General features: G+C 41.1%; 4 non-coding genes across 4 annotated transcripts; all 4 read right to left on the reverse strand.

Moving 5' to 3' along the window:
* Nucleotides 1-9,356: 9,356 nt before the first annotated feature.
* LOC142461801 (U1 spliceosomal RNA) lies at nucleotides 9,357-9,519 on the reverse strand. Its single transcript, XR_012786997.1, has one exon. It is a non-coding gene; the product is annotated as a U1 spliceosomal RNA (small nuclear RNA).
* Nucleotides 9,520-29,918: 20,399 nt separating this feature from the next.
* On the reverse strand, nucleotides 29,919-30,081 carry LOC142461804 (U1 spliceosomal RNA). The gene has a single exon (XR_012786999.1). It is a non-coding gene; the product is annotated as a U1 spliceosomal RNA (small nuclear RNA).
* A 4,110-nt stretch (nucleotides 30,082-34,191) lies between these two features.
* Nucleotides 34,192-34,354, reverse strand: LOC142461798 (U1 spliceosomal RNA). Its single transcript, XR_012786994.1, has one exon. It is a non-coding gene; the product is annotated as a U1 spliceosomal RNA (small nuclear RNA).
* Nucleotides 34,355-42,577: 8,223 nt separating this feature from the next.
* LOC142461783 (U1 spliceosomal RNA) lies at nucleotides 42,578-42,740 on the reverse strand. The gene has a single exon (XR_012786980.1). It is a non-coding gene; the product is annotated as a U1 spliceosomal RNA (small nuclear RNA).
* Nucleotides 42,741-72,089: the final 29,349 nt, after the last annotated feature.

A 72,089-nucleotide genomic window follows, 5' to 3' on the forward strand; every position in this document is an offset into this window, starting at 1 on the left:
TATGGGAAGGAGAGGGACACAGAATCAAAGGGTTTATTCAGATGGTATATGTGTCCTAACGTAGAATTCAGATAGAACAGTCTGGTTACTGTAGTTGCCATCCGTCTGGGACTGAGTTTTGGCTGCAGGAGAAGAAGGATAGGGATAAAAGTTATGCAAACAGAAGCAAGTCACTTTAATATATTGATGCGTTCAGATTCCGGCCTAGACACTGATCCTTTCTGGGGACATTATATGCAGTCTCCCCTGACTCCAAAACAGTTCTGAGGAGTCGGTGATTGTGACTGAGTAGGAGGGCTCACTGCCTAGATATCACACGTCATAGGTCCACATGAGGGCTATTCCACATCAAGCAGTGTCTTAGTGTGCCTCAATCAGTGTTTCCACCCAAATCCCTATGCTTCTGTAGTTCCTAGTACCCTGTGTCCTGCAGTCCCTTTTACTCAATAACCCTGGTGTTTATACTTTATAACCACATTTTCATTTGTGGAGATTAAAAAATTGTTATTAAATAATGTGGTTTATGGAAATTGAAAAAATAAGGCATTAAAAACGTATTTGGCTAAAAAAATATGACGCCAATTTGCAAGGAAATGTGTGGATAGGCTGAGTAGGCAAAATAGAGCCGGATCAAAGTTGGCAGTCAAGCACTTGCTTCATTGAATGTGTGTCACTATCCACAGTGTTGGAAGTAAATTGGCGTCATGAAACAGGTTCCGGAAAGGTCCCCAAATCACTATTCCAAGGATTGAAACCATACTTTTTCCCATTCCATTTAGCCTTCCAGATCATCCAAGCTTTTAAAAAACAGGTCAATTTCACATTCAGTTCATCATCCCACATCTCAATTGGCTTATATCCGTTCAAAGACCCAGAAAACACAATCTCTGAGTTGTGCTGTATTATACTTATGATGAGCTGCATTATGACCATCTGCTTCACTCTCTGTTTTTAGAAAGTTAATCATAAGTAGCATGCACCCATGCAATACCACACACCTCTAATGCCATTGTAGCTGTAAGTTTATATCCAAAGTTTTGAAGCCCCGCAGACTGATGAAGGTGAGATATGTAAAGCTAGGGGGTGGGAGTCCCCCATCCAGAGATTTTTCACTTTTTTAAATATTAACAAACACACACATTAGTTTCTCATGTTAGTTTTTTAAAAATTTTAAAAAGATGTTCAGTTACTGTTTTGTTGGGGATTTTATATTTTGTGTTTATTTTTTACCTCTTTTGTATATGTAGGGAATTTATAGGGAAATATGTACTTTATGGAATAAATTTTAAGAACTAAAATATATTTTATCTTAAATAAATTAACGTATCTTTGATCTTACAGCTAAATCACTGATTATATATTTGCAGAGCCGACTTAAAGGATGAAAGAAAATTCTACCAAGAGTGTTACTTTTGACTTCAAAGCTTTCCTAATAAAGTCTTTTAACTACCTGTGGAAAAAAATAAGAAAAGAAAAGCTAGTATCATGAGGTATTTGACTTCGGTCAGAACTGCCTCATGACAGAATCGTCAGGATGGGGCCGGTCACAACTCAGGACTGAGTATACTTGCATCCAATCAGTTACTGTGGGGTAGATTCCAAGTCATTGAAACCCAGTGTGCAGAGCCAAACTGAACCTTGTTAGATAGGGGCTGCAAGGCTCTGTGATGGTTCAAAAGCAAACCACTAGGTCTGCTTTCTGAGGTACCACGATATGGGTTCAGATGATCATTTGAGTTATGAATTGAGCACTTAACTGTTTGTGCCACCCAGAGATGGCTTGTTGGAAAATAGCTTTTCACTGTTTAGTGTCTTTCCCAAACGGAAACGGGTGCTTACTTGTGTCCTGCCTCTTCTTATATTACTTGTGTTAGTCTGAGTACATTAGAGAAATAAATCCACAGAAACTGAAATGTATAAAAGAGAGCTTTAGATAAAGGGTAAATGCACATGGAGAAAAAATCCCAAACCAGTGCAGCCCAAGTGTACAAGTCGAACATTAGCCCATATGTCCCACACCAATCCACAATGTCCTCCTCCATCTCAACAAAGACATGCAGTGTGGGTGGCTGCAGGTGGAAAGAACTGCCCATCTGGGTTTCTGAGGTTGTTAACTCTTTACTGGAATTGAAAGCGCCTTTTGTGCGCCTGGAGCGGCTGGTGTTTGTAACCACTCAGACATGAGGGCTCCATCTCCTTGTGCAGGACTACTTGTGATTTATTATCTACCCCAATGCTGCTTCAAGGGTGGTACATGGGTCGGTGATAAACTGTGACCTGTTTAAAATCTGTCCATTTGTAGCTAGGTCCAGAAAGGAAAGTCAGAGTGCATGTCACTGCTATTTCCAATGCCAGCAATGTCATGTAAAGGGCAAAGCGTGCAGCAGGGTGTCTAGACGAAGGACACACTGAGGATGACAAAATACACCACTGAAAACCTTATGCTAATCATGGAAACACTGTCAGGTAGTGAAGGACTAGTAAACCAAGGCAGAACCTTGCCAGAGAGAGGGACAGATGACGAAAACTTCTGGTCAGTTTATAGGGGAGGGCCAGTGACAAAGAGCCAGGTCTTTTGCACGATGCATGGCAACGGGGGCTTCAGAGATGGGTTCAAACATCAAAAAGATATGAGGGTGGCCCAGGATTGGCAAGCCTTTCCTTGTCCTGTACATTGCGGTTGCTTTGAAGCAGACCAACTGGATAGTACCTACCAACAAGACCAACCAAGGAAGAGGAAGCCTCTATGATCCCAGAAACAGACATCACGAGGACGTGTCAGGAGACTTTTATAAAGGTAACCAATGTCCTGGTCCCTCATCACAGAAAGCTGGGGAATCACCATTGTCCTGGTTTACCAGGTGTTTCCCAGATGAATTACTGTCCAGCTGCCCATAGGAAGGAGAAATACCCACGGAAGGGAGGTTCACTCTGCTATGGGAATGTGTTAATCTGTGCACTTTAGATGTGGAAATCCACAGACACACGTGTATAAAAGAGAGTTGTAATTAAATATTAAATGCACATCAAGAAACTTCCCTAAAAGATCTTTTTAATCTCATAAGCCAACCATTATGCCATAGGCCCCCCAGAATCCACAACCATCTACAAAAGAGATGGAATGAGGCTGACTGCTAGTAAGAGCCAAGTCAGAGAAAGCAAAATAATCTCATATTGGTGGGCATCTGCATATAGCTGGGGAGCACCCAAAGCTGTTTCACGTAGATAAAGTGGCTTCTACTCAGATATGTCTGAGTGTACGTGAGGTTTAACTGGCTAAGGCATCATCTCACTTTACTGAATTTCAAAATCAAGATGCTCAAGAACTTGCAATGCTAAAGTGACCAATGCATGAATCATTCCGCCCTTCAATTAAAACCACCTGTGCATCTTGGACATTTGGCGTGATAAGCTAACAATATGAGTCAGCATAACCTGTTGTGAAAATCAGGAAGATACAGAAAGCTCCATTGTTTAATGTAATTATTGTATACGGGAACCTGCAGGATGTAAAATTTCCCATCAACAACTGATGATGGAAAATGATAATGCTCCTTCACCCCCCCCCAAAAAAAAAAAAAAAAAACTCATGTTGAGGCACTCTAGAAATGAAAAACCTAAATCTGGGTGAGGCAACACTGAAGTCAGCCTATGAAACGCGGCATGTTAAGATTTCCTTCACATTCAAATAGTTGAAAATCTAAGGCATGAGCTGAGAATAGTAAAACTGTTTGAGGCTCCATAATTGGTGAGGGGAAACACCAGAATAATTGCCTCTTCCTTAATAAACGTGAATCTGCTGGAGTTACATTTGGAGGTGAGATATGGGAAACTGTTTGAATTACAATAGTATGGAAGTAAAAGCAATTTTACACTGTGAAAAGGTCAAGTGTTTTCATTGGAATCGGTTGTCTGAATGACACCAACCTGGAGATTTTTTTTTTCAGTTGTAGCTTTTGATTCTGTGTCTTCTCTTCTGCAGGCTAGGTTTTCAGGGTATTGACTGCTCTTTCTAGACTTTTGACAAACCTTTAGGCTGCAGGTTTAAGGTTGGTGCTGGCTGCAGTTTTGTCTATGGGAAGGAGAGGGACACAGAATCAAAGGGTTTATTCAGATGGTATATGTGTCCTAACGTAGAATTCAGATAGAACAGTCTGGTTACTGTAGTTGCCATCCGTCTGGGACTGAGTTTTGGCTGCAGGAGAAGAAGGATAGGGATAAAAGTTATGCAAACAGAAGCAAGTCACTTTAATATATTGATGCGTTCAGATTCCGGCCTAGACACTGATCCTTTCTGGGGACATTATATGCAGTCTCCCCTGACTCCAAAACAGTTCTGAGGAGTCGGTGATTGTGACTGAGTAGGAGGGCTCACTGCCTAGATATCACACGTCATAGGTCCACATGAGGGCTATTCCACATCAAGCAGTGTCTTAGTGTGCCTCAATCAGTGTTTCCACCCAAATCCCTATGCTTCTGTAGTTCCTAGTACCCTGTGTCCTGCAGTCCCTTTTACCCAATAACCCTGGTGTTTATACTTTATAACCACATTTTCATTTGTGGAGATTAAAAAAATTGTTATTAAATAATGTGGTTTATGGAAATTGAAAAAATAAGGCATTAAAAACGTATTTGGCTAAAAAAATATGACGCCAATTTGCAAGGAAATGTGTGGATAGGCTGAGTAGGCAAAATAGAGCCGGATCAAATTTGGCAGTCAAGCACTTGCTTCATTGAATGTGTGTCACTATCCACAGTGTTGGAAGTAAATTGGCGTCATGAAACAGGTTCCGGAAAGGTCCCCAAATCACTAATCCAAGGATTGAAACCATACTTTTTCCCATTCCATTTAGCCTTCCAGATCATCCAAGCTTTTAAAAAACAGGTCAATTTCACATTCAGTTCATCATCCCACATCTCAATTGGCTTATATCCGTTCAAAGACCCAGAAAACACAATCTCTGAGTTGTGCTGTATTATACTTATGATGAGCTGCATTATGACCATCTGCTTCACTCTCTGTTTTTAGAAAGTTAATCATAAGTAGCATGCACCCATGCAATACCACACACCTCTAATGCCATTGTAGCTGTAAGTTTATATCCAAAGTTTTGAAGCCCCGCAGACTGATGAAGGTGAGATATGTAAAGCTAGGGGGTGGGAGTCCCCCATCCAGAGATTTTTCACTTTTTAAAATATTAACAAAAACACACATTAGTTTCTCATGTTAGTTTTTTAAAAATTTTAAAAAGATGTTCAGTTACTGTTTTGTTGGGGATTTTATATTTTGTGTTTATTTTTTACCTCTTTTGTATATGTAGGGAATTTATAGGGAAATATGTACTTTATGGAATAAATTTTAAGAACTAAAATATATTTTATCTTAAATAAATTAACGTATCTTTGATCTTACAGCTAAATCACTGATTATATATTTGCAGAGCCGACTTAAAGGATGAAAGAAAATTCTACCAAGAGTGTTACTTTTGACTTCAAAGCTTTCCTAATAAAGTCTTTTAACTACCTGTGGAAAAAAATAAGAAAAGAAAAGCTAGTATCATGAGGTATTTGACTTCGGTCAGAACTGCCTCATGACAGAATCGTCAGGATGGGGCCGGTCACAACTCAGGACTGAGTATACTTGCATCCAATCAGTTACTGTGGGGTAGATTCCAAGTCATTGAAACCCAGTGTGCAGAGCCAAACTGACCCTTGTTAGATAGGGGCTGCAAGGCTCTGTGATGGTTCAAAAGTAAACCACTAGGTCTGCTTTCTGAGGTACCACGATATGGGTTCAGATGATCATTTGAGTTATGAATTGAGCACTTAACTGTTTGTGCCACCCAGAGATGGCTTGTTGGAAAATAGCTTTTCACTGTTTAGTGTCTTTCCCAAACGGAAACGGGTGCTTACTTGTGTCCTGCCTCTTCTTATATTACTTGTGTTAGTCTGAGTACATTAGAGAAATAAATCCACAGAAACTGAAATGTATAAAAGAGAGCTTTAGATAAAGGGTAAATGCACATGGAGAAAAAATCCCAAACCAGTGCAGCCCAAGTGTACAAGTCGAACATTAGCCCATATGTCCCACACCAATCCACAATGTCCTCCTCCATCTCAACAAAGACATGCAGTGTGGGTGGCTGCAGGTGGAAAGAACTGCCCATCTGGGTTTCTGAGGTTGTTAACTCTTTACTGGAATTGAAAGCGCCTTTTGTGCGCCTGGAGCGGCTGGTGTTTGTAACCACTCAGACATGAGGACTCCATCTCCTTGTGCAGGACTACTTGTGATTTATTATCTACCCCAATGCTGCTTCAAGGGTGGTACATGGGTCGGTGATAAACTGTGACCTGTTTAAAATCTGTCCATTTGTAGCTAGGTCCAGAAAGGAAAGTCAGAGTGCATGTCACTGCTATTTCCAATGCCAGCAATGTCATGTAAAGGGCAAAGCGTGCAGCAGGGTGTCTAGACGAAGGACACACTGAGGATGACAAAATACACCACTGAAAACCTTATGCTAATCATGGAAACACTGTCAGGTAGTGAAGGACTAGTAAACCAAGGCAGAACCTTGCCAGAGAGAGGGCCAGATGACGATAACTTCTGGTCAGTTTATAGGGGAGGGCCAGTGACAAAGAGCCAGGTCTTTTGCACGATGCATGGCCACGGGGGCTTCAGAGATGGGTTCAAACATCAAAAAGATATGAGGGTGGCCCAGGATTGGCAAGCCTTTCCTTGTCCTGTACATTGCGGTTGCTTTGAAGCAGACCAACTGGATAGTACCTACCAACAAGACCAACCAAGGAAGAGGAAGCCTCTATGATCCCAGAAACAGACATCACGAGGACGTGTCAGGAGACTTTTATAAAGGTAACCAATGTCCTGGTCCCTCATCACAGAAAGCTGGGGAATCACCATTGTCCTGGTTTACCAGGTGTTTCCCAGATGAATTACTGTCCAGCTGCCCATAGGAAGGAGAAATACCTATAGACATGACGGAAGGGAGGTTCACTCTGCTATGGGAATGTGTTAATCTGTGCACTTTAGATGTGGAAATCCACAGACACACGTGTATAAAAGAGAGTTGTAATTAAATATTAAATGCACATCAAGAAACTTCCCTAAAAGATCTTTTTAATCTCATAAGCCAACCATTATGCCATAGGCCCCCCAGAATCCACAACCATCTACAAAAGAGATGGAATGAGGCTGACTGCTAGTAAGAGCCAAGTCAGAGAAAGCAAAATAATCTCATATTGGTGGGCATCTGCATATAGCTGGGGAGCACCCAAAGCTGTTTCACGTAGATAATGTGGCTTCTGCTCAGATATGTCTGAGTGTACGTGAGGTTTGGAAGGAGTAGCATTTAACTGGCTAAGGCATCATCTCACTTTACTGAATTTCAAAATCAAGATGCTCAAGAACTTGCAATGCTAAAGTGACCAATGAATGAATCATTCCGCCCTTCAATTAACACCACCTGTGCCTCTTGGAAATTTGGCGTGATAAGCTAACAATATGAGTGAGCATAACCTGATGTGAAAAACAGGAAGATACAGAAAACTCCATTGTTTAATGTAATTATTGTATACGGGAACCTGCAGGATGTAAAATTTCCCATCAACAACTGATGATGGAAAATGATAATGCTCCTTACCCCTCCCCCCCCCCAAAAAAAAAACAACTCATGTTGAGGCACTCTAGAAATGAAAAACTTAAATCTGGTTGAGTCAACACTGAAGTCACCCTTTGAAACGCGGCATGTTAAGATTTCCTTCACATTCAAAGAGTTGAAAATCTAAGGCATGAGCTGAGAATAGTAAAACTGTTTGAGGCTCCATAATCGGTGCAGGGGAAACACCAGAATAATTGCCTCTTCCTTAATAAACGTGAATCTGCTGGAGTTACATTTGGAGGTGAGATATGGGAAACTGTGTGAGTTACAACAGTATGGAAGTAAAACAATTTTCACTGTGAGTAGCTCAAGTGTTTTCATTGGAATCGGTTGTCTGAATGACACCCACCTGGAGCTTTTTTTTTTTTTTTCAGTTGTAGCTTTTGATTCTGTGTCTTCTCTTCTGCAGGCTAGGTTTTCAGGGTATTGACTGCTCTTTCTAGACTTTTGACAAACCTTTAGTCTGCAGGTTTAAGGTCTGGTGCTGGCTGCAGTTTTGTCTATGGGAAGGGGAGGGACACAGAATCAAAGGGTTTATTCAGATGGTCTATGTGTCCTAACGTAGAAGTCAGACAGAACAGTCTGCTTACTGTAGTTGCCATCCCCCTGGGACTGAGTTTTGGCTGCAGGAGAAGAATGATAGGGATAAAAGTGATGCAAACAGAAGCAAGTATCTTTAATATATTGATGCGTTCAGACTCCAGCCTAGACACTGATCCTTTTTGGGGACTTTATATGCAGTCTCCCCTGACCCCAAAACAGTTCTGAGGAGTCGGAGATTGTGACTGAGTAGGAGGGCTCACTGCCTAGATATCACACGTCGTAGGACCCCATGAGGGCTATTCCACGTCAAGCGGTGTCTTAGTGTGCCTCAATCAGTGTTTCCGCCCAAATCCCTAGGTTTCTGAAGTTCCTAGTACCTTGTGTCCTGCAGTCCCTTTTACCCAATAACCTTGGTGTTTATACGTTAGAACCACATTTTCATTTGTGGAGATTAAAAAAGTGTTATTAAATAATGTGTTTTATGGAAACTGAATAAATTAGCCATTAGAAACTTATTTGGCTAAAAAAATATAATGCCAGTTTACAAGGAAATGTCTGGATACGCTGAGTAGGCAGTCATAGAGCCGGCTCTCAGGTGGCAGTCAAGCATGCTTCATTGAATGTGTGTCACTATCCACAGTGTTCGAAGTAAATTGGCATCATGAAACAGGTTCCTGAAAGGTCCCCAAATCACTATTCCAAGGATTGAAACCATACTTTTTCCCATTCCATTTAGCCTTCCAGATCATTCAAGCTTTTAAAAAACAGGTCAATTTCACATTCAGTTCATCATCCCACATCTCAATTGGCTCATATCAGTTCAAAGACACAGTAAACACAATCTCTGAGTTGTGCTGTATTATACTTATGATGAGCTGCATTATGACCATCTGCTTCACTTTCTGCTTTTAGAAAGTTTATCATAAGTAGCATGCACCCATGCTATACCACACACATATAATGCCATTGTAGCTGTAAGTATATATCCAAATATTCAAGCCCCACAGACTGATGAAGGTGAGATATGTAAAGCTAGGGGGTGGGATTCCCCCATCCAAAGATTTTTCACTTTTTTAAATATTAACAAACACACACATTAGTTTCTCTTGTTAGTTTTTTACAATTTTTTTTTTAAATCAGGGGAGAGCACGAACGCAGTCCCCCACTACCACAAATATGCAGTCGTGTTTCCCACATTTGGTGAAATCGCAGGGTTCAGCACATCCGGAGTGCAATGGATAAGCCTCGCCCTGGGAAAACCACTTTCTTGATCATGGTGTCTCCCCTGCCAAGTTTTTACAATTTTTAAAAAGATATTCAGTTACTGTTTTGTTGGGGATTTTATATTTTGTGTTTATTTTTTTACCTCTTTTGTATAAGTAGGGAATTTATAGGGAAATATGTACTTTATGGAATAAATTTTAAGAACTAAAATATATTTTATCTTAAATAAATTAACGTATCTTTGATCTTACAGCTAAATCACTGATTATATATTTGCAGAGCCGACTTAAAGGATGAAAGAAAATTCTACCAAGAGTGTTACTTTTGACTTCAAACCTTTCCTAATAAAGTCTTTTAACTACCTGTGGAAAAAAATAAGTAAAGAAAAGCTAGTATCATGAGGTATTTGACTTCGGTCAGAACTGCCTCATGACAGAATCGTCATGATGGGGCCGGTCATAACTCAGGATTGAGTATACTTGCATCCAAACAGTTACTGTGGGGTAGATTCCAAGTCATTGAAACCTGGTGTGCAGAGCCAAACTGAACCTTGTTAGATAGGGGCTGCAAGGCTCTGTGATGGTTCAAAAGCAAACCACTAGGTCTGCTTTCTGAGGTACCACGATATGGGTTCAGATGATCATTTGAGTTATGAATTGAGCACTTAACTGTTTGTGCCACCCAGAGATGGCTTGTTGGAAAATAGCTTTTCACTGTTTAGTGTCTTTCCCAAACGGAAACGGGTGCTTACTTGTGTCCTGCCTCTTCTTATATTACTTGTGTTAGTCTGAGTACATTAGAGAAATAAATCCACAGAAACTGAAATGTATAAAAGAGAGCTTTAGATAAAGGGTAAATGCACATGGAGAAAAAATCCCAAACCAGTGCAGCCCAAGTGTACAAGTCGAACATTAGCCCATATGTCCCACACCAATCCACAATGTCCTCCTCCATCTCAACAAAGACATGCAGTGTGGGTGGCTGCAGGTGGAAAGAACTGCCCATCTGGGTTTCTGAGGTTGTTAACTCTACTGGAATTGAAAGCGCCTTTTGTGCGCCTGGAGCGGCTGGTGTTTGTAACCACTCAGACATGAGGGCTCCATCTCCTTGTGCAGGACTACTTGTGATTTATTATCTACCCCAATGCTGCTTCAAGGGTGGTACATGGGTCGGTGATGAACTGTGACCTGTTTAAAATCTGTCCATTTGTAGCTAGGTCCAGAAAGGAAAGTCAGAGTGCATGTCACTGCTATTTCCAATGCCAGCAATGTCATGTAAAGGGCAAAGCGTGCAGCAGGGTGTCTAGACGAAGGACACACTGAGCATGACAAAATACACCACTGAAAACCTTATGCTAATCATGGAAACACTGTCAGGTAGTGAAGGACTAGTAAACCAAGGCAGAACCTTGCCAGAGAGAGGGACAGATGACGAAAACTTCTGGTCAGTTTAAAGGGGAGGGCCAGTGACAAAGAGCCAGGTCTTTTGCACGATGCATGGCAACGGGGGCTTCAGAGATGGGTTCAAACATCAAAAAGATATGAGGGTGGCCCAGGATTGGCAAGCCTTTCCTTGTCCTGTACATTGCGGTTGCTTTGAAGCAGACCAACTGGATAGTACCTACCAACAAGACCAACCAAGGAAGAGGAAGCCTCTATGATCCCAGAAACAGACATCACGAGGACGTGTCAGGAGACTTTTATAAAGGTAACCAATGTCCTGGTCCCTCATCACAGAAAGCTGGGGAATCACCATTGTCCTGGTTTACCAGGTGTTTCCCAGATGAATTACTGTCCAGCTGCCCATAGGAAGGAGAAATACCCACGGAAGGGAGGTTCATTCTGCTATGGGAATGTGTTAATCTGTGCACTTTAGATGTGGAAATCCACAGACACACGTGTATAAAAGAGAGTTGTAATTAAATATTAAATGCACATCAAGAAACTTCCCTAAAAGATCTTTTTAATCTCATAAGCCAACCATTATGCCATAGGCCCCCCAGAATCCACAACCATCTACAAAAGAGATGGAATGAGGCTGACTGCTAGTAAGAGCCAAGTCAGAGAAAGCAAAATAATCTCATATTGGTGGGCATCTGCATATAGCTGGGGAGCACCCAAAGCTGTTTCACGTAGATAAAGTGGCTTCTACTCAGATATGTCTGAGTGTACGTGAGGTTTAACTGGCTAAGGCATCATCTCACTTTACTGAATTTCAAAATCAAGATGCTCAAGAACTTGCAATGCTAAAGTGACCAATGCATGAATCATTCCGCCCTTCAATTAAAACCACCTGTGCATCTTGGACATTTGGCGTGATAAGCTAACAATATGAGTCAGCATAACCTGTTGTGAAAATCAGGAAGATACAGAAAGCTCCATTGTTTAATGTAATTATTGTATACGGGAACCTGCAGGATGTAAAATTTCCCATCAACAACTGATGATGGAAAATGATAATGCTCCTTCACCCCCCCCCAAAAAAAAAAACAAAACTCATGTTGAGGCACTCTAGAAATGAAAAACCTAAATCTGGGTGAGGCAACACTGAAGTCAGCCTATGAAACGCGGCATGTTAAGATTTCCTTCACATTCAAATAGTTGAAAATCTAAGGCATGAGCTGAGAATAGTAAAACTGTTTGAGGCTCCATAATTGGTGAGGGGAAACACCAGAATAATTGCCTCTTCCTTAATAAACGTGAATCTGCTGGAGTTACATTTGGAGGTGAGATGTGGGAAACTGTTTGAATTACAATAGTATGGAAGTAAAAGCAATTTTACACTGTGAAAAGGTCAAGTGTTTTCATTGGAATCGGTTGTCTGAATGACACCAACCTGGAGATTTTTTTTTTCAGTTGTAGCTTTTGATTCTGTGTCTTCTCTTCTGCAGGCTAGGTTTTCAGGGTATTGACTGCTCTTTCTAGACTTTTGACAAACCTTTAGGCTGCAGGTTTAAGGTTGGTGCTGGCTGCAGTTTTGTCTATGGGAAGGAGAGGGACACAGAATCAAAGGGTTTATTCAGATGGTATATGTGTCCTAACGTAGAATTCAGATAGAACAGTCTGGTTACTGTAGTTGCCATCCGTCTGGGACTGAGTTTTGGCTGCAGGAGAAGAAGGATAGGGATAAAAGTTATGCAAACAGAAGCAAGTCACTTTAATATATTGATGCGTTCAGATTCCGGCCTAGACACTGATCCTTTCTGGGGACATTATATGCAGTCTCCCCTGACTCCAAAACAGTTCTGAGGAGTCGGTGATTGTGACTGAGTAGGAGGGCTCACTGCCTAGATATCACACGTCATAGGTCCACATGAGGGCTATTCCACATCAAGCAGTGTCTTAGTGTGCCTCAATCAGTGTTTCCACCCAAATCCCTATGCTTCTGTAGTTCCTAGTACCCTGTGTCCTGCAGTCCCTTTTACCCAATAACCCTGGTGTTTATACTTTATAACCACATTTTCATTTGTGGAGATTAAAAAATTGTTATTAAATAATGTGGTTTATGGAAATTGAAAAAATAAGGCATTAAAAACGTATTTGGCTAAAAAAATATGACGCCAATTTGCAAGGAAATGTGTGGATAGGCTGAGTAGGCAAAATAGAGCCGGATCAAAGTTGGCAGTCAAGCACTTGCTTCATTGAATGTGTGTCACTATCCACAGTGTTGGAAGTAAATTGGCGTCATGAAACAGGTTCCGGAAAGGTCCCCAAATCACTATTCCAAGGATTGAAACCATACTTTTTCCCATTCCATTTAGCCTTCCAGATCATCCAAGCTTTTAAAAAACAGGTCAATTTCACATTCAGTTCATCATCCCACATCTCAATTGGCTTATATCCGTTCAAAGACCCAGAAAACACAATCTCTGAGTTGTGCTGTATTATACTTATGATGAGCTGCATTATGACCATCTGCTTCACTCTCTGTTTTTAGAAAGTTAATCATAAGTAGCATGCACCCATGCAATACCACACACCTCTAATGCCATTGTAGCTGTAAGTTTATATCCAAAGTTTTGAAGCCCCGCAGACTGATGAAGGTGAGATATGTAAAGCTAGGGGGTGGGAGTCCCCCATCCAGAGATTTTTCACTTTTTTAAATATTAACAAACACACACATTAGTTTCTCATGTTAGTTTTTTAAAAATTTTAAAAAGATGTTCAGTTACTGTTTTGTTGGGGATTTTATATTTTGTGTTTATTTTTTACCTCTTTTGTATATGTAGGGAATTTATAGGGAAATATGTACTTTATGGAATAAATTTTAAGAACTAAAATATATTTTATCTTAAATAAATTAACGTATCTTTGATCTTACAGCTAAATCACTGATTATATATTTGCAGAGCCGACTTAAAGGATGAAAGAAAATTCTACCAAGAGTGTTACTTTTGACTTCAAAGCTTTCCTAATAAAGTCTTTTAACTACCTGTGGAAAAAAATAAGAAAAGAAAAGCTAGTATCATGAGGTATTTGACTTCGGTCAGAACTGCCTCATGACAGAATCGTCAGGATGGGGCCGGTCACAACTCAGGACTGAGTATACTTGCATCCAATCAGTTACTGTGGGGTAGATTCCAAGTCATTGAAACCCAGTGTGCAGAGCCAAACTGAACCTTGTTAGATAGGGGCTGCAAGGCTCTGTGATGGTTCAAAAGCAAACCACTAGGTCTGCTTTCTGAGGTACCACGATATGGGTTCAGATGATCATTTGAGTTATGAATTGAGCACTTAACTGTTTGTGCCACCCAGAGATGGCTTGTTGGAAAATAGCTTTTCACTGTTTAGTGTCTTTCCCAAACGGAAACGGGTGCTTACTTGTGTCCTGCCTCTTCTTATATTACTTGTGTTAGTCTGAGTACATTAGAGAAATAAATCCACAGAAACTGAAATGTATAAAAGAGAGCTTTAGATAAAGGGTAAATGCACATGGAGAAAAAATCCCAAACCAGTGCAGCCCAAGTGTACAAGTCGAACATTAGCCCATATGTCCCACACCAATCCACAATGTCCTCCTCCATCTCAACAAAGACATGCAGTGTGGGTGGCTGCAGGTGGAAAGAACTGCCCATCTGGGTTTCTGAGGTTGTTAACTCTACTGGAATTGAAAGCGCCTTTTGTGCGCCTGGAGCGGCTGGTGTTTGTAACCACTCAGACATGAGGGCTCCATCTCCTTGTGCAGGACTACTTGTGATTTATTATCTACCCCAATGCTGCTTCAAGGGTGGTACATGGGTCGGTGATGAACTGTGACCTGTTTAAAATCTGTCCATTTGTAGCTAGGTCCAGAAAGGAAAGTCAGAGTGCATGTCACTGCTATTTCCAATGCCAGCAATGTCATGTAAAGGGCAAAGCGTGCAGCAGGGTGTCTAGACGAAGGACACACTGAGCATGACAAAATACACCACTGAAAACCTTATGCTAATCATGGAAACACTGTCAGGTAGTGAAGGACTAGTAAACCAAGGCAGAACCTTGCCAGAGAGAGGGACAGATGACGAAAACTTCTGGTCAGTTTAAAGGGGAGGGCCAGTGACAAAGAGCCAGGTCTTTTGCACGATGCATGGCAACGGGGGCTTCAGAGATGGGTTCAAACATCAAAAAGATATGAGGGTGGCCCAGGATTGGCAAGCCTTTCCTTGTCCTGTACATTGCGGTTGCTTTGAAGCAGACCAACTGGATAGTACCTACCAACAAGACCAACCAAGGAAGAGGAAGCCTCTATGATCCCAGAAACAGACATCACGAGGACGTGTCAGGAGACTTTTATAAAGGTAACCAATGTCCTGGTCCCTCATCACAGAAAGCTGGGGAATCACCATTGTCCTGGTTTACCAGGTGTTTCCCAGATGAATTACTGTCCAGCTGCCCATAGGAAGGAGAAATACCCACGGAAGGGAGGTTCATTCTGCTATGGGAATGTGTTAATCTGTGCACTTTAGATGTGGAAATCCACAGACACACGTGTATAAAAGAGAGTTGTAATTAAATATTAAATGCACATCAAGAAACTTCCCTAAAAGATCTTTTTAATCTCATAAGCCAACCATTATGCCATAGGCCCCCCAGAATCCACAACCATCTACAAAAGAGATGGAATGAGGCTGACTGCTAGTAAGAGCCAAGTCAGAGAAAGCAAAATAATCTCATATTGGTGGGCATCTGCATATAGCTGGGGAGCACCCAAAGCTGTTTCACGTAGATAAAGTGGCTTCTACTCAGATATGTCTGAGTGTACGTGAGGTTTAACTGGCTAAGGCATCATCTCACTTTACTGAATTTCAAAATCAAGATGCTCAAGAACTTGCAATGCTAAAGTGACCAATGCATGAATCATTCCGCCCTTCAATTAAAACCACCTGTGCATCTTGGACATTTGGCGTGATAAGCTAACAATATGAGTCAGCATAACCTGTTGTGAAAATCAGGAAGATACAGAAAGCTCCATTGTTTAATGTAATTATTGTATACGGGAACCTGCAGGATGTAAAATTTCCCATCAACAACTGATGATGGAAAATGATAATGCTCCTTCACCCCCCCCCCAAAAAAAAAACAAAACTCATGTTGAGGCACTCTAGAAATGAAAAACCTAAATCTGGGTGAGGCAACACTGAAGTCAGCCTATGAAACGCGGCATGTTAAGATTTCCTTCACATTCAAATAGTTGAAAATCTAAGGCATGAGCTGAGAATAGTAAAACTGTTTGAGGCTCCATAATTGGTGAGGGGAAACACCAGAATAATTGCCTCTTCCTTAATAAACGTGAATCTGCTGGAGTTACATTTGGAGGTGAGATGTGGGAAACTGTTTGAATTACAATAGTATGGAAGTAAAAGCAATTTTACACTGTGAAAAGGTCAAGTGTTTTCATTGGAATCGGTTGTCTGAATGACACCAACCTGGAGATTTTTTTTTTCAGTTGTAGCTTTTGATTCTGTGTCTTCTCTTCTGCAGGCTAGGTTTTCAGGGTATTGACTGCTCTTTCTAGACTTTTGACAAACCTTTAGGCTGCAGGTTTAAGGTTGGTGCTGGCTGCAGTTTTGTCTATGGGAAGGAGAGGGACACAGAATCAAAGGGTTTATTCAGATGGTATATGTGTCCTAACGTAGAATTCAGATAGAACAGTCTGGTTACTGTAGTTGCCATCCGTCTGGGACTGAGTTTTGGCTGCAGGAGAAGAAGGATAGGGATAAAAGTTATGCAAACAGAAGCAAGTCACTTTAATATATTGATGCGTTCAGATTCCGGCCTAGACACTGATCCTTTCTGGGGACATTATATGCAGTCTCCCCTGACTCCAAAACAGTTCTGAGGAGTCGGTGATTGTGACTGAGTAGGAGGGCTCACTGCCTAGATATCACACGTCATAGGTCCACATGAGGGCTATTCCACATCAAGCAGTGTCTTAGTGTGCCTCAATCAGTGTTTCCACCCAAATCCCTATGCTTCTGTAGTTCCTAGTACCCTGTGTCCTGCAGTCCCTTTTACCCAATAACCCTGGTGTTTATACTTTATAACCACATTTTCATTTGTGGAGATTAAAAAATTGTTATTAAATAATGTGGTTTATGGAAATTGAAAAAATAAGGCATTAAAAACGTATTTGGCTAAAAAAATATGACGCCAATTTGCAAGGAAATGTGTGGATAGGCTGAGTAGGCAAAATAGAGCCGGATCAAAGTTGGCAGTCAAGCACTTGCTTCATTGAATGTGTGTCACTATCCACAGTGTTGGAAGTAAATTGGCGTCATGAAACAGGTTCCGGAAAGGTCCCCAAATCACTATTCCAAGGATTGAAACCATACTTTTTCCCATTCCATTTAGCCTTCCAGATCATCCAAGCTTTTAAAAAACAGGTCAATTTCACATTCAGTTCATCATCCCACATCTCAATTGGCTTATATCCGTTCAAAGACCCAGAAAACACAATCTCTGAGTTGTGCTGTATTATACTTATGATGAGCTGCATTATGACCATCTGCTTCACTCTCTGTTTTTAGAAAGTTAATCATAAGTAGCATGCACCCATGCAATACCACACACCTCTAATGCCATTGTAGCTGTAAGTTTATATCCAAAGTTTTGAAGCCCCGCAGACTGATGAAGGTGAGATATGTAAAGCTAGGGGGTGGGAGTCCCCCATCCAGAGATTTTTCACTTTTTTAAATATTAACAAACACACACATTAGTTTCTCATGTTAGTTTTTTAAAAATTTTAAAAAGATGTTCAGTTACTGTTTTGTTGGGGATTTTATATTTTGTGTTTATTTTTTACCTCTTTTGTATATGTAGGGAATTTATAGGGAAATATGTACTTTATGGAATAAATTTTAAGAACTAAAATATATTTTATCTTAAATAAATTAACGTATCTTTGATCTTACAGCTAAATCACTGATTATATATTTGCAGAGCCGACTTAAAGGATGAAAGAAAATTCTACCAAGAGTGTTACTTTTGACTTCAAAGCTTTCCTAATAAAGTCTTTTAACTACCTGTGGAAAAAAATAAGAAAAGAAAAGCTAGTATCATGAGGTATTTGACTTCGGTCAGAACTGCCTCATGACAGAATCGTCAGGATGGGGCCGGTCACAACTCAGGACTGAGTATACTTGCATCCAATCAGTTACTGTGGGGTAGATTCCAAGTCATTGAAACCCAGTGTGCAGAGCCAAACTGAACCTTGTTAGATAGGGGCTGCAAGGCTCTGTGATGGTTCAAAAGCAAACCACTAGGTCTGCTTTCTGAGGTACCACGATATGGGTTCAGATGATCATTTGAGTTATGAATTGAGCACTTAACTGTTTGTGCCACCCAGAGATGGCTTGTTGGAAAATAGCTTTTCACTGTTTAGTGTCTTTCCCAAACGGAAACGGGTGCTTACTTGTGTCCTGCCTCTTCTTATATTACTTGTGTTAGTCTGAGTACATTAGAGAAATAAATCCACAGAAACTGAAATGTATAAAAGAGAGCTTTAGATAAAGGGTAAATGCACATGGAGAAAAAATCCCAAACCAGTGCAGCCCAAGTGTACAAGTCGAACATTAGCCCATATGTCCCACACCAATCCACAATGTCCTCCTCCATCTCAACAAAGACATGCAGTGTGGGTGGCTGCAGGTGGAAAGAACTGCCCATCTGGGTTTCTGAGGTTGTTAACTCTTTACTGGAATTGAAAGCGCCTTTTGTGCGCCTGGAGTGGCTGGTGTTTGTAACCACTCAGACATGAGGGCTCCATCTCCTTGTGCAGGACTACTTGTGATTTATTATCTACCCCAATGCTGCTTCAAGGGTGGTACATGGGTCGGTGATGAACTGTGACCTGTTTAAAATCTGTCCATTTGTAGCTAGGTCCAGAAAGGAAAGTCAGAGTGCATGTCACTGCTATTTCCAATGCCAGCAATGTCATGTAAAGGGCAAAGCGTGCAGCAGGGTGTCTAGACGAAGGACACACTGAGGATGACAAAATACACCACTGAAAACCTTATGCTAATCATGGAAACACTGTCAGGTAGTGAAGGACTAGTAAACCAAGGCAGAACCTTGCCAGAGAGAGGGACAGATGACGAAAACTTCTGGTCAGTTTAAAGGGGAGGGCCAGTGACAAAGAGCCAGGTCTTTTGCACGATGCATGGCAACGGGGGCTTCAGAGATGGGTTCAAACATCAAAAAGATATGAGGGTGGCCCAGGATTGGCAAGCCTTTCCTTGTCCTGTACATTGCGGTTGCTTTGAAGCAGACCAACTGGATAGTACCTACCAACAAGACCAACCAAGGAAGAGGAAGCCTCTATGATCCCAGAAACAGACATCACGAGGACGTGTCAGGAGACTTTTATAAAGGTAACCAATGTCCTGGTCCCTCATCACAGAAAGCTGGGGAATCACCATTGTCCTGGTTTACCAGGTGTTTCCCAGATGAATTACTGTCCAGCTGCCCATAGGAAGGAGAAATACCCACGGAAGGGAGGTTCATTCTGCTATGGGAATGTGTTAATCTGTGCACTTTAGATGTGGAAATCCACAGACACACGTGTATAAAAGAGAGTTGTAATTAAATATTAAATGCACATCAAGAAACTTCCCTAAAAGATCTTTTTAATCTCATAAGCCAACCATTATGCCATAGGCCCCCCAGAATCCACAACCATCTACAAAAGAGATGGAATGAGGCTGACTGCTAGTAAGAGCCAAGTCAGAGAAAGCAAAATAATCTCATATTGGTGGGCATCTGCATATAGCTGGGGAGCACCCAAAGCTGTTTCACGTAGATAAAGTGGCTTCTACTCAGATATGTCTGAGTGTACGTGAGGTTTAACTGGCTAAGGCATCATCTCACTTTACTGAATTTCAAAATCAAGATGCTCAAGAACTTGCAATGCTAAAGTGACCAATGCATGAATCATTCCGCCCTTCAATTAAAACCACCTGTGCATCTTGGACATTTGGCGTGATAAGCTAACAATATGAGTCAGCATAACCTGTTGTGAAAATCAGGAAGATACAGAAAGCTCCATTGTTTAATGTAATTATTGTATACGGGAACCTGCAGGATGTAAAATTTCCCATCAACAACTGATGATGGAAAATGATAATGCTCCTTCACCCCCCCCCCAAAAAAAAAAAAAAAAACTCATGTTGAGGCACTCTAGAAATGAAAAACCTAAATCTGGGTGAGGCAACACTGAAGTCAGCCTATGAAACGCGGCATGTTAAGATTTCCTTCACATTCAAATAGTTGAAAATCTAAGGCATGAGCTGAGAATAGTAAAACTGTTTGAGGCTCCATAATTGGTGAGGGGAAACACCAAAATAATTGCCTCTTCCTTAATAAACGTGAATCTGCTGGAGTTACATTTGGAGGTGAGATATGGGAAACTGTTTGAATTACAATAGTATGGAAGTAAAAGCAATTTTACACTGTGAAAAGGTCAAGTGTTTTCATTGGAATCGGTTGTCTGAATGACACCAACCTGGAGATTTTTTTTTTCAGTTGTAGCTTTTGATTCTGTGTCTTCTCTTCTGCAGGCTAGGTTTTCAGGGTATTGACTGCTCTTTCTAGACTTTTGACAAACCTTTAGGCTGCAGGTTTAAGGTTGGTGCTGGCTGCAGTTTTGTCTATGGGAAGGAGAGGGACACAGAATCAAAGGGTTTATTCAGATGGTATATGTGTCCTAACGTAGAATTCAGATAGAACAGTCTGGTTACTGTAGTTGCCATCCGTCTGGGACTGAGTTTTGGCTGCAGGAGAAGAAGGATAGGGATAAAAGTTATGCAAACAGAAGCAAGTCACTTTAATATATTGATGCGTTCAGATTCCGGCCTAGACACTGATCCTTTCTGGGGACATTATATGCAGTCTCCCCTGACTCCAAAACAGTTCTGAGGAGTCGGTGATTGTGACTGAGTAGGAGGGCTCACTGCCTAGATATCACACGTCATAGGTCCACATGAGGGCTATTCCACATCAAGCAGTGTCTTAGTGTGCCTCAATCAGTGTTTCCACCCAAATCCCTATGCTTCTGTAGTTCCTAGTACCCTGTGTCCTGCAGTCCCTTTTACCCAATAACCCTGGTGTTTATACTTTATAACCACATTTTCATTTGTGGAGATTAAAAAATTGTTATTAAATAATGTGGTTTATGGAAATTGAAAAAATAAGGCATTAAAAACGTATTTGGCTAAAAAAATATGACGCCAATTTGCAAGGAAATGTGTGGATAGGCTGAGTAGGCAAAATAGAGCCGGATCAAAGTTGGCAGTCAAGCACTTGCTTCATTGAATGTGTGTCACTATCCACAGTGTTGGAAGTAAATTGGCGTCATGAAACAGGTTCCGGAAAGGTCCCCAAATCACTATTCCAAGGATTGAAACCATACTTTTTCCCATTCCATTTAGCCTTCCAGATCATCCAAGCTTTTAAAAAACAGGTCAATTTCACATTCAGTTCATCATCCCACATCTCAATTGGCTTATATCCGTTCAAAGACCCAGAAAACACAATCTCTGAGTTGTGCTGTATTATACTTATGATGAGCTGCATTATGACCATCTGCTTCACTCTCTGTTTTTAGAAAGTTAATCATAAGTAGCATGCACCCATGCAATACCACACACCTCTAATGCCATTGTAGCTGTAAGTTTATATCCAAAGTTTTGAAGCCCCGCAGACTGATGAAGGTGAGATATGTAAAGCTAGGGGGTGGGAGTCCCCCATCCAGAGATTTTTCACTTTTTTAAATATTAACAAACACACACATTAGTTTCTCATGTTAGTTTTTTAAAAATTTTAAAAAGATGTTCAGTTACTGTTTTGTTGGGGATTTTATATTTTGTGTTTATTTTTTACCTCTTTTGTATATGTAGGGAATTTATAGGGAAATATGTACTTTATGGAATAAATTTTAAGAACTAAAATATATTTTATCTTAAATAAATTAACGTATCTTTGATCTTACAGCTAAATCACTGATTATATATTTGCAGAGCCGACTTAAAGGATGAAAGAAAATTCTACCAAGAGTGTTACTTTTGACTTCAAAGCTTTCCTAATAAAGTCTTTTAACTACCTGTGGAAAAAAATAAGAAAAGAAAAGCTAGTATCATGAGGTATTTGACTTCGGTCAGAACTGCCTCATGACAGAATCGTCAGGATGGGGCCGGTCACAACTCAGGACTGAGTATACTTGCATCCAATCAGTTACTGTGGGGTAGATTCCAAGTCATTGAAACCCAGTGTGCAGAGCCAAACTGAACCTTGTTAGATAGGGGCTGCAAGGCTCTGTGATGGTTCAAAAGCAAACCACTAGGTCTGCTTTCTGAGGTACCACGATATGGGTTCAGATGATCATTTGAGTTATGAATTGAGCACTTAACTGTTTGTGCCACCCAGAGATGGCTTGTTGGAAAATAGCTTTTCACTGTTTAGTGTCTTTCCCAAACGGAAACGGGTGCTTACTTGTGTCCTGCCTCTTCTTATATTACTTGTGTTAGTCTGAGTACATTAGAGAAATAAATCCACAGAAACTGAAATGTATAAAAGAGAGCTTTAGATAAAGGGTAAATGCACATGGAGAAAAAATCCCAAACCAGTGCAGCCCAAGTGTACAAGTCGAACATTAGCCCATATGTCCCACACCAATCCACAATGTCCTCCTCCATCTCAACAAAGACATGCAGTGTGGGTGGCTGCAGGTGGAAAGAACTGCCCATCTGGGTTTCTGAGGTTGTTAACTCTTTACTGGAATTGAAAGCGCCTTTTGTGCGCCTGGAGCGGCTGGTGTTTGTAACCACTCAGACATGAGGGCTCCATCTCCTTGTGCAGGACTACTTGTGATTTATTATCTACCCCAATGCTGCTTCAAGGGTGGTACATGGGTCGGTGATAAACTGTGACCTGTTTAAAATCTGTCCATTTGTAGCTAGGTCCAGAAAGGAAAGTCAGAGTGCATGTCACTGCTATTTCCAATGCCAGCAATGTCATGTAAAGGGCAAAGCGTGCAGCAGGGTGTCTAGACGAAGGACACACTGAGGATGACAAAATACACCACTGAAAACCTTATGCTAATCATGGAAACACTGTCAGGTAGTGAAGGACTAGTAAACCAAGGCAGAACCTTGCCAGAGAGAGGGACAGATGACGAAAACTTCTGGTCAGTTTAAAGGGGAGGGCCAGTGACAAAGAGCCAGGTCTTTTGCACGATGCATGGCAACGGGGGCTTCAGAGATGGGTTCAAACATCAAAAAGATATGAGGGTGGCCCAGGATTGGCAAGCCTTTCCTTGTCCTGTACATTGCGGTTGCTTTGAAGCAGACCAACTGGATAGTACCTACCAACAAGACCAACCAAGGAAGAGGAAGCCTCTATGATCCCAGAAACAGACATCACGAGGACGTGTCAGGAGACTTTTATAAAGGTAACCAATGTCCTGGTCCCTCATCACAGAAAGCTGGGGAATCACCATTGTCCTGGTTTACCAGGTGTTTCCCAGATGAATTACTGTCCAGCTGCCCATAGGAAGGAGAAATACCCACGGAAGGGAGGTTCACTCTGCTATGGGAATGTGTTAATCTGTGCACTTTAGATGTGGAAATCCACAGACACACGTGTATAAAAGAGAGTTGTAATTAAATATTAAATGCACATCAAGAAACTTCCCTAAAAGATCTTTTTAATCTCATAAGCCAACCATTATGCCATAGGCCCCCCAGAATCCACAACCATCTACAAAAGAGATGGAATGAGGCTGACTGCTAGTAAGAGCCAAGTCAGAGAAAGCAAAATAATCTCATATTGGTGGGCATCTGCATATAGCTGGGGAGCACCCAAAGCTGTTTCACGTAGATAAAGTGGCTTCTACTCAGATATGTCTGAGTGTACGTGAGGTTTAACTGGCTAAGGCATCATCTCACTTTACTGAATTTCAAAATCAAGATGCTCAAGAACTTGCAATGCTAAAGTGACCAATGCATGAATCATTCCGCCCTTCAATTAAAACCACCTGTGCATCTTGGACATTTGGCGTGATAAGCTAACAATATGAGTCAGCATAACCTGTTGTGAAAATCAGGAAGATACAGAAAGCTCCATTGTTTAATGTAATTATTGTATACGGGAACCTGCAGGATGTAAAATTTCCCATCAACAACTGATGATGGAAAATGATAATGCTCCTTCACCCCCCCCCAAAAAAAAAAAAAAAACTCATGTTGAGGCACTCTAGAAATGAAAAACCTAAATCTGGGTGAGGCAACACTGAAGTCAGCCTATGAAACGCGGCATGTTAAGATTTCCTTCACATTCAAATAGTTGAAAATCTAAGGCATGAGCTGAGAATAGTAAAACTGTTTGAGGCTCCATAATTGGTGAGGGGAAACACCAGAATAATTGCCTCTTCCTTAATAAACGTGAATCTGCTGGAGTTACATTTGGAGGTGAGATATGGGAAACTGTTTGAATTACAATAGTATGGAAGTAAAAGCAATTTTACACTGTGAAAAGGTCAAGTGTTTTCATTGGAATCGGTTGTCTGAATGACACCAACCTGGAGATTTTTTTTTTCAGTTGTAGCTTTTGATTCTGTGTCTTCTCTTCTGCAGGCTAGGTTTTCAGGGTATTGACTGCTCTTTCTAGACTTTTGACAAACCTTTAGGCTGCAGGTTTAAGGTTGGTGCTGGCTGCAGTTTTGTCTATGGGAAGGAGAGGGACACAGAATCAAAGGGTTTATTCAGATGGTATATGTGTCCTAACGTAGAATTCAGATAGAACAGTCTGGTTACTGTAGTTGCCATCCGTCTGGGACTGAGTTTTGGCTGCAGGAGAAGAAGGATAGGGATAAAAGTTATGCAAACAGAAGCAAGTCACTTTAATATATTGATGCGTTCAGATTCCGGCCTAGACACTGATCCTTTCTGGGGACATTATATGCAGTCTCCCCTGACTCCAAAACAGTTCTGAGGAGTCGGTGATTGTGACTGAGTAGGAGGGCTCACTGCCTAGATATCACACGTCATAGGTCCACATGAGGGCTATTCCACATCAAGCAGTGTCTTAGTGTGCCTCAATCAGTGTTTCCACCCAAATCCCTATGCTTCTGTAGTTCCTAGTACCCTGTGTCCTGCAGTCCCTTTTACCCAATAACCCTGGTGTTTATACTTTATAACCACATTTTCATTTGTGGAGATTAAAAAAATTGTTATTAAATAATGTGGTTTATGGAAATTGAAAAAATAAGGCATTAAAAACGTATTTGGCTAAAAAAATATGACGCCAATTTGCAAGGAAATGTGTGGATAGGCTGAGTAGGCAAAATAGAGCCGGATCAAATTTGGCAGTCAAGCACTTGCTTCATTGAATGTGTGTCACTATCCACAGTGTTGGAAGTAAATTGGCGTCATGAAACAGGTTCCGGAAAGGTCCCCAAATCACTAATCCAAGGATTGAAACCATACTTTTTCCCATTCCATTTAGCCTTCCAGATCATCCAAGCTTTTAAAAAACAGGTCAATTTCACATTCAGTTCATCATCCCACATCTCAATTGGCTTATATCCGTTCAAAGACCCAGAAAACACAATCTCTGAGTTGTGCTGTATTATACTTATGATGAGCTGCATTATGACCATCTGCTTCACTCTCTGTTTTTAGAAAGTTAATCATAAGTAGCATGCACCCATGCAATACCACACACCTCTAATGCCATTGTAGCTGTAAGTTTATATCCAAAGTTTTGAAGCCCCGCAGACTGATGAAGGTGAGATATGTAAAGCTAGGGGGTGGGAGTCCCCCATCCAGAGATTTTTCACTTTTTAAAATATTAACAAAAACACACATTAGTTTCTCATGTTAGTTTTTTAAAAATTTTAAAAAGATGTTCAGTTACTGTTTTGTTGGGGATTTTATATTTTGTGTTTATTTTTTACCTCTTTTGTATATGTAGGGAATTTATAGGGAAATATGTACTTTATGGAATAAATTTTAAGAACTAAAATATATTTTATCTTAAATAAATTAACGTATCTTTGATCTTACAGCTAAATCACTGATTATATATTTGCAGAGCCGACTTAAAGGATGAAAGAAAATTCTACCAAGAGTGTTACTTTTGACTTCAAAGCTTTCCTAATAAAGTCTTTTAACTACCTGTGGAAAAAAATAAGAAAAGAAAAGCTAGTATCATGAGGTATTTGACTTCGGTCAGAACTGCCTCATGACAGAATCGTCAGGATGGGGCCGGTCACAACTCAGGACTGAGTATACTTGCATCCAATCAGTTACTGTGGGGTAGATTCCAAGTCATTGAAACCCAGTGTGCAGAGCCAAACTGACCCTTGTTAGATAGGGGCTGCAAGGCTCTGTGATGGTTCAAAAGTAAACCACTAGGTCTGCTTTCTGAGGTACCACGATATGGGTTCAGATGATCATTTGAGTTATGAATTGAGCACTTAACTGTTTGTGCCACCCAGAGATGGCTTGTTGGAAAATAGCTTTTCACTGTTTAGTGTCTTTCCCAAACGGAAACGGGTGCTTACTTGTGTCCTGCCTCTTCTTATATTACTTGTGTTAGTCTGAGTACATTAGAGAAATAAATCCACAGAAACTGAAATGTATAAAAGAGAGCTTTAGATAAAGGGTAAATGCACATGGAGAAAAAATCCCAAACCAGTGCAGCCCAAGTGTACAAGTCGAACATTAGCCCATATGTCCCACACCAATCCACAATGTCCTCCTCCATCTCAACAAAGACATGCAGTGTGGGTGGCTGCAGGTGGAAAGAACTGCCCATCTGGGTTTCTGAGGTTGTTAACTCTTTACTGGAATTGAAAGCGCCTTTTGTGCGCCTGGAGCGGCTGGTGTTTGTAACCACTCAGACATGAGGACTCCATCTCCTTGTGCAGGACTACTTGTGATTTATTATCTACCCCAATGCTGCTTCAAGGGTGGTACATGGGTCGGTGATAAACTGTGACCTGTTTAAAATCTGTCCATTTGTAGCTAGGTCCAGAAAGGAAAGTCAGAGTGCATGTCACTGCTATTTCCAATGCCAGCAATGTCATGTAAAGGGCAAAGCGTGCAGCAGGGTGTCTAGACGAAGGACACACTGAGGATGACAAAATACACCACTGAAAACCTTATGCTAATCATGGAAACACTGTCAGGTAGTGAAGGACTAGTAAACCAAGGCAGAACCTTGCCAGAGAGAGGGCCAGATGACGATAACTTCTGGTCAGTTTATAGGGGAGGGCCAGTGACAAAGAGCCAGGTCTTTTGCACGATGCATGGCCACGGGGGCTTCAGAGATGGGTTCAAACATCAAAAAGATATGAGGGTGGCCCAGGATTGGCAAGCCTTTCCTTGTCCTGTACATTGCGGTTGCTTTGAAGCAGACCAACTGGATAGTACCTACCAACAAGACCAACCAAGGAAGAGGAAGCCTCTATGATCCCAGAAACAGACATCACGAGAACGTGTCAGGAGACTTTTATAAAGGTAACCAATGTCCTGGTCCCTCATCACAGAAAGCTGGGGAATCACCATTGTCCTGGTTTACCAGGTGTTTCCCAGATGAATTACTGTCCAGCTGCCCATAGGAAGGAGAAATACCTATAGACATGACGGAAGGGAGGTTCACTCTGCTATGGGAATGTGTTAATCTGTGCACTTTAGATGTGGAAATCCACAGACACACGTGTATAAAAGAGAGTTGTAATTAAATATTAAATGCACATCAAGAAACTTCCCTAAAAGATCTTTTTAATCTCATAAGCCAACCATTATGCCATAGGCCCCCCAGAATCCACAACCATCTACAAAAGAGATGGAATGAGGCTGACTGCTAGTAAGAGCCAAGTCAGAGATAGCAAAATAATCTCATATTGGTGGGCATCTGCATATAGCTGGGGAGCACCCAAAGCTGTTTCACGTAGATAATGTGGCTTCTGCTCAGATATGTCTGAGTGTACGTGAGGTTTGGAAGGAGTAGCATTTAACTGGCTAAGGCATCATCTCACTTTACTGAATTTCAAAATCAAGATGCTCAAGAACTTGCAATGCTAAAGTGACCAATGAATGAATCATTCCGCCCTTCAATTAACACCACCTGTGCCTCTTGGAAATTTGGCGTGATAAGCTAACAATATGAGTGAGCATAACCTGATGTGAAAAACAGGAAGATACAGAAAACTCCATTGTTTAATGTAATTATTGTATACGGGAACCTGCAGGATGTAAAATTTCCCATCAACAACTGATGATGGAAAATGATAATGCTCCTTACCCCTCCCCCCCCCAAAAAAAAAACAACTCATGTTGAGGCACTCTAGAAATGAAAAACTTAAATCTGGTTGAGTCAACACTGAAGTCACCCTTTGAAACGCGGCATGTTAAGATTTCCTTCACATTCAAAGAGTTGAAAATCTAAGGCATGAGCTGAGAATAGTAAAACTGTTTGAGGCTCCATAATCGGTGCAGGGGAAACACCAGAATAATTGCCTCTTCCTTAATAAACGTGAATCTGCTGGAGTTACATTTGGAGGTGAGATATGGGAAACTGTGTGAGTTACAACAGTATGGAAGTAAAACAATTTTCACTGTGAGTAGCTCAAGTGTTTTCATTTGAATCGGTTGTCTGAATGACACCCACCTGGAGCTTTTTTTTTTTTTTTCAGTTGTAGCTTTTGATTCTGTGTCTTCTCTTCTGCAGGCTAGGTTTTCAGGGTATTGACTGCTCTTTCTAGACTTTTGACAAACCTTTAGTCTGCAGGTTTAAGGTCTGGTGCTGGCTGCAGTTTTGTCTATGGGAAGGGGAGGGACACAGAATCAAAGGGTTTATTCAGATGGTCTATGTGTCCTAACGTAGAAGTCAGACAGAACAGTCTGCTTACTGTAGTTGCCATCCCCCTGGGACTGAGTTTTGGCTGCAGGAGAAGAATGATAGGGATAAAAGTGATGCAAACAGAAGCAAGTATCTTTAATATATTGATGCGTTCAGACTCCAGCCTAGACACTGATCCTTTTTGGGGACTTTATATGCAGTCTCCCCTGACCCCAAAACAGTTCTGAGGAGTCGGAGATTGTGACTGAGTAGGAGGGCTCACTGCCTAGATATCACACGTCGTAGGACCCCATGAGGGCTATTCCACGTCAAGCGGTGTCTTAGTGTGCCTCAATCAGTGTTTCCGCCCAAATCCCTAGGTTTCTGAAGTTCCTAGTACCTTGTGTCCTGCAGTCCCTTTTACCCAATAACCTTGGTGTTTATACGTTAGAACCACATTTTCATTTGTGGAGATTAAAAAAGTGTTATTAAATAATGTGTTTTATGGAAACTGAATAAATTAGCCATTAGAAACTTATTTGGCTAAAAAAATATAATGCCAGTTTACAAGGAAATGTCTGGATACGCTGAGTAGGCAGTCATAGAGCCGGCTCTCAGGTGGCAGTCAAGCATGCTTCATTGAATGTGTGTCACTATCCACAGTGTTCGAAGTAAATTGGCATCATGAAACAGGTTCCTGAAAGGTCCCCAAATCACTATTCCAAGGATTGAAACCATACTTTTTCCCATTCCATTTAGCCTTCCAGATCATTCAAGCTTTTAAAAAACAGGTCAATTTCACATTCAGTTCATCATCCCACATCTCAATTGGCTCATATCAGTTCAAAGACACAGTAAACACAATCTCTGAGTTGTGCTGTATTATACTTATGATGAGCTGCATTATGACCATCTGCTTCACTTTCTGCTTTTAGAAAGTTTATCATAAGTAGCATGCACCCATGCTATACCACACACATATAATGCCATTGTAGCTGTAAGTATATATCCAAATATTCAAGCCCCACAGACTGATGAAGGTGAGATATGTAAAGCTAGGGGGTGGGATTCCCCCATCCAAAGATTTTTCACTTTTTTAAATATTAACAAACACACACATTAGTTTCTCTTGTTAGTTTTTTACAATTTTTTTTTAAATCAGGGGAGAGCACGAACGCAGTCCCCCACTACCACAAATATGCAGTCGTGTTTCCCACATTTGGTGAAATCGCAGGGTTCAGCACATCCGGAGTGCAATGGATAAGCCTCGCCCTGGGACAACCACTTTCTTGATCATGGTGTCTCCCCTGCCAAGTTTTTACAATTTTTAAAAAGATATTCAGTTACTGTTTTGTTGGGGATTTTATATTTTGTGTTTATTTTTTTACCTCTTTTGTATAAGTAGGGAATTTATAGGGAAATATGTACTTTATGGAATAAATTTTAAGAACTAAAATATATTTTATCTTAAATAAATTAACGTATCTTTGATCTTACAGCTAAATCACTGATTATATATTTGCAGAGCCGACTTAAAGGATGAAAGAAAATTCTACCAAGAGTGTTACTTTTGACTTCAAACCTTTCCTAATAAAGTCTTTTAACTACCTGTGGAAAAAAATAAGTAAAGAAAAGCTAGTATCATGAGGTATTTGACTTCGGTCAGAACTGCCTCATGACAGAATCGTCATGATGGGGCCGGTCATAACTCAGGATTGAGTATACTTGCATCCAAACAGTTACTGTGGGGTAGATTCCAAGTCATTGAAACCTGGTGTGCAGAGCCAAACTGAACCTTGTTAGATAGGGGCTGCAAGGCTCTGTGATGGTTCAAAAGCAAACCACTAGGTCTGCCTTCTGAGGTATCACGATATGGGTTCAGATGATCGTTTAAGTTATGAATTGAGCACTTAACTGTTTGTGCCACCCAGAGATGGCTTGTTGGAAAATAGCTTTTCACTGTTTAGTGTCTTTCCCAAAAGGAAACGGGTGCTTACTTGTGTCCTGCCTCTTCTTATATTACTTGTGTTAGTCTGAGTACATTAGAGAAATAAATCCACAGAAACTGAAATGTATAAAAGAGAGCTTTAGATAAAGGGTAAATACACATGGAGAAAAAATCCCAAACCAGTGCAGCCCAAGTGTACAAGTCCAACATTAGCCCATATGTCCCACACCAATCCACAATGTCCTCCTCCATCTCAACAAAGACATGCAGTGTGGGTGGCTGGAGGTGGAAAGAACTGCCCATCTGGGTTTCTGAGGTTGTTAACTCTACTGGAATTGAAAGCGCCTTTTGTGCGCCTGGAGCGGCTGGTGTTTGTAACCACTCAGACATGAGGGCTCCATCTCCTTGTGCAGGACTACTTGTGATTTATTATCTACCCCAATGCTGCTTCAAGGGTGGTACATGGGTCGGTGATAAACTGTGACCTGTTTAAAATCTGTCCATTTGTAGCTAGGTCCAGAAAGGAAAGTCAGAGTGCATGTCACTGCTATTTCCAATGCCAGCAATGTCATGTAAAGGGCAAAGCATGCAGCAGGGTGTCTAGACGAAGGACACACTGAGGATGACAAAATACACCACTGAAAACCTTATGCTAATCATGGAAACACTGTCAGGTAGTGAAGGACTAGTAAACCAAGGCAGAACCTTGCCAGAGAGAGGGCCAGATGATGAAAACTTCTGGTCAGTTTAATGGGGAGGGCCAGTGACAAAGAGCCAGGTCTTTTGCACGATGCATGGCCACGGGGGCTTCAAAGATGGGTTCAAACATCAAAAAGATATGAGGGTGGCCCAGGATTGGCAAGCCTTTCCTTGTCCTGTACATTGCGGTTGCTTTGAAGCAGACCAACTGGATAGTACCTACCAACAAGACCAACCAAGGAAGAGGAAGCCTCTATGATCCCAGAAACAGACATCACGAGGACGTGTCAGGAGACTTTTATAAAGGTAACCAATGTCCTGGTCGCTCATCACAGAAAGCTGGGGAAGCACCATTGTCCTGGTTTACCAGGTTTTTCCCAGATGAATTACTGTTCAGCTGCCCATAGGAAGGAGAAATACCTATAGACATGACGGAAGGGAGGTTCACTCTGCTATGGGAATGTATTAATCTGTGCACTTTAGATGTGGAAATCCACAGACACACGTGTATAAAAGAGAGTTGTAATTAATGTTAAATGCACATCAAGAAACTTCCTTAAAAGATCTTTTTAATCTCATAAGCCAACCATTATGCCATAGGCCCCCCAGAATCCACAACCATCTACAAAAGAGATGGAATGAGGCTGACTGCTAGTAAGAGCCAAGTCAGAGAAAGCAAAATAATCTCATATTTGGTGGGCATCTGCATATAGCTTGGGAGCACCCAAAGCTGTTTCACGTAGATAATGTGGCTTCTGCTAAGATATGTCTGAGTGTACGTGAGGTTTGGAAGGAGTAGCATTTAACTGGCTAAGGCATCATCTCACTTTACTGAATTTCAAAATCAAGATGCTCAAGAACTTGCAATGCTAAAGTGACCAATGCATGAATCATTCCGCCGTTCAATTAACACCACCTGTGCATCTTGGACATTTGGCGTGATAAGCTAACAATATGAGTGAGCATAACCTGTTGTGAAAAACAGGAAGATACAGAAAGCTCCATTGTTTAATGTAATTATTGTATACGGGAACCTGCAGGATGTAAAATTTCCCATCAACAGCTGATGATGGAAAATGATAATGCTCCTTAACCCTCCCCCCCCAAAGAAAACAACTCATGTTGAGGCACTCTAGAAATGAAAAACTTAAATCTGGGTGAGGCAACACTGAAGTCACCCTTTGAAACGCGGCATGTTGAGATTTCCTTCACATTCAAATAGTTGAAAATCTAAGGCATGACCTGAGAATAGTAAAACTGTTTGAGGCTCCATAATCGGTGCAGGGGAAACACCAGAATAATTGCCTCTTCCTTAATAAACTTGAATTTGCTGGAGTTATATTTGGAGGTGAGATATGGGAAACTGGATGAGTTACAACAGTATGGAAGTAAAACAATTTTCACTGTGAGAAGCTCAAGTGTTTTCATTGGAATCGGTTGTCTGAATGACACCCACCTGGAGCTTTTTTTTTTTTTTTCAGTTGTAGCTTTTGATTCTATGTCTTCTCTTCTGCAGGCTAGGTTTTCAGGGTATTGACTGCTCTTTCTAGACTTTTGACAAACCTTTAGTCTGCAGGTTTAAGGTCTGGTGCTGGCTGCAGTTTTGTCTATGGGAAGGGGAGGGACACAGAATCAAAGGGTTTATTCAGATGGTCTATGTGTCCTAACATAGAAGTCAGACAGAACAGTCTGGTTACTGTAGTTGCCATCCCCCTGGGACTGAGTTTTGGCTGCAGGAGAAGAATGATAGGGATAAAAGTGATGCAAACAGAAGCAATTATCTTTAATATATTGATGCATTCAGACTGCAGCCTAGACACTGATCCTTTCTGGGGACTTTATATGCAGTCTCCCCTGACCCCAAAACAGTTCTGAGGAGTCGGAGATTGTGACTGAGTAGGAGGGCTCACTGCCTAGATATCACACGTCGTAGGACCCCATGAGGGCTATAACACGTCAAGCGGTGTCTTAGTGTGCCTCAATCAGTGTTTCCGACCAAATCCCTAGGTTTCTGAAGTTCCTAATACCCTGTGTCCTGCAGTCCCTTTTACCCAATAACCTTGGTGTTTATACTTTAGAACCACATTTTCATTTGTGGAGATTAAAAAAGTGTTATTGAATAATGTGTTTTATGGAAACTGAATAAATTAGCCATTAGAAACTTATTTGGCTAAAAAAATATAATGCCAGTTTACAAGGAAATGTCTGGATACGCTGAGTAGGCAGTCATAGAGCCGGCTCTCAGTTGGCACAAAGCACTTGCTTCATTGAATGTGTGTCACTATCCACAGTGTTAGAAGTAAATTGGCATCACGAATCAGGTTCCTGAAAGGTCCCCAAATCACTATTCCAAGGATTGAAACCATACTTTTTCCCATTCCATTTAGCCTTCCAGATCATTCAAGCTTTTAAAAAACAGGTCAATTTCATATTCAGTTCATCATTCCACATCTCAATTGGTCCTTATCAGTTCAAAGACCCAGTAAACACAATCTCTGAGTTGTGCTGTATTATACTTATGATGAGCTGCATTATGACCATCTGCTTCACTTACTGTTTTTAGAAAGTTTATCATAAGTAGCATGCACCCATGCTATACCACACACATCTAATGCCATTGTAGCTGTAAGTTTATATCCAAAGTATTCAAGCCCCACAGTCTGATGAAGGTGAGATATGTAAAGCTAGGGGGTGGGAGTCCCCTATCCAGAGATTTTTCAATTTTAAATATTAACAAACACACACATTAGTTTCTCTTGTTAGTTTTTTACAATTTTTTTTTAATCAGGGGAGAGCTCGAACGTAGTCCCCCACTACCACAAATATGCAGTCGAGTTTCCCACATTTGGGGAAATCGCAGGGTTCAGCACATCCGGAGTGCAATGGATAAGCCTCGACCTGGGAAAACCACCTTCTTGATCATGGTGTCTCCCCTGCCAGGTTTTTACAATTTTTAAAAAGATGTTCAGTTACTGTTTTGTTGGGGATTTTATATTTTGTGTTTATTTTTTACCTCTTTTGTATAAGTAGGGAATTTATAGGGAAATATGTACTTTATCGAATAAATTTTAAGAACTAAAATATATTTTATCTTAAATAAATTAACGTATCTTTGATCTTACAGCTAATTCACTGATTATATATTTGCAGAGCCGACTTAAAGGATGAAAGAAAATTCTATCAAGAGTGTTACTTTTGACTTCAAAGCCTTCCGAATAAAGTCTTTTAACTATCTGTGGAAAAAAATAAGAAAAGAAAAGCTAGTATCATGAGGTATTTGACTTCGGTCAGAACTGCCTCATGACAGAATCGTCAGGATGGGGCCGGTCATAACTCAGGACTGAGTATACTTGCATCCAAACAGTTACTGTGGGGTAGATTCCAAGTCATTGAAACCTGGTGTGCAGAGCCAAACTGAACCTTGTTAGATAGGGGCTGCAAGGCTCTGTGAGGGTTCAAAAGCAAACCACCAGGTCTGCCTTCTGAGGTACCACGATATGGGTTCAGATGATCGTTTAAGTTATGAATTGAGCACTTAACTGTTTGTGCCACCCAGAGATGGCTTGTTGGAAAATAGCTTTTCACTGTTTAGTGTCTTTCCCAAAAGGAAACGGGTGCTTACTTGTGTCCTGCCTCTTCTTATATTACTTGTGTAAGTCTGAGTACATTAGAGAAATAAATCCACAGAAACTGATATGTATAAAAGAGAGCTTTAGATAAAGGGTAATGCACATGGAGAAAAAATCCCAAACCAGTGCAGCCCAAGTGTACAAGTCCAACATTAGCCCATATGTCCCACACCAATCCACAATGTCCTCCTCCATCTCAACAAAGACATGCAGTGTGGGTGGCTGCAGGTGGAAAGAACTGACCATCTGGGTTTCTGAGGTTGTTAACTCTTTACTGGAATTGAAAGTGCCTTTTGTGCGCCTGGAGCAGCTGGTGTTTGTAACCACTCAGACATGAGGGCTCCATCTCCTTGTGCAGGACTACTCGTGATTTATTATCTACCCCAATGCTGCTTCAAGGGTGGTACATGGGTCGGTGATAAACTGTGACCTGTTAAAAATCTGTCCATTTGTAGCTAGGTACAGAAGGGAAAGTCAGAGTGCAGGTCACTGCTATTTCCAATGCCAGCAATGTCATGTAAAGGGCAAAGCGCGCAGCAGGGTGTCTAGACGAAGGACACACTGAGGATGTCGAAATACACCACTGAAAACCTTATGCTAATCATGGAAACACTGTCAGGTAGTGAAGGACTAGTAAACCAAGGCAGAACCTTGCCAGAGAGAGGGCCAGATGACGAACACTTCTGGTCAGACTAAAGGGGAGGGCCAGTGACAAAGAGCCAGGTCTTTTGCACGATGCATGGCCACGGGGGCTTCAAAGATGGGTTCAAACATCAAAAAGATATGAGGCTGGCCCAGGATTGGCAAGCCTTTCCTTGTCCTGTACATTGCGGTTGCTTTGAAGCAGACCAACTGGATAGTACCTACCAACAAGACCAACCAAAGAAGAGGAAGCCTCTATGATCCCAGAAACAGACATCACGAGGACGTGTCAGGAGACTTTTACAAAGGTAACCAATGTCCTGGTCCCTCATCACAGAAAGCTGGGGAAACACCATTGTCCTGGTTTACCAGATGTTTCCCAGTTGAATTACTGTCCAGCTGCCCATAGGAAGGAGAAATACCTATAGACATGACGGAAGGGAGGTTCACTCTGCTATGGGAATGTGTTAATCTGTGCACTTTAGATGTGGAAATCCACAGACACACGTGTATAAAAGAGAGTTGTAATTAAATATTAAATGCACATCAAGAAACTTCCCTAAAAGATCTTTTTAATCTCATAAGCCCACCATTATGCCATAGGCCCCCCAGAATCCACAACCATCTACAAAAGAGATGGAATGAGGCTGACTGCTAGTAAGAGCCAAGTCAGAGAAAGCAAAATAATCTCATATTTGGTGGGCATCTGCATATAGCTGGGGAGCACCCAAAGCTGTTTCTCGTAGATAATGTGGCTTCTGCTCAGATATGTCTGAGTGTACGTGAGGTTTGGAAGGAGTAGCATTTAACTGGCTAAGGCATCATCTCACTTTACTGAATTTCAAAATCAAGATGCTCAAGAACTTGCAATGCTAAAGTGACCAATGAATGAATCATTCCGCCCTTCAATTAACACCACCTGTGCATCTTGGACATTTGGCGTGATAAGCTAACAATATGAGTGAGCATAACCTGTTGTGAAAAACAGGAAGATACAGAAAGCTCCATTGTTTAATGTAATTATTGTATACGGGGACCTGCAGGATGTAAAATTTCCCATCAACACCTTATTATGGAAAATGATAATGCTTCTTAACCCTCCCCCCACCCCCCACCCAAAAAAAAAACTCATGTTGAGGCACTCTAGAAATGAAAAACGTAAATCTGGGTGAGGCAACACTGAAGTCACCCTTTGAAACGCGGCATGTTAAGATTTCCTTCACATTCAAATAGTTGAAAATATAAGACCTGAGCTGAGAATAGTAAAACTGTTTGAAGCTCCATAATCTGTGCAGGGGAAACACCAGAATAATTGCCTCTTCCTTAATAAACTTGAATCTGCTGGAGTTATATTTGGAGGTGAGATATGGGAAACTGTTTGAATTACAATAGTATGGAAGTAAAACAATTTTTACTGTGAGTAGCTCAAGTGTTTCATTGGATTCGGTTGTCTGAATGACACCCACCTGAAGCTTTTTTTTTTTTTCAGGTGTAGCTTTTGATTCTGTGTCTTCTCTTCTGCAGGCTAGGTTTTCAGGGTATTGACTGCTCTTTCTAGACTTTTGACAAACTTTTAGTCTGCAGGTTTAAGGTCTGGTGCTGGCTGCAGTTTTGTCTATGGGAAGGAGAGGGACACAGAATCAAGGGGTTTATTCAGATGGTCTATGTGTCCTAACGTAGAAGTCAGACAGAACAGTCTGCTTACTGTATTTGCCATCCCCCTGGGACTGAGTTTTGGCTGCAGGAGAAGAATGATAGGGGTAAAAGTGATGGAAACAGAAGCAAGTATCTTTAATATATTGATGCATTCAGACTCCAGCCTAGACACTGATCCTTTATGGGGACTTTATATGCAGTCTCCCCTGACTCCAAAACAGTTCTGAGGAGTCGGAGATTGTGACTGAGTAGGAGGGCTCACTGCCTAGATATCACACGTCGTAGGACCCCATGAGGGCTATTCCACGTCAAGCGGTGTCTTAGTGTGCCTCAATCAGTGTTTCCGCCCAAATCCCTAGGCTTCTGAAGTTCCTAATACCCTGTGTCCTGCAGTCCCTTTTACCCAATAACCTTGGTGATTATACTTTAGAACCACATTTTCATTTGTGGAGATTAAAAAAGTGTTATTAAATAATGTGTTTTATGGAAACTGAATAAATTAGCCATTAGAAACTTATTTGGCTTAAAAAATATAATGCCAGTTTACAAGGAAATGTCTGGATAGGCTGAGTAGGCAGTCATAGAGCCGGCTCACAGTTGGCAGTCAAGCACTTGCTTCATTGAATGTGTGTCACTATCCACAGTGTTGGAAGTAAATTGGCATCTTGAAACAGGTTCCTGAAAGGTCCCCAAATCACTATTCCAAGGATTGAAACCATACATTTTCCCTTTCCATGTAGCCTCCCAGATCATTCAAGCTTTTAAAAAACAGGTCAATTTCACATTCAGTTCATCATCCCACATCTCAATTGGCTCATATCAGTTCAAAGACCCAGTAAACACAGTCTCTGAGTTGTGCTGTATTATACTTATGATGAGCTGCACTATGACCATCTGCTTCACTTTCTGTTTTTAGAAAGTTTATCATAAGTAGCATGCACCCATGCTATACCACACACATCTAATGCCATTGTAGCTGTAAGTTTATATCCAAAGTATTCAAGCCCCACAGACTGAGGAAGGTGAGATATGTAAAGCTAGGTGGTGGGAGTCCCCCATCCAGAGATTTTTCACTGTTTTAAATATTAACAAACACACACATTTGTTTCTCTTGTTAGTTTTTTACAATTTTTAAAAAGATGTTCAGTTACTGTTTTGTTGGGGATTTTATATTTTGTGTTTATTTTTTACCTCTTTTGTATAAGTAGGGAATTTATAGGGAAATATGTACTTTATGGAATAAATTTTAAGAACTAAAATATATTTTATCTTAAATAAATTAACGTATCTTTGATCTTACAGCTAAATCACTGATTATATATTTGCAGAGCCGACTTAAAGGATGAACGAAAATTCTATCAAGAGTGTTACTTTTGACTTCAAACCTTTCCTAATAAAGTCTTTTAACTACCTGTGGAAAAAAATAAGAAAAGAAAAGCTAGTATCATGAGGTATTTGACTTCGGTCAGAACTGCCTCATGACAGAATCGTCAGGATGGGGCCGGTCATAACTCAGGACTGAGTATACTTGCATCCAAACAGTTACTGTGGGGTAGATTCCAAGTCATTGAAACCTGCTGTGCAGAGCCAAACTGAACCTTGTTAGATAGGGGCTGCAAGGCTCTGTGAGGGTTCAAAAGCAAACCACCAGGTCTGCCTTCTGAGGTACCACGATATGGGTTCAGATGATCGTTTAAGTTATGAATTGAGCACTTAACTGTTTGTGCCACCCAGAGATGGCTTGTTGGAAAATAGCTTTTCACTGTTTAGTGTCTTTCCCAAACGGAAACGGGTGCTTACTTGTGTCCTGCCTCTTCTTATATTACTTGTGTTAGTCTGAGTACATTAGAGAAGTAAATCCACAGAAACTGAAATGTATAAAAGAGAGCTTTAGATAAGGGGTAAATGCACATGGAGAAAAAATCCCAAACCAGTGCAGCCCAAGTGTACAAGTCCAACATTAGCCCATATGTCCCACACCAATCCACAATGTCCTCCTCCATCTCAAAAAAGACATGCAGTGTGGTGGCTGCAGGTGGAAAGAACTGCCCATCTGGGTTTCTGAGGTTGTTAACTCTTTACTGGAATTGAAAGCGCCTTTTGTGCGCCTGGAGCGGCTGGTGTTTGTAACCACTCAGACATGAGGGCTCCATCTCCTTGTGCAGGACTACTTGTGATTTATTATCTACCCCAATGCTGCTTCAAGGGTGGTACATGGGTCGGTGATAAACTGTGACCTGTTTAAAATCTGTCCATTTGTTGCTAGGTACAGAAGGGAAAGTCAGAGTGCAGGTCACTGCTATTTCCAATGCCAGCAATGTCATGTAAAGGGCAAAGCGCGCAGCAGGGTGTCTAGAGGAAGGACACACTGAGGATGTCGAAATACACCACTGAAAACCTTATGCTAATCATGGAAACACTGTCAGGTAGTGAAGGACTAGTAAACCAAGGCAGATCCTTGCCAGAGAGAGGGCCAGATGACGAACACTTCTGGTCAGACTAAAGGGGAGGGCCAGTGACAAAGAGGCAGGTCTTTTGCACGATGCATGGCCACGGGGGCTTCAAAGATGGGTTCAAACATCAAAAAGATATGAGGCTGGCCCAGGATTGGCAAGCCTTTCCTTGTCCTGTACATTGCGGTTGCTTTGAAGCAGACCAACTGGATAGTACCTACCAACAAGACCAACCAAGGAAGAGGAAGCCTCTATGATCCCAGAAACAGACATCACGAGGACGTGTCAGGAGACTTTTACAAAGGTAACCAATGTCCTGGTCCCTCATCACAGAAAGCTGGGGAAACACCATTGTCCTGGTTTACCAGATGTTTCCCAGTTGAATTACTGTCCAGCTGCCCATAGGAAGGAGAAATACCTATAGACATGACGGAAGGGAGGTTCACTCTGCTATGGGAATGTGTTAATCTTTGCACTTTAGATGTGGAAATCCACAGACACACGTGTATAAAAGAGAGTTGTAATTAAATATTAAATGCACATCAAGAAACTTCCCTAAAAGATCTTTTTAATCTCATAAGCCCACCATTATGCCATAGGCCCCCCAGAATCCACAACCATCTACAAAAGAGATGGAATGAGGCTGACTGCTAGTAAGAGCCAAGTCAGAGAAAGCAAAATAATCTCATATTTGGTGGGCATCTGCATATAGCTGGGGAGCACCCAAAGCTGTTTCGCGTAGATAATGTGGCTTCTGCTCAGATATGTCTGAGTGTACGTGAGGTTTGGAAGGAGTAGCATTTAACTGGCTAAGGCATCATCTCACATTACTGAATTTCAAAATCAAGATGCTCAAGAACTTGCAATGCTAAAGTGACCAATGAATGAATCATTCCGCCCTTCAATTAACACCACCTGTGCATCTTGGACATTTGGCGTGATAAGCTAACAATATGAGTGAGCATAACCTGTTGTGAAAAACAGGAAGATACAGAAAGCTCCATTGTTTAATGTAATTATTGTATACGGGGACCTGCAGGATGTAAAATTTCCCATCAACACCTTATTATGGAAAATGATAATGCTTCTTAACCCTCCCCCCACCCCCCACCCCCAAAAAAACTCATGTTGAGGCACTCTAGAAATGAAAAACGTAAATCTGGGTGAGGCAACACTGAAGTCACCCTTTGAAACGCGGCATGTTAAGATTTCCTTCACATTCAAATAGTTGAAAATCTAAGGCCTGAGCTGAGAATAGTAAAACTGTTTGAAGCTCCATAATCTGTGCAGGGGAAACACCAGAATAATTGCCTCTTCCTTAATAAACTTGAATCTGCTGGAGTTATATTTGGAGGTGAGATATGGGAAACTGTTTGAATTACAATAGTATGGAAGTAAAACAATTTTTACTGTGAGTAGCTCAAGTGTTTCATTGGATTCGGTTGTCTGAATGACACCCACCTGAAGCTTTTTTTTTTTTTCAGGTGTAGCTTTTGATTCTGTGTCTTCTCTTCTGCAGGCTAGGTTTTCAGGGTATTGACTGCTCTTTCTAGACTTTTGACAAACTTTTAGTCTGCAGGTTTAAGGTCTGGTGCTGGCTGCAGTTTTGTCTATGGGAAGGAGAGGGACACAGAATCAAGGGGTTTATTCAGATGGTCTATGTGTCCTAACGTAGAAGTCAGACAGAACAGTCTGCTTACTGTATTTGCCATCCCCCTCGGACTGAGTTTTGGCTGCAGGAGAAGAATGATAGGGGTAAAAGTGATGGAAACAGAAGCAAGTATCTTTAATATATTGATGCATTCAGACTGCAGCCTAGACACTGATCCTTTCTGGGGACTTTATATGCAGTCTCCCCTGACTCCAAAACAGTTCTGAGGAGTCGGAGATTGTGACTGAGTAGGAGGGCTCACTGCCTAGATATCACACGTCGTAGGACCCCATGAGGGCTATTCCACGTCAAGCGGTGTCTTAGTGTGCCTCAATTAGTGTTTCCGCCCAAATCCCTAGGCTTCTGAAGTTCCTAGTACCCTGTGTCCTGCAGTCCCTTTTACCCAATAACCTTGGTGATTATACTTTAGAACCACATTTTCATTTGTGGAGATTAAAAAAGTGTTATTAAATAATGTGTTTTATGGAAACTGAATAAATTAGCCATTAGAAACATATTTGGCTTAAAAAATATAATGCCAGTTTACAAGGAAATGTCTGGATAGGCTGAGTAGGCAGTCATAGAGCCGGCTCACAGTTGGCAGTCAAGCACTTGCTTCATTGAATGTGTGTCACTATCCACAGTGTTGGAAGTAAATTGGCATCTTGAAACAGGTTCCTGAAAGGTCCCCAAATCACTATTCCAAGGATTGAAACCATACATTTTCCCTTTCCATGTAGCCTCCCAGATCATTCAAGCTTTTAAAAAACAGGTCAATTTCACATTCAGTTCATCATCCCACATCTCAATTGGCTCATATCAGTTCAAAGACCCAGTAAACACAGTCTCTGAGTTGTGCTGTATTATACTTATGATGAGCTGCACTATGACCATCTGCTTCACTTTCTGTTTTTAGAAAGTTTATCATAAGTAGCATGCACCCATGCTATACCACACACATCTAATGCCATTGTAGCTGTAAGTTTATATCCAAAGTATTCAAGCCCCACAGACTGAGGAAGGTGAGATATGTAAAGCTAGGTGGTGGGAGTCCCCCATCCAGAGATTTTTCACTGTTTTAAATATTAACAAACACACACATTTGTTTCTCTTGTTAGTTTTTTACAATTTTTTTTTAATCAGGGGAGAGCTCGAAAGTAGTCCCCCACTACCACAAATATGCAGTCGAGTTTCCCACATTTGGGGAAATCACAGGGTTCAGCACATCCGGAGTGCAATGGATAAGCCTCGCCCTGGGAAAACCACCTTCTTGATCATGGTGTCTCCCCTGCCAGGTTTTTACAATTTTTAAAAAGATGTTCAGTTACTGTTTTGTTGGGGATTTTATATTTTGTGTTTATTTTTTACCTCTTTTGTATAAGTAGGGAATTTATAGGGAAATATGTACTTTATAGAATAAATTTTAAGAACTAAAATATATTTTATCTTAAATAAATTAACGTATCTTTGATCTTACAGCTAATTCACTGATTATATATTTGCAGAGCCGACTTAAAGGATGAAAGAAAATTCTATCAAGAGTGTTACTTTTGACTTCAAACCTTTCCTAATAAAGTCTTTTAACTACCTGTGGAAAAAAATAAGAAAAGAAAAGCTAGTATCATGAGGTATTTGACTTCGGTCAGAACTGCCTCATGACAGAATCGTCAGGATGGGGCCGGTCATAACTCAGGACTGAGTATACTTGCATCCAAACAGTTACTGTGGGGTAGATTCCAAGTCATTGAAACCTGGTGTGCAGAGCCAAACTGAACCTTGTTAGATAGGGGCTGCAAGGCTCTGTGAGGGTTCAAAAGCAAACCACCAGGTCTGCCTTCTGAGGTACCACGATATGGGCTCAGATGATCGTTTAAGTTATGAATTGAGCACTTAACTGTTTGTGCCACCCAGAGATGGCTTGTTGGAAAATAGCTTTTCACTGTTTAGTGTCTTTCCCAAAAGGAAACGGGTGCTTACTTGTGTCCTGCCTCTTCTTATATTACTTGTGTTAGTCTGAGTACATTAGAGAAATAAATCCACAGAAACTGAAATGTATAAAAGAGAGCTTTAGATAAGGGGTAAATGCACATGGAGAAAAAATCCCAAACCAGTGCAGCCCAAGTGTACAAGTCCAACATTAGCCCATATGTCCCACACCAATCCACAATGTCCTCCTCCATCTCAACAAAGACATGCAGTGTGGGTGGCTGCAGGTGGAAAGAACTGCCCATCTGGGTTTCTGAGGTTGTTAACTCTTTACTGGAATTGAAAGCGCCTTTTGTGCGCCTGGAGCGGCTGGTGTTTGTAACCACTCAGACATGAGGGCTCCATCTCCTTGTGCAGGACTACTTGTGATTTATTATCTACCCCAATGCTGCTTCAAGGGTGGTACATGGGTCGGTGATAAACTGTGACCTGTTTAAAATCTGTCCATTTGTAGCTAGGTACAGAAGGGAAAGTCAGAGTGCAGGTCACTGCTATTTCCAATGCCAGCAATGTCATGTAAAGGGCAAAGCGCGCAGCAGGGTGTCTAGACGAAGGACACACTGAGGATGACGAAATACACCACTGAAAACCTTATGCTAATCATGGAAACACTGTCAGGTAGTGAAGGACTAGTAAACCAAGGCAGAACCTTGCCAGAGAGAGGGCCAGATGACGAACACTTCTGGTCAGACTAAAGAGGAGGGCCAGTGACAAAGAGCCAGGTCTTTTGCACGATGCATGGCCACGGGGGCTTCAAAGATGGGTTCAAACATCAAAAAGATATGAGGGTGGCCCAGGATTGGCAAGCCTTTCCTTGTCCTGTACATTGCGGTTGCTTTGAAGCAGACCAACTGGATAGTACCTACCAACAAGACCAACCAAGGAAGAGGAAGCCTCTATGATCCCAGAAACAGACATCACGAGGACGTGTCAGGAGACTTTTATAAAGGTAACCAATGTCCTGGTCCCACATCACAGAAAGCTGGGGAAACACCATTGTCCTGGTTTACCAGATGTTTCCCAGTTGAATTACTGTCCAGCTGCCCATAGGAAGGAGAAATACCTATAGACATGACGGAAGGGAGGTTCACTCTGCTATGGGAATGTGTTAATCTGTGCACTTTAGATGTGGAAATCCACAGACACACGTGTATAAAAGAGAGTTGTAATTAAATATTAAATGCACATCAAGAAACTTCCCAAAAAGTACTTTTTAATCTCATAAGCCCACCATTATGCCATAGGCCCCCCAGAATCCACAACCATCTACAAAAGAGATGGAATGAGGCTGAATGCTAGTAAGAGCCAAGTCAGAGAAAGCAAAATAATCTCATATTTGGTGGGCATCTGTATATAGCTGGGGAGCACCCAAAGCTGTTTCACGTAGATAATGTGGCTTCTGCTCAGATATGTCTGAGTGTACGTGAGGTTTGGAAGGAGTAGCATTTAACTGGCTAAGGCATCATCTCACTTTACTGAATTTCAAAATCAAGATGCTCAAGAACTTGCAATGCTAAAGTGACCAATGAATGAATCATTCCGCCCTTCAATTAAAACCACCTGTGCATCTTGGACATTTGGCGTGATAAGCTAACAATATGAGTGAGCATAACCTGTTGTGAAAAACAGGAAGATACAGAAAGCTCCATTGTTTAATGTAATTATTGTATACGGGGACCTGCAGGATTTAAAATTTCCCATCAACACCTTATTATGGAAAATGATAATGCTTCTTAACCCTCCCCCCACCCCCCACCCCCAAAAAAACTCATGTTGAGGCACTCTAGAAATGAAAAACGTAAATCTGGGTGAGGCAACACTGAAGTCACCCTTTGAAACGCGGCATGTTAAGATTTCCTTCACATTCAAATAGTTGAAAATCTAAGGCCTGAGCTGAGAATAGTAAAACTGTTTGAAGCTCCATAATCTGTGCAGGGGAAACACCAGAATAATTGCCTCTTCCTTAATAAACTTGAATCTGCTGGAGTTATATTTGGAGGTGAGATATGGGAAACTGTTTGAATTACAATAGTATGGAAGTAAAACAATTTTTACTGTGAGTAGCTCAAGTGTTTCATTGGAATCGGTTGTCTGAATGACACCCACCTGGAGCTTTTTTTTTTTTTTCAGTTGTAGCTTTTGATTCTGTGTCTTCTCTTCTGCAGGCAAGGTGTTCAGGGTATTGACTGCTCTTTCTAGACTTTTGACAAACCTTTCGTCTGCAGGTTTAAGGTATGGTGCTGGCTGCAGTTTTGTCTATGGGAAGGAGAGGGACACAGAATGAAGGGGTTTATTCAGATGGTCCATGTGTCCTAACGTAGAAGTCAGACAGAACAGTCTGGTTACTGTATTTGCCATCCCCCTGGGACTGAGTTTTGGCTGCAGGAGAAGAATGATAGGGATAAAAGTGATGCAAACAGAAGCAAGTATCTTTAATATATTGATGCATTCAGACTGCAGCCTAGACACTGATCCTTTCTGGGGACTTTATATGCAGTCTCCCCTGACTCCAAAACAGTTCTGAGGAGTCGGAGATTGTGACTGAGAAGGAGGGCTCACTGCCTAGATATCACATGTCGTAGGACCCCATGAGGGCTATTCCACGTCAAGCGGTGTCTTAGTGTGCCTCAATCAGTGTTTCAGCCCAAATCCCTAGGCTTCTGAAGTTCCTAGTACCCTGTGTCCTGCAGTCCCTTTTACCCAATAACCTTGGTGATTATACTTTAGAACCACATTTTCATTTGTGGAGATTAAAAAAGTGTTATTAAATAATGTGTTTTATGGAAACTGAATAAATTATCCATTAGAAACTTATTTGGCTTAAAAAATATAATGCCAGTTTACAAGGAAATGTCTGGATACGCTGAGTAGGCAGTCATAGAGCCGGCTCTCAGTTGGCAGTCAAGCACTTGCTTCATTGAATGTGTGTCACTATCCACAGTGTTCGAAGTAAATTGGCATCATGAAACAGGTTCCTGAAAGGTCCCCAAATCACTATTCCAAGGATTGAAACCATACTTTTTCCCTTTCCATGTAGCCTCCCAGATCATTCAAGCTTTTAAAAAACAGGTCAATTTCACATTCAGTTCATCATCCCACATCTCAATTGGCTCATATAAGTTCAAAGACCCAGTAAACACAGTCTCTGAGTTGTGCTGTATTATACTGATGATGAGCTGCATTATGACCATCTGCTTCACTTTCTGTTTTTAGAAAGTTTATCATAAGTAGCATGCACCCATGCTATACCACACACATCTAATGCCATTGTAGCTGTAAGTTTATATCCAAAGTATTCAAGCCCCACAGACTGATGACGGTGAGATATGTAAAGCTAGGGGGTGGGAGTCCCCCATCCAGAGATTTTTCACTTTTTTAAATATTAACAAACACACACATTAGTTTCTCTTGTTAGTTTTTTACAATTTTTAAAAAGATGTTCAGTTACTGTTTTGTTGGGGATTTTATATTTTGTGTTTATTTTTTACCTCTTTTGTATAATTAGGGAATTTATAGGGAAATATGTACTTTATGGAATAAATTTTAAGAACTAAAATATATTTTATCTTAAATAAATTAACGTATCTTTGGTCTTACAGCTAAATCACTGATTATAAATTTGCAGAGCCGACTTAAAGGATGAAAGAAAATTCTATCAAGAGTGTTACTTTTGACTTCAAAGCTTTCCTAATAAAGTCTTTTAACTACCTGTGGAAAAAAATAAGAAAAGAAAAGCTAGTATCATGAGGTATTTGACTTCGGTCAGAACTGCCTCATGTCAGAATCGTCATGATGGGGCCGGTCATAACTCAGGACTGAGCATACTTGCATCCAAACAGTTACTTTGGGGTAGATTCCAAGTCTTTGAAACCTGGTGTGCAGAGCCAAACTGAACCTTGTTAGATAGGGGCTGCAAGGTTCTGTGAGGGTTCAAAAGCAAACCACCAGGTCTGCCTTCTGAGGTACCACGATATGGGTTCAGATGATCGTTTAAGTTATGAATTGAGCACTTAACTGTTTGTGCCACCCAGAGAAGGCTTGTTGGAAAATAGCTTTTCACTGTTTAGTGTCTTTCCCAAACGGAAACGGGTGCTTACTTGTGTCCTGCCTCTTCTTATATTACTTGTGTTGGTCTGAGTACATTAGAGAAATCAATCCACAGAAACTGAAATGTATAAAAGAGAGCTTTAGATAAAGGGGAAATGCACATGGAGAAAAAATCCCAAACCAGTGCAGCCCAAGTGTACAATTCCAACATTAGCCCATATGTCCCACACCAATCCACAATGTCCTCCTCCATCTCAACAAAGACATGCAGTGTGGGTGGCTGCAGGTGGAAATAACTGCCCATCTGGGTTTCTGAGGTTGTTAACTCTTTTCTGGAATTGAAAGCGCCTTTTGTGCGCCTGGAGCGGCTGGTGTTTGTAACCACTCAGACACGAGGGCTCCATCTCCTTGTGCAGGACTACTCGTGATTTATTATCTACCCCAATGCTGCTTCAAGGGTGGTACATGGGTCGGTGATAAACTGTGACCTGTTTAAAATCTGTCCATTTGTAGCTAGGTACAGAAGGGAAAGTCAGAGTGCAGGTCACTGCTATTTCCAATGCCAGCAATGTCATGTAAAGGGCAAAGCGTGCAGCAGGGTGTCTAGACGAAGGACAAACTGAGGATGACGAAATACACCACTGAAAACCTTATGCTAATCATGGAAACACTGTCAGGTAGTGAAGGACTAGTAAACCAAGGCAGAACCTTGCCAGAGAGAGGGCCAGATGACGAACACTTCTGGTCAGATTAAAGGGGAGGGCCAGTGACAAAGAGCCAGGTCTTTTGCACGATGCATGGCCACGGGGGCTTCAAAGATGGGTTCAAACATCAAAAAGATATGAGGGTGGCCCAGGATTGGCAAGCCTTTCCTTGTCCTGTACATTGCGGTTGCTTTGAAGCAGACCAACTGGATAGTACCTACCAACAAGACCAACCAAGGAAGAGGAAGCCTCTATGATGCCAGAAACAGACATCACGAGGACGTGTCAGGAGACTTTTATAAAGGTAACCAATATCCTGGTCCCTCATCACAGAAAGCGGGGGAAACACCATTGTCCTGGTTTACAAGATGTTTCCCAGTTGAATTACTGTCCAGCTGCCCATAGGAAGGAGAAATACCTATAGACATGACGCAAGGGAGGTTCACTCTGCTATGGGAATGTGTTAATCTGTGCACTTTAGATGTGGAAATCCACAGACACACGTGTATAAAAGAGAGTTGTAATTAAATATTAAATGCACATCAAGAAACTTCCCTAAAAGATCTTTTTAATCTCATAAGCCCACCATTATGCCATAGGCCCCCCAGAATCCACAACCATCTACAAAAGAGATGGAATGAGGCTGACTGCTAGTAAGAGCCAAGTCAGAGAAAGCAAAATAATCTCATATTTGGTGGGCTTCTGCATATAGCTGGGGAGCACCCAAAGCTGTTTCACGTAGATAATGTGGCTTCTGCTCAGATATGTCTGAGTGTACGTGAGGTTTGGAAGGAGTAGCATTTAACTGGCTAAGGCATCATCTCACTTTACTGAATTTCAAAATCAAGATGCTCAAGAACTTGCAATGCTAAAGTGACCAATGAATGAATCATTCCGCCCTTCAATTAACACCACCTGTGCATCTTGGACATTTGGCGTGATAAGCTAACAATATGAGTGAGCATAACCTGTTGTGAAAAAAAGGAAGATACAGAAAGCTCCATTGTTTAATGTAATTATTGTATACGGGGACCTGCAGGATGTAAAATTTCCCATCAACAACTTATTATGGAAAATGATAATGCTTCTTAACCCTCCCCCCACCCCCCACCCCAAAAAAAACTCATGTTGAGGCACTCTAGAAATGAAAAATGTAAATCTGGGTGAGGCAACACTGAAGTCACCCTTTGAAACGCGGCATGTTAAGATTTCGTTCACATTCAAATAGTTGAAAATCTAAGGCCTGAGCTGAGAATAGTAAAACTGTTTGAAGCTCCATAATCTGTGCAGGGGAAACACCAGAATAATTGCCTCTTCCTTAATAAACTTGAATCTGCTGGAGTTATATTTGGAGGTGAGATATGGGAAACTGTTTGAATTACAATAGTATGGAAGTAAAACAATTTTTACTGTGAGTAGCTCAAGTGTTTCATTGGAATCGGTTGTCTGAATGACACCCACCTGAAGCTTTTTTTTTTTTTTTCAGTTGTAGCTTTTGATTCTGTGTCTTCTCTTCTGCAGGCAAGGTTTTCAGGGTATTGACTGCTCTTTCTAGACTTTTGACAAACCTTTAGTCTGCAGGTTTAAGGTCTGGTGCTGGCTGCAGTTTTGTCTATGGGAAGGAGAGGGACACAGAATGAAGGGATTTATTCAGATGGTCTATGTGTCCTAACGTAGAAGTCAGACAGAACAGTCTGGTTACTGTATTTGCCATCCCCCTGGGACTGAGTTTTGGCTGCAGGAGAAGAATGATAAGGATAAAAGTGATGCAAACAGAAGCAAGTATCTTTAATATATTGATGCATTCAGACTGCAGCCTAGACACTGATCCTTTCTGGGGACTTTATATGCAGTCTCCCCTGACTCCAAAACAGTTCTGAGGAGTCGGAGATTGTGACTGAGAAGGAGGGCTCACTGCCTAGATATCACACGTCGTAGGACCCCATGAGGGCTATTCCACGTCAAGCGGTGTCTTAGTGTGCCTCAATCAGTGTTTCAGCCCAAATCCCTAGGCTTCTGAAGTTCCTAGTACCCTGTGTCCTGCAGTCCCTTTTACCCAATAACCTTGGTGATTATACTTTAGAACCACATTTTCATTTGTGGAGATTAAAAAAGTGTTATTAAATAATGAGTTTTATGGAAACTGAATAAATTAGCCATTAGAAACTTATTTGGCTTAAAAAAGATAATGCCAGTTTACAAGAAAATGTCTGGATACGCTGAGTAGGCAGTCATAGAGCCGGCTCTCAGTTGGCAGTCAAGCACTTGCTTCATTGAATGTGTGTCACTATCCACAGTGTTGGAAGTAAATTGGCATCATGAAACAGGTTCCTGAAAGGTCCCCAAATCACTATTCCAAGGATTGAAACCATACTTTTTCCCTTTCCATGTAGCCTCCCAGATCATTCAAGCTTTTAAAAAACAGGTCAATTTCACATTCAGTTCATCATCCCACATCTCAATTGGCTCATATAAGTTCAAAGACCCAGTAAACACAGTCTCTGAGTTGTGCTGTATTATACTGATGATGAGCTGCATTATGACCATCTGCTTCACTTTCTGTTTTTAGAAAGTTTATCATAAGTAGCATGCACCCATGCTATACCACACACATCTAATGCCATTGTAGCTGTAAGTTTATATCCAAAGTGTTCAAGGCCCACAGACTGATGACGGTGAGATATGTAAAGCTAGGGGGTGGGAGTCCCCCATCCAGAGATTTTTCACTTTTTTAAATATTAACAAACACACACATTAGTTTCTCTTGTTAGTTTTTTACAATTTTTAAAAAGATGTTCAGTTACTGTTTTGTTGGGGATTTTATATTTTGTGTTTATTTTTTACCTCTTTTGTATAATTAGGGTATTTATAGGGAAATATGTACTTTATGGAATAAATTTTAAGAACTAAAATATATTTTATCTTAAATAAATTAACGTATCTTTGATCTTACAGCTAAATCACTGATTATATATTTGCAGAGCCGACTTAAAGGATGAAAGAAAATTCTATCAAGAGTGTTACTTTTGACTTCAAAGCTTTCCTAATAAAGTCTTTTAACTACCTGTGGAAAAAAATAAGAAAAGAAAAGCTAGTATCATGAGGTATTTGACTTCGGTCAGAACTGCCTCATGTCAGAATCGTCATGATGGGGCCGGTCATAACTCAGGACTGAGTATACTTGCATCCAAACAGTTACTGTGGGGTAGATTCCAAGTCATTGAAACCTGGTGTGCAGAGCCAAACTGAACCTTGTTAGATAGGGGCTGCAAGGCTCTGTGAGGGTTCAAAAGCAAACCACCAGGTCTGCCTTCTGAGGTACCACGATATGGGTTCAGATGATCGTTTAAGTTATGAATTGAGCACTTAACTGTTTGTGCCACCCAGAGATGGCGTTTTAGAAAATAGCTTTTCACTGTTTAGTGTCTTTCCCAAACGGAAACGGGTGCTTACTTGTGTCCTGCCTCTTCTTATATTACTTGTGTTAGTCTGAGTACATTAGAGAAATAAATCCACAGAAACTGAAATGTATAAAAGAGAGCTTTAGATAAAGGGTAAATGCACATGGAGAAAAAATCCCAAACCAGTGCAGCCCAAGTATACAAGTCCAACATTAGCCTATATGTTCTACACCAATCCACAATGTCCTCCTCCATCTCAACAAAGACATGCAGTGTGGGTGGCTGCAGGTGGAAAGAACTGCCCATCTGGGTTTCTGAGGTTGTTAACTCTTTTCTGGAATTGAAAGCGCCTTTTGTGCGCCTGGAGCGGCTGGTGTTTGTAACCACTCAGACACGAGGGCTCCATCTCCTTGTGCAGGACTACTCGTGATTTATTATCTACCCCAATGCTGCTTCAAGGGTGGTACATGGGTCGGTGATAAACTGTGACCTGTTTAAAATCTGTCCATTTGTAGCTAGGTACAGAAAGGAAAGTCAGAGTGCAGGTCACTGCTATTTCCAATGCCAGCAATGTCATGTAAAGGGCAAAGCGCGCAGCAGGGTGTCTAGACGAAGGACACACTGAGGATGACGAAATACACCACTGAAAACCTTATGCTAATCATGGAAACACTGTCAGGTAGTGAAGGACTAGTAAACCAAGGCAGAACCTTGCCAGAGGGAGGGCCAGATGACGAACACTTCTAGTCAGATTAAAGGGGAGGGCCAGTGACAAAGAGCCAAGTCTTTTGCACGATGCATGGCCACGGCAGCTTCAAAGATGGGTTCAAACATCAAAAAGATATGAGGGTGGCTCAGGATTGGCAAGCCTTTCCTTGTCCTGTACATTGCGGTTGCTTTGAAGCAGACCAACTGGATAGTACCTACCAACAAGACCAACCAAGGAAGAGGAAGCCTCTATGATCCCAGAAACAGACATCACGAGGACGTGTCATGGGACTTTTATAAAGGTAACCAATGTCCTGGTCCCTCATCACAGAAAGCTGGGGAAACACCATTGTCCTGGTTTACCAGATGTTTCCCAGTTGAATTACTGTCCAGCTGCCCATAGGAAGGAGAAATACCTATAGACATGACGGAAGGGAGGTTCACTCTGCTATGGGAATGTGTTAATCTGTGCACTTTAGATGTGGAAATCCACAGACACACGTGTATAAAAGAGAGTTGTAATTAAATATTAAATGCACATCAAGAAACTTCCCTAAAAGATCTTTTTAATCTCATAAGCCCACCATTATGCCATAGGCCCCCCAGAATGCACAACCATCTACAAAAGAGATGGAATGAGGCTGACTGCTAGTAAGAGCCAAGTCAGAGAAAGCAAAATAATCTCATATTTGGTGGGCATCTGCATATAGCTGGGGAGCACCCAAAGCTGTTTCACGTAGATAATGTGGCTTCTGCTCAGATATGTCTGAGTGTACGTGAGGTTTGGAAGGAGTAGCATTTAACTGGATAAGGCATCATCTCACTTTAATGAATTTCAAAATCAAGATGCTCAAGAACTTGCAATGCTAAAGTGACCAATGAATGAATCATTCCGCCCTTCAATTAACACCACCTGTGCATCTTGGACATTTGGCGTGATAAGCTAACAATATGAGTGAGCATAACCTGTTGTGAAAAACAGGAAGATACAGAAAGCTCCATTGTTTAATGTAATTATTGTATACGGGGACCTGCAGGATGTAAAATTTCCATCAACACCTTATTATGGAAAATGATAATGCTTCTTAACCCTCCCCCCGCCCTCCCCCCAAAAAAAACTCATGTTGAGGCACTCTAGAAATGAAAAACATAATTCTGGTTGAGGCAACACTGAAGTCACCCTTTGAAACGCGGCATGTTAAGATTTCCTTCACATTCAAATAGTTGAAAATATAAGGCATGAGCTGAGAATAGAAAAACTGATTGAAGCTCCAAAATCGGTGCAGGGGAAACACCAGAATAATTGCCTCTTCCTTAATAAACTTGAATCTGCTGGAGTTATATTTGGAGGTGAGATATGGGAAACTGTTTGAATTACAATAGTATGGAAGTAAATCAATTTTTACTGTGAGTAGCTCAAGTGTTTCATTGGAATCAGTTGTCTGAATGACACCCACCTGGAGCTTTTTTTTTTTTTTTTCAGTTGTAGCTTTTGATTCTGTGTCTTCTCTTCTGCACACTAGGTTTTCAGGGTATTGACTGCTCTTTGTAGACTTTTGACAAACCTTTAGTCTGCAGGTTTAAGGTCTGGTGCTGGCTGCAGTTTTGTCTATGGGAAGGAGAGGGACACAGAATGAAGGGGTTTATTCAGATAGTCTATGTGTCCTAACGTAGAAGTCAGTCAGAACAGTCTGGTTACTGCATTTGCCATCCCCCTGGGACTGAGTTTTGGCTGCAGGAGAAGAATGATAGGGATAAAAGTGATGCAAACAGAAGCAAGTATCTTTAATATATTGATGCATTCAGACTGCAGCCTAGACACTGATTCTTTCTGGGGACTTTATATGCAGTCTCCCCTGACTCCAAAACAGTTCTGAGGAGTCGGAGATTGTGACTGAGAAGGAGGGCCCACTGCCTAGATATCACACGTCGTAGGACCCCATGAGGGCTATTCCACGTCAAGCGGTGTCTTAGTGTGCCTCAATCAGTGTTTCCGCCCAAATCCCTAGGCTTCTGAAGTTCCTAGTACCCTGTGTCCTGCAGTCCCTTTTACCCAATAACCTTGGTGATTATACTTTAGAACCACATTTTCATTTGTGGAGATTAAAAAAGTGTTATTAAATAATGTGTTTTATGGAAACTGAATAAATTAGCCATTAGAAACTTATTTGGCTTAAAAAAGATAATGCCAGTTTACAAGAAAATGTCTGGATACGCTGAGTAGGCAGTCATAGAGCCGGCTCTCAGTTGGCAGTCAAGCACTTGCTTCATTGAATGTGTGTCACTATCCACAGTGTTGGAAGTAAATTGGCATCATGAAACAGGTTCCTGAAAGGTCCCCAAATCACTATTCCAAGGATTGAAACCATACTTTTTCCCTTTCCATGTAGCCTCCCAGATCATTCAAGCTTTTAAAAAACAGGTCAATTTCACATTCAGTTCATCATCCCACATCTCAATTGGCTCATATAAGTTCAAAGACCCAGTAAACACAGTCTCTGAGTTGTGCTGTATTATACTGATGATGAGCTGCATTATGACCATCTGCTTCACTTTCTGTTTTTAGAAAGTTTATCATAAGTAGCATGCACCCATGCTATACCACACACATCTAATGCCATTGTAGCTGTAAGTTTATATCCAAAGTGTTCAAGGCCCACAGACTGATGACGGTGAGATATGTAAAGCTAGGGGGTGGGAGTCCCCCATCCTGAGATTTTCACTTTTTTAAATATTAACAAAAACACACATTAGTTTCTCTTGTTAGTTTTTTACAATTTTTAAAAAGATGTTCAGTTACTGTTTTGTTGGAGATTTTATATTTTGTGTTTATTTTTTACCTCTTTTGTATAATTAGGGAATTTATAGGGAAATATGTACTTTATGGAATAAATTTTAAGAACTAAAATATATTTTATCTTAAATAAATTAACGTATCTTTGATCTTACAGCTAAATCACTGAATATATATTTGCAGAGCCGACTTAAAGGATGAAAGAAAATTCTATCAAGAGTGTTACTTTTGACTTCAAAGCTTTCCTAATAAAGTCTTTTAACTACCTGTGGAAAAAAATAAGAAAAGAAAAGCTAGTATCATGAGGTATTTGACTTCGGTCAGAACTGCCTCATGTCAGAATCGTCATGATGGGGCCGGTCATAACTCAGGACTGAGTATACTTGCATCCAAACAGTTACTGTGGGGTAGATTCCAAGTCATTGAAACCTGGTGTGCAGAGCCAAACTGAACCTTGTTAGATAGGGGCTGCAAGGCTCTGTGAGGGTTCAAAAGCAAACCACCAGGTCTGCCTTCTGAGGTACCACGATATGGGTTCAGATGATCGTTTAAGTTATGAATTGAGCACTTAACTGTTTGTGCCACCCAGAGATGGCGTTTTAGAAAATAGCTTTTCACTGTTTAGTGTCTTTCCCAAACGGAAACGGGTGCTTACTTGTGTCCTGCCTCTTCTTATATTACTTGTGTTAGTCTGAGTACATTAGAGAAATAAATCCACAGAAACTGAAATGTATAAAAGAGAGCTTTAGATAAAGGGTAAATGCACATGGAGAAAAAATCCCAAACCAGTGCAGCCCAAGTATACAAGTCCAACATTAGCCTATATGTTCTACACCAATCCACAATGTCCTCCTCCATCTCAACAAAGACATGCAGTGTGGGTGGCTGCAGGTGGAAAGAACTGCCCATCTGGGTTTCTGAGGTTGTTAACTCTTTTCTGGAATTGAAAGCGCCTTTTGTGCGCCTGGAGCGGCTGGTGTTTGTAACCACTCAGACACGAGGGCTCCATCTCCTTGTGCAGGACTACTCGTGATTTATTATCTACCCCAATGCTGCTTCAAGGGTGGTACATGGGTCGGTGATAAACTGTGACCTGTTTAAAATCTGTCCATTTGTAGCTAGGTACAGAAAGGAAAGTCAGAGTGCAGGTCACTGCTATTTCCAATGCCAGCAATGTCATGTAAAGGGCAAAGCGCGCAGCAGGGTGTCTAGACGAAGGACACACTGAGGATGACGAAATACACCACTGAAAACCTTATGCTAATCATGGAAACACTGTCAGGTAGTGAAGGACTAGTAAACCAAGGCAGAACCTTGCCAGAGGGAGGGCCAGATGACGAACACTTCTAGTCAGATTAAAGGGGAGGGCCAGTGACAAAGAGCCAAGTCTTTTGCACGATGCATGGCCACGGCGGCTTCAAAGATGGGTTCAAACATCAAAAAGATATGAGGGTGGCTCAGGATTGGCAAGCCTTTCCTTGTCCTGTACATTGCGGTTGCTTTGAAGCAGACCAACTGGATAGTACCTACCAACAAGACCAACCAAGGAAGAGGAAGCCTCTATGATCCCAGAAACAGACATCACGAGGACGTGTCATGGGACTTTTATAAAGGTAACCAATGTCCTGGTCCCTCATCACAGAAAGCTGGGGAAACACCATTGTCCTGGTTTACCAGATGTTTCCCAGTTGAATTACTGTCCAGCTGCCCATAGGAAGGAGAAATACCTATAGACATGACGGAAGGGAGGTTCACTCTGCTATGGGAATGTGTTAATCTGTGCACTTTAGATGTGGAAATCCACAGACACACGTGTATAAAAGAGAGTTGTAATTAAATATTAAATGCACATCAAGAAACTTCCCTAAAAGATCTTTTTAATCTCATAAGCCCACCATTATGCCATAGGCCCCCCAGAATGCACAACCATCTACAAAAGAGATGGAATGAGGCTGACTGCTAGTAAGAGCCAAGTCAGAGAAAGCAAAATAATCTCATATTTGGTGGGCATCTGCATATAGCTGGGGAGCACCCAAAGCTGTTTCACGTAGATAATGTGGCTTCTGCTCAGATATGTCTGAGTGTACGTGAGGTTTGGAAGGAGTAGCATTTAACTGGATAAGGCATCATCTCACTTTAATGAATTTCAAAATCAAGATGCTCAAGAACTTGCAATGCTAAAGTGACCAATGAATGAATCATTCCGCCCTTCAATTAACACCACCTGTGCATCTTGGACATTTGGCGTGATAAGCTAACAATATGAGTGAGCATAACCTGTTGTGAAAAACAGGAAGATACAGAAAGCTCCATTGTTTAATGTAATTATTGTATACGGGGACCTGCAGGATGTAAAATTTCCATCAACACCTTATTATGGAAAATGATAATGCTTCTTAACCCTCCCCCCGCCCTCCCCCCAAAAAAAACTCATGTTGAGGCACTCTAGAAATGAAAAACATAATTCTGGTTGAGGCAACACTGAAGTCACCCTTTGAAACGCGGCATGTTAAGATTTCCTTCACATTCAAATAGTTGAAAATATAAGGCATGAGCTGAGAATAGAAAAACTGATTGAAGCTCCAAAATCGGTGCAGGGGAAACACCAGAATAATTGCCTCTTCCTTAATAAACTTGAATCTGCTGGAGTTATATTTGGAGGTGAGATATGGGAAACTGTTTGAATTACAATAGTATGGAAGTAAATCAATTTTTACTGTGAGTAGCTCAAGTGTTTCATTGGAATCAGTTGTCTGAATGACACCCACCTGGAGCTTTTTTTTTTTTTTTTCAGTTGTAGCTTTTGATTCTGTGTCTTCTCTTCTGCACACTAGGTTTTCAGGGTATTGACTGCTCTTTGTAGACTTTTGACAAACCTTTAGTCTGCAGGTTTAAGGTCTGGTGCTGGCTGCAGTTTTGTCTATGGGAAGGAGAGGGACACAGAATGAAGGGGTTTATTCAGATAGTCTATGTGTCCTAACGTAGAAGTCAGTCAGAACAGTCTGGTTACTGCATTTGCCATCCCCCTGGGACTGAGTTTTGGCTGCAGGAGAAGAATGATAGGGATAAAAGTGATGCAAACAGAAGCAAGTATCTTTAATATATTGATGCATTCAGACTGCAGCCTAGACACTGATTCTTTCTGGGGACTTTATATGCAGTCTCCCCTGACTCCAAAACAGTTCTGAGGAGTCGGAGATTGTGACTGAGAAGGAGGGCCCACTGCCTAGATATCACACGTCGTAGGACCCCATGAGGGCTATTCCACGTCAAGCGGTGTCTTAGTGTGCCTCAATCAGTGTTTCCGCCCAAATCCCTAGGCTTCTGAAGTTCCTAGTACCCTGTGTCCTGCAGTCCCTTTTACCCAATAACCTTGGTGATTATACTTTAGAACCACATTTTCATTTGTGGAGATTAAAAAAGTGTTATTAAATAATGTGTTTTATGGAAACTGAATAAATTAGCCATTAGAAACTTATTTGGCTTAAAAAAGATAATGCCAGTTTACAAGAAAATGTCTGGATACGCTGAGTAGGCAGTCATAGAGCCGGCTCTCAGTTGGCAGTCAAGCACTTGCTTCATTGAATGTGTGTCACTATCCACAGTGTTGGAAGTAAATTGGCATCATGAAACAGGTTCCTGAAAGGTCCCCAAATCACTATTCCAAGGATTGAAACCATACTTTTTCCCTTTCCATGTAGCCTCCCAGATCATTCAAGCTTTTAAAAAACAGGTCAATTTCACATTCAGTTCATCATCCCACATCTCAATTGGCTCATATCAGTTCAAAGACCCAGTAAACACAGTCTCTCAGTTGTGCTGTATTATACTGATGATGAGCTGCATTATGACCATCTGCTTCACTTTCTGTTTTTAGAAAGTTTATCATAAGTAGCATGCACCCATGCTATACCACACACATCTAATGCCATTGTAGCTGTAAGTTTATATCCAAAGTGTTCAAGGCCCACAGACTGATGACGGTGAGATATGTAAAGCTAGGGGGTGGGAGTCCCCCATCCTGAGATTTTCACTTTTTTAAATATTAACAAAAACACACATTAGTTTCTCTTGTTAGTTTTTTACAATTTTTAAAAAGATGTTCAGTTACTGTTTTGTTGGAGATTTTATATTTTGTGTTTATTTTTTACCTCTTTTGTATAATTAGGGAATTTATAGGGAAATATGTACTTTATGGAATAAATTTTAAGAACTAAAATATATTTTATCTTAAATAAATTAACGTATCTTTGATCTTACAGCTAAATCACTGAATATATATTTGCAGAGCCGACTTAAAGGATGAAAGAAAATTCTATCAAGAGTGTTACTTTTGACTTCAAAGCTTTCCTAATAAAGTCTTTTAACTACCTGTGGAAAAAAATAAGAAAAGAAAAGCTAGTATCATGAGGTATTTGACTTCGGTCAGAAGTGCCTCATGACAGAATCGTCAGGATGGGGCCGGTCATAACTCAGGACTGAGTATACTTGCATCCAAACAGTTACTGTGGGGTAGATTCCAAGTCATTGAAACCTGGTGTGCAGAGCCAAACTGAACCTTGTTAGATAGGGGCTGCAAGGCTCTGTGAGGGTTCAAAAGCAAACCACCAGGTCTACCTTCTGAGGTACCACGATATGGGTTCAGATGATCGTTTAAGTTATGAATTGAGCACTTAACTGTTTGTGCCACCCAGAGATGGCTTGTTGGAAAATAGCTTTTCACTGTTTAGTGTCTTTCCCAAACGGAAACGGGTGCTTACTTGTGTCCTGCCTCTTCTTATATTACTTGTGTTAGTCTGAGTACATTAGAGAAATAAATCCACAGAAACTGAAATGTATAAAAGAGAGCTTTAGATAAGGGGTAAATGCACATGGAGAAAAAATCCCAAACCAGTGCAGCCCAAGTGTACAAGTCCAAAATTAGCCCATATGTCCCACACCAATCCACAATGTCCTCCTCCATCTCAACAAAGACATGCAGTGTGGGTGGCTGCAGGTGGAAAGAACTGCCCATCTGGGTTTCTGAGGTTGTTAACTCTTTTCTGGAATTGAAAGCGCCTTTTGTGCGCCTGGAGCGGCTGGTGTTTGTAACCACTCAGACACGAGGGCTCCATCTCCTTGTGCAGGACTACTCGTGATTTATTATCTACCCCAATGCTGCTTCAAGGGTGGTACATGGGTCGGTGATAAACTGTGACCTGTTTAAAATCTGTCCATTTGTAGCTAGGTACAGAAGGGAAAGTCAGAGTGCAGGTCACTGCTATTTCCAATGCCAGCAATGTCATGTAAAGGGCAAAGCGCGCAGCAGGGTGTCTAGACGAAGGACACACTGAGGATGACGAAATACACCACTGAAAACCTTATGCTAATCATGGAAACACTGTCAGGTAGTGAAGGACTAGTAAACCAAGGCAGAACCTTGCCAGAGAGAGGGCCAGATGACGAACACTTCTGGTCAGACTAAAGAGGAGGTCCAGTGACAAAGAGCCAGGTCTTTTGCACGATGCATGGCCACGGCAGCTTCAAAGATGGGTTCAAACATCAAAAAGATATGAGGGTGGCCCAGGATTGGCAAGCCTTTCCTTGTCCTGTACATTGCGGTTGCTTTGAAGCAGACCAACTGGATAGTACCTACCAACAAGACCAACCAAGGAAGAGGAAGCCTCTATGATCCCAGAAACAGACATCACGAGGACGTGTCAGGAGACTTTTATAAAGGTAACCAATGTCCTGGTCCCACATCACAGAAAGCTGGGGAAACACCATTGTCCTGGTTTACCAGATGTTTCCCAGTTGAATTACTGTCCAGCTGCCCATAGGAAGGAGAAATACCTATAGACATGACGGAAGGGAGGTTCACTCTGCTATGGGAATGTGTTAATCTCTGCACTTTAGATGTGGAAATCCACAGACACACGTGTATAAAAGAGAGTTGTAATTAAATATTAAATGCACATCAAGAAACTTCCCAAAAAGTACTTTTTAATCTCATAAGCCCACCATTATGCCATAGGCCCCCCAGAATCCACAACCATCTACAAAAGAGATGGAATGAGGCTGACTGCTAGTAAGAGCCAAGTCAGAGAAAGCAAAATAATCTCATATTTGGTGGGCATCTGCATATAGCTGGGGAGCACCCAAAGCTGTTTCACGTAGATAATGTGGCTTCTGCTCAGATATGTCTGAGTGTACGTGAGGTTTGGAAGGAGTAGCATTTAACTGGCTAAGGCATCATCTCACTTTACTGAATTTCAAAATCAAGATGCTCAAGAACTTGCAATGCTAAAGTGACCAATGAATGAATCATTCCGCCCTTCAATTAACACCACCTGTGCATCTTGGACATTTGGCGGGATAAGCTAACAATATGAGTGAGCATAACCTGTTGTGAAAAACAGGAAGATACAGAAAGCTCCATTGTTTAATGTAATTATTGTATACGGGGACCTGCAGGATTTAAAATTTCCCATCAACACTTATTATGGAAAATGATAATGCTTCTTAACCCTCCCCCCACCCCCCCCAAAAAAAAAACTCATGTTGAGGCACTCTAGAAATGAAAAACGTAAATCTGGGTGAGGCAACACTGAAGTCACCCTTTGAAACGCGGCATGTTAAGATTTCCTTCACATTCAAATAGTTGAAAATCTAAGGCCTGAGCTGAGAATAGTAAAACTGTTTGAAGCTCCATAATCTGTGCAGGGGAAACACCAGAATAATTGCCTCTTCCTTAATAAACTTGAATCTGCTAGAGTTATATTTGGAGGTGAGATATGGGAAACTGTTTGAATTACAATAGTATGGAAGTAAAACAATTTTTACTGTGAGTAGCTCAAGTGTTTCATTGGAATCGGTTGTCTGAATGACACCCACCTGGAGCTTTTTTTTTTTTTTTCAGTTGTAGCTTTTGATTCTGTGTCTTCTCTTCTGCAGGCTAGGTTTTCAGGGTATTGACTGCTCTTTCTAGACTATTGACAAACCTTTAGTCTGCAGGTTTAAGGTCTGGTGCTGGCTGCAGTTTTGTCTATGGGAAGGAGAGGGACACAGAATCAAGGGGTTTATTCAGATGGTCTATGTGTCCTAACGTAGAAGTCAGACAGAACAGTCTGGTTACTGTATTTGCCATCCCCCTGGGACTGAGTTTTGGCTGCAGGAGAAGAATGATAGGGATAAAAGTGATGCAAACAGAAGCAAGTATCTTTAATATATTGATGCATTCAGACTGCAGCCTAGACACTGATCCTTTCTGGGGACTTTATATGCAGTCTCCCCTGACTCCAAAACAGTTCTGAGGAGTCGGAGATTGTGACTGAGAAGGAGGGCTCACTGCCTAGATATCACACGTCGTAGGACCCCATGAGGGCTATTCCACGTCAAGCGGTGTCTTAGTGTGCCTCAATCAGTGTTTCAGCCCAAATCCCTAGGCTTCTGAAGTTCCTAGTACCCTGTGTCCTGCAGTCCCTTTTACCCAATAACCTTGGTGATTATACTTTAGAACCACATTTTCATTTGTGGAGATTAAAAAAGTGTTATTAAATAATGTGTTTTATGGAAACTGAATAAATTATCCATTAGAAACTTATTTGGCTTAAAAAATATAATGCCAGTTTACAAGGAAATGTCTGGATACGCTGAGTAGGCAGTCATAGAGCCGGCTCTCAGTTGGCAGTCAAGCACTTGCTTCATTGAATGTGTGTCACTATCCACAGTGTTCGAAGTAAATTGGCATCATGAAACAGGTTCCTGAAAGGTCCCCAAATCACTATTCCAAGGATTGAAACCATACTTTTTCCCTTTCCATGTAGCCTCCCAGATCATTCAAGCTTTTAAAAAACAGGTCAATTTCACATTCAGTTCATCATCCCACATCTCAATTGGCTCATATCAGTTCAAAGACCCAGTAAACACAGTCTCTGAGTTGTGCTGTATTATACTTATGATGAGCTGCATTATGACCATCTGCTTCACTTTCTGTTTTTAGAAAGTTTATCATAAGTAGCATGCACCCATGCTATACCACACACATCTAATGCCATTGTAGCTGTAAGTTTATATCCAAAGTATTCAAGGCCCACAGACTGATGACGGTGAGATATGTAAAGCTAAGGGGTGGGAGTCCCCCATCCAGAGATTTTTCACTTTTTTAAATATTAACAAACACACACATTAGTTTCTCTTGTTAGTTTTTTACAATTTTTAAAACGATGTTCAGTTACTGTTTTGTTGGGGATTTTATATTTTGTGTTTATTTTTTACCTCTTTTGTATAATTAGGGAATTTATAGGGAAATATGTACTTTATGGAATAAATTTTAAGAACTATAATATATTTTATCTTAAATAAATTAACGTATCTTTGATCTTACAGCTAAATCACTGATTATATATTTGCAGAGCCGACTTAAAGGATGAAAGAAACTTCTATCAAGAGTGTTACTTTTGACTTCAAAGCTTTCCTAATAAAGTCTTTTAACTACCTGTGGAAAAAAATAAGAAAAGAAAAGCTAGTATCATGAGGTATTTGACTTCGGTCAGAACTGCCTCATGTCAGAATCGTCATGATGGGGCCGGTCATAACTCAGGACTGAGCATACTTGCATCCAAACAGTTACTTTGGGGTAGATTCCAAGTCTTTGAAACCTGGTGTGCAGAGCCAAACTGAACCTTGTTAGATAGGGGCTGCAAGGCTCTGTGAGGGTTCAAAAGCAAACCACCAGGTCTGCCTTCTGAGGTACCACGATATGGGTTCAGATGATCGTTTAAGTTATGAATTGAGCACTTAACTGTTTGTGCCACCCAGAGATGGCTTGTTGGAAAATAGCTTTTCACTGTTTAGTGTCTTTCCCAAACGGAAACGGGTGCTTACTTGTGTCCTGCCTCTTCTTATATTACTTGTGTTGGTCTGAGTACATTAGAGAAATAAATCCACAGAAACTGAAATGTATAAAAGAGAGCTTTAGATAAAGGGGAAATGCACATGGAGAAAAAATCCCAAACCAGTGCAGCCCAAGTGTACAATTCCAACATTAGCCCATATGTCCCACACCAATCCACAATGTCCTCCTCCATCTCAACAAAGACATGCAGTGTGGGTGGCTGCAGGTGGAAAGAACTGCCCATCTGGGTTTCTGAGGTTGTTAACTCTTTTCTGGAATTGAAAGCGCCTTTTGTGCGCCTAGAGCGGCTGGTGTTTGTAACCACTCAGACACGAGGGCTCCATCTCCTTGTGCAGGACTACTCGTGATTTATTATCTACCCCAATGCTGCTTCAAGGGTGGTACATGGGTCGGTGATAAACTGTGACCTGTTTAAAATCTGTCCATTTGTAGCTAGGTACAGAAGGGAAAGTCAGAGTGCAGGTCACTGCTATTTCCAATGCCAGCAATGTCATGTAAAGGGCAAAGCATGCAGCAGGGTGTCTAGACGAAGGACAAACTGAGGATGACGAAATACACCACTGAAAACCTTATGCTAATCATGGAAACACTGTCAGGTAGTGAAGGACTAGTAAACCAAGGCAGAATCTTGCCAGAGAGAGGGCCAGATGACAAACACTTCTGGTCAGATTAAAGGGGAGGGCCAGTGACAAAGAGCCAGGTCTTTTGCACGATGCATGGCCACGGGGGCTTCAAAGATGGGTTCAAAATCAAAAAGATATGAGGGTGGCCCAGGATTGGCAAGCCTTTCCTTGTCCTGTACATTGCGGTTGCTTTGAAGCAGACCAACTGGATAGTACCTACAAACAAGACCAACCAAGGAAGAGGAAGCCTCTATGATCCCAGAAACAGACATCACGAGGACGTGTCAGGAGACTTTTATAAAGGTAACCAATATCCTGGTCCCTCATAACAGAGGCGGGGGAAACACCATTGTCCTGGTTTACCAGATGTTTCCCAGTTGAATTACTGTCCAGCTGCCCATAGGAAGGAGAAATACCTATAGACATGACGGAAGGGAGGTTCACTCTGCTATGGGAATGTGTTAATCTGTGCACTTTAGATGTGGAAATCCACAGACACACGTGTATAAAAGAGAGTTGTTATTAAATATTAAATGCACATCAAGAAACTTCCCTAAAAGATCTTTTTAATCTCATAAGCCCACCATTATGCCATAGGCCCCCCAGAATCCACAACCATCTACAAAAGAGATGGAATGAGGCTGACTGCTAGTAAGAGCCAAGTCAGAGAAAGCAAAATAATCTCATATTTGGTGGGCATCTGCATATAGCTGGGGAGCACCCAAAGCTGTTTCACGTAGATAATGTGGCTTCTGCTCAGATATGTCTGAGTGTACGTGAGGTTTGGAAGGAGTAGCATTTAACTGGCTAAGGCATCATCTCACTTTACTGAATTTCAAAATCAAGATGCTCAAGAACTTGCAATGCTAAAGTGACCAATGAATGAATCATTCCGCCCTTCAATTAACACCACCTGTGCATCTTGGACATTTGGCGTGATAAGCTAACAATATGAGTGAGCATAACCTGTTGTGAAAAACAGGAAGATACAGAAAGCTCCATTGTTTAATGTAATTATTGTATATGGGGACCTGCAGGATGTAAAATTTCCCATCAACACCTTATTATGGAAAATGATAATGCTTCTTAACCCTCCCCCCACCCCCCACCCCAAAAAAAACTCATGTTGAGGCACTCTAGAAAAGAAAAATGTAAATCTGGGTGAGGCAACACTGAAGTCACCCTTTGAAATGCGGCATGTTAAGATTTCCTTCACATTCAAATAGTTGAAAATCTAAGGCCTGAGCTGAGAATAGTAAAACTGTTTGAAGCTCCATAATCTGTGCAGGGGAAACACCAGAATAATTGCCTCTTCCTTAATAAACTTGAATCTGCTGGAGTTATATTTGGAGGTGAGATATGGGAAACTGTTTGAATTACAATAGTATGGAAGTAAAACAATTTTTACTGTGAGTAGCTCAAGTGTTTCATTGGAATCGGTTGTCTGAATGACACCCACCTGGAGCTTTTTTTTTTTTTCAGTTGTAGCTTTTGATTCTGTGTCTTCTCTTCTGCAGGCAAGGTTTTCAGGGTATTGACTGCTCTTTCTAGACTTTTGACAAACCTTTAGTCTGCAGGTTTAAGGTCTGGTGCTGGCTGCAGTTTTGTCTATGGGAAGGAGAGGGACACAGAATGAAGGGGTTTATTCAGATGGTCTATGTGTCCTAACGTAGAAGTCAGACAGAACAGTCTGGTTACTGTATTTGCCATCCCCCTGGGACTGAGTTTTGGCTGCAGGAGAAGAATGATAGGGATAAAAGTGATGCAAACAGAAGCAAGTATCTTTAATATATTGATGCATTCAGACTGCAGCCTAGACACTGATCCTTTCTGGGGACTTTATATGCAGTCTCCCCTGACTCCAAAACAGTTCTGAGGAGTCGGAGATTGTGACTGAGAAGGAGGGCTCACTGCCTAGATATCACACGTCGTAGGACCCCATGAGGGCTATTCCACGTCAAGCGGTGTCTTAGTGTGCCTCAATCAGTGTTTCAGCCCAAATCCCTAGGCTTCTGAAGTTCCTAGTACCCTGTGTCCTGCAGTCCCTTTTACCCAATAACCTTGGTGATTATACTTTAGAACCACATTTTCATTTGTGGAGATTAAAAAAGTGTTATTAAATAATGTGTTTTATGGAAACTGAATAAATTAGCCATTAGAAACTTATTTGGCTTAAAAAAGATAATGCCAGTTTACAAGAAAATGTCTGGATACGCTGAGTAGGCAGTCATAGAGCCGGCTCTCAGTTGGCAGTCAAGCACTTGCTTCATTGAATGTGTGTCACTATCCACAGTGTTGGAAGTAAATTGGCATCATGAAACAGGTAACTGAAAGGTCCACAAATCACTATTCCAAGGATTGAAACCATACTTTTTCCCTTTCCATGTAGCCTCCCAGATCATTCAAGCTTTTAAAAAACAGGTCAATTTCACATTCAGTTCATCATCCCACATCTCAATTGGCTCATATCAGTTCAAAGACCCAGTAAACACAGTCTCTGAGTTGTGCTGTATTATACTGATGATGAGCTGCATTATGACCATCTGCTTCACTTTCTGTTTTTAGAAAGTTTATCATAAGTAGCATGCACCCATGCTATACCACACACATCTAATGCCATTGTAGCTGTAAGTTTATATCCAAAGTGTTCAAGGCCCACAGACTGATGACGGTGAGATATGTAAAGCTAGGGGGTGGGAGTCCCCCATCCAGAGATTTTTCACTTTTTTAAATATTAACAAACACACACATTAGTTTCTCTTGTTAGTTTTTTACAATTTTTAAAAAGATGTTCAGTTACTGTTTTGTTGGGGATTTTATATTTTGTGTTTATTTTTTACCTCTTTTGTATAATTAGGGTATTTATAGGGAAATATGTACTTTATGGAATAAATTTTAAGAACTAAAATATATTTTATCTTAAATAAATTAACGTATCTTTGATCTTACAGCTAAATCACTGAATATATATTTGCAGAGCCGACTTAAAGGATTAAAGAAAATTCTACCAAGAGTGTTACTTTTGACTTCAAAGCTTTCCTAATAAAGTCTTTTAACTACCTGTGGAAAAAAATAAGAAAAGAAAAGCTAGTATCATGAGGTATTTGACTTCGGTCAGAACTGCCTCATGTCAGAATCGTCATGATGGGGCCGGTCATAACTCAGGACTGAGTATACTTGCATCCAAACAGTTACTGTGGGGTAGATTCCAAGTCATTGAAACCTGGTGTGCAGAGCCAAACTGAACCTTGTTAGATAGGGGCTGCAAGGCTCTGTGAGGGTTCAAAAGCAAACCACCAGGTCTGCCTTCTGAGGTACCACGATATGGGTTCAGATGATTGTTTAAGTTATGAATTGAGCACTTAACTGTTTGTGCCACCCAGAGATGGCGTTTTAGAAAATAGCTTTTCACTGTTTAGTGTCTTTCCCAAACGGAAACGGGTGCTTACTTGTGTCCTGCCTCTTCTTATATTACTTGTGTTAGTCTGAGTACATTAGAGAAATAAATCCACAGAAACTGAAATGTATAAAAGAGAGCTTTAGATAAAGGGTAAATGCACATGGAGAAAAAATCCCAAACCAGTGCAGCCCAAGTGTACAAGTCCAACATTAGCCCATATGTCCCACACCAATCCACAATGTCCTCCTCCATCTCAACAAAGACATGCAGTGTGGGTGGCTGCAGGTGGAAAGAACTGCCCATCTGGGTTTCTGAGGTTGTTAACTCTTTACTGGAATTGAAAGCGCCTTTTGTGCGCCTGGAGCGGCTGGTGTTTGTAACCACTCAGACACGAGGGCTCCATCTCCTTGTGCAGGACTACTCGTGATTTATTATCTACCCCAATGCTGCTTCAAGGGTGGTACATGGGTCGGTGATAAACTGTGACCTGTTTAAAATCTGTCCATTTGCAGCTAGGTACAGAAGGGAAAGTCAGAGTGCAGGTCACTGCTATTTCCAATGCCAGCAATGTCATGTAAAGAGTAAAGCGCGCAGCAGGGTGTCTAGACGAAGGACACACTGAGGATGACAAAATACACCACTGAAAACCTTATGCTAATCATGGAAACACTGTCAGGTAGTGAAGGACTAGTAAACCAAGGCAGAACCTTGCCAGAGAGAGGGCCAGATGACGAACACTTCTGGTCAGACTAAAGGGGAGGGCCAGAGACAAAGAGCCAGGTCTTTTGCACGATGCATGGCCACGGGGGCTTCAAAGATGGGTTCAAACATCAAAATGATATGAGGGTGGCCCAGGATTGGCAAGCCTTTCCTTGTCATGTACATTGCGGTTGCTTTGAAGCAGACCAACTGGATAGTACCTACCAACAAGACCAACCAAGGAAGAGGAAGCCTCTATGATCGCAGAAACAGACATCACAAGGATATGTCAGGAGACTTTTATAAAGGTAACCAATGTCCTGGTCCCTCATCACAGAAAGCTGGGGAAACACCATTGTCCAGGTTTACCAGATGTTTCCCAGTTGAATTACTGTCCAGCTGCCCATAGGAAGGAGAAATACCTATAGACATGACGGAAGGGAGGTTCACTCTGCTATGGGAATGTGTTAATCTGTGCACTTTAGATGTGGAAATCCACAGACAAACGTGTATAAAAGAGAGTTGTAATTAAATATTAAATGCACATCAAGAAACTTCCCTAAAAGATCTTTTTAATCTCATAAGCCCACCATTATGCCATAGGCCCCCCAGAATCCACAACCATCTACAAAAGAGATGGAATGAGGCTGACTGCTAGTAAGAGCCAAGTCAGAGAAAGCAAAATAATCTCATATTGGTGGGCATCTGCATATAGCTGGGGAGCACCCAAAGCTGTTTCACGTAGATAATGTGGCTTCTGCTCAGATATGTCTGAGTGTATGTGAGGTTTGGAAGGAGTAGCATTTAACTGGCTAAGGCATCATCTCACTTTACTGAATTTCAAAATCAAGATGCTCAAGAACTTGCAATGCTAAAGTGACCAATGGATGAATCATTCCGCCCTTCAATTAACACCACCTGTGCATCTTGGACATTTGGCGTGATAAGCTAACAATATGAGTGAGCATAACCTGTTGTGAAAAACAGGAAGATACAGAAAGCTCCATTGTTTAATGTAATTATTGTATACGGGGACCTGCAGGATGTAAAATTTCCCATCAACACCTTATTATGGAAAATGATGATGCTTCTTAACCCTCCCCCCACCCCCCACCCCCAAAAAAACTCATGTTGAGGCACTCTAGAAATGAAAAACGTAAATCTGGGTGAGGCAACACTGAAGTCACCCTTTGAAACGTGGCATGTTAAGATTTCCTTCACATTCAAATAGTTGAAAATCTAAGGCCTGAGCTGAGAATAGTAAAACTGTTTGAAGCTCCATAATCTGTGCAGGGGAAACACCAGAATAATTGTCTCTTCCTTAATAAACTTGAATCTGCTGGAGTTATATTTGGAGGTGAGATATGGGAAACTGTTTGAATTACAATAGTATGGAAGTAAAACAATTTTTACTGTGAGTAGCTCAAGTGTTTCATTGGAATCGGTTGTCTGAATGACACCCACCTGGAGCTTTTTTTTTTTTTTTTCAGTTGTAGCTTTTGATTCTGTGTCTTCTCTTCTGCAGGCTAGGTTTTCAGGGTATTGACTGCTCTTTCTAGACTTTTGACAAACCTTTAGTCTGCAGGTTTAAGGTCTGGTGCTGGCTGCAGTTTTGTCTATGGGAAGGAGAGGGACACAGAATCAAGGGGTTTATTCAGATGGTCTATGTGTCCTAACGTAGAAGTCAGACAGAACAGTCTGGTTACTGTATTTGCCATCCCCCTGGGACTGAGTTTTGGCTGCAGGAGAAGAATGATAGGGATAAAAGTGATGCAAACAGAAGCAAGTATCTTTAATATATTGATGCATTCAGACTGCAGCCTAGACACTGATCCTTTCTGGGGACTTTATATGCAGTCTCCCCTGACTCCAAAACAGTTCTGAGGAGTCGGAGATTGTGACTGAGAAGGAGGGCTCACTGCCTAGATATCACACGTCGTAGGACCCCATGAGGGCTATTCCACGTCAAGAGGTGTCTTAGTGTGCCTCAATCAGTGTTTCCGCCCAAATCCCTAGGCTTCTGAAGTTCCTAGTACCCTGTGTCCTGCAGTCCCTTTTACCCAATAACCTTGGTGATTATACTTTAGAACCACATTTTCATTTGTGGAGATTATAAAAGTGTTATTAAATAATGTGTTTTATGGAAACTGAATAAATTAGCCATTAGAAACTTATTTGGCTTAAAAAATATAATGCCAGTTTACAAGGAAATGTCTGGATACGCTGAGTAGGCAGTCATAGAGCCGGCTCTCAGTTGGCAGTCAAGCACTTGCTTCATTGAATGTGTGTCACTATCCACAGTGTTGGAAATAAATTGGCATCATGAAACAGGTTCCTGAAAGGTCCCCAAATCACTATTCCAAGGATTGAAACCATACTTTTTCCCTTTCCATGTAGCCTCCCAGATCATTCAAGCTTTAAAAAACAGGTCAATTTCACATTCAGTTCATCATCCCACATCTCAATTGGCTCATATCAGTTCAAAGACCCAGTAAACACAGTCTCTGAGTTGTGCTGTATTATACTTATGATGAGCTGCATTATGACCATCTGCTTCACTTTCTGTTTTTAGAAAGTTTATCATAAGTAGCATGCACCCATGCTATAACACACACATCTAATGCCATTGTAGCTGTAAGTTTATATCCAAAGTATTCAAGGCCCACAGTCTGATGAAGGTGAGATATGTAAAGCTAGGGGGTGGGAGTCCCCCATCCAGAGATTTTTCACTTTTTTAAATATTAACAAACACACGCATTAGTTTCTCTTGTTAGTTTTTTACAATTTTTAAAAAGATGTTCAGTTACTGTTTTGTTGGGGATTTTATATTTTGTGTTTATTTTTTACCTCTTTTGTATAATTAGGGAATTTAAAGGGAAATATGTACTTTATGGAATAAATTTTAAGAACTAAAATATATTTTATCTTAAATAAATTAACGTATCTTTGATCTTACAGCTAAATCACTGATTATATATTTGCAGAGCCGACTTAAAGGATGAAAGAAAATTCTATCAAGAGTGTTACTTTTGACTTCAAAGCTTTCCTAATAAAGTCTTTTAACTACCTGTGGAAAAAAAAAGAAAAGAAAAGCTAGTATCATGAGGTATTTGACTTCGGTCAGAACTGCCTCATGTCAGAATCGTCATGATGGGGCCAGTCATAACTCAGGACTGAGTATACTTGCATCCAAACAGTTACTGTGGGGTAGATTCCAAGTCATTGAAACCTGGTGTGCAGAGCCAAACTGAACCTTGTTAGATAGGGGCTGCAAGGCTCTGTGAGGGTTCAAAAGCAAACCACCAGGTCTGCCTTCTGAGGTACCACGATATGGGTTCTGATGATCGTTTAAGTTATGAATTGAGCACTTAACTGTTTGTGCCACCCAGAGATG

This window comes from Tenrec ecaudatus, chromosome 11, assembly GCF_050624435.1.
Source record: "Tenrec ecaudatus isolate mTenEca1 chromosome 11, mTenEca1.hap1, whole genome shotgun sequence".
NCBI classification, from domain to species: domain Eukaryota; kingdom Metazoa; phylum Chordata; class Mammalia; order Afrosoricida; family Tenrecidae; genus Tenrec; species Tenrec ecaudatus.